The sequence below is a fragment of the Mytilus edulis genome, chromosome 6, assembly GCF_963676685.1.
Source record: "Mytilus edulis chromosome 6, xbMytEdul2.2, whole genome shotgun sequence".
Lineage (NCBI taxonomy): Eukaryota > Metazoa > Mollusca > Bivalvia > Mytilida > Mytilidae > Mytilus > Mytilus edulis.
In genome coordinates this window covers 32,700,574-32,772,662 of record NC_092349.1, presented here as the reverse complement: position 1 = coordinate 32,772,662, position 72,089 = coordinate 32,700,574, and the positions used below count along the sequence as shown (strand labels likewise).

Genomic DNA, 72,089 nt, shown 5'->3' with positions numbered 1-72,089 from the left:
AATAATTTGTTCCCATAGATAATTAAATAATAAACCTAGACGAAAAAAAAATATAAATCATCCATATAATACGGAAAATGTGTACCTATATGTTATTTAACATGTTTAAAAAAAAGTTGTGCTTTATCAAACAAATACAAGCATGTTTGTTCAGACATGCATGCTCATAATACAAAATGGCGAATTCGAAACCGGAAGAAGTGAAAAATGCAGCAAAACAAGATTTGGCATTTCCCAATATTACTGATTCTGAATATGAGTTATTAAGATCAAACTTATCATATCCTTTTAGATTTAGAAATAACACATATCATTAACTTAAAAAAAAGAAACGAAAAGAAAAGAAAACAAAACAAAACAAAACAATTTGAAAATTCTTGTACATTGTATAATCATATCTTATTCATTTAGAAAATATAAATCACATTGATATAATATATAAAAATGTCCCGTTAATTGTATTTAATATAGAAATTAAGCAAGTAACATTTTCTCGGAGAAATCCTACACATCTCCCCGTTTCAATAGGAAACTAAGTTCTAACAAGGATATGTAGAAATATCATATGTGTTCCTAGGTCACAGTTTATTGTTACAAATTAAAAACTATAATGTTTGTGCTGCATCATGTACCATGTACCATGTTCAAGAATAACACCGATCAAACAATCAAATTATCAATCAAATATTATAGTGTTCTATTTCGACCACTTAGATGTTCTACAAAACTAAAGATTAGTTTTTATAATATATTGCCTATTCTAAAACTCCCACACCTCTGATGAATATAACAATATAGTTGTGATTTTAGCATTGCAAATTTGTGCTTAAACACTTAATATCTATATGTAAAGGTATATGCTTGTTCTTTATGCCCAGTTCAAACATTACTCTCATGCAGTCCAACTACAGTAATAATTGCAAAATGTAAAAAAATCCAATTTCTATAGTATTCTTGTAACATGTGAACACATATGCCTCAATATTGTTCAAAATATCAAGTGCATGTTGCAGTAGTTATTTTCTTTTAGACACAATACGCGTGTCATCTGTACTGACAATTACCAAAAAAAAATTAACTTATATTTATTACATGTCAACATTTTTTTACATTTTTTACAAAAAACTTTTAAATATCAACCAGACCACACACAAAACAGGGCCAAACAAACACTAGTTTGCTCAGCTCACGTTGTTTATCTCTGTTATGATAAAGATAACATATACAATGAAAAGGCGCTATAATGAAGCCCACTATAAACAGAAGCATTCCTATAAAAAAAAGTACAATAAGAATTGGAGATAAAACGCAAAATATGCCGAATTTAATCTTGCTTTCCTTGAACAATGGGCAACACAATATGTGTTCATCAATGTGGTCTCTATATTCCTCCTCGCAGCAAAATACAGCAGCACAGAGAATAAGAGTCTTCTGCAAGATTGCAATCTGCTCCAAGTCTAAAAAAGAAAATTCAAAACATATGTTTGATGTATGGTATTTACTTTTAGTGAATTTGTTTAAATGAACATAAATTATTAACCAAGGAGGGTTAAATATTCAATCTGTTGAATTTAGCATGGTATGACGAGTAAATGCATTTTGCATTTGGCTTTATGTTTTATTGATTAACACTTGAACGGGGACATAATGTTAAACTAATTAAATACTCTCCGATACGAAAATCTTTAATTAAAGTTTTATGTTTGTGCTAAAAGTAAAGTTGAAAAATGGAATTACTTATGATAAAGTTAAAAAAAAAAGTGGTTTATTGCACTGATTGTAAATGTTGGTAGCGAAGTCAAACGTTTATTGTTTCAGACTATCCTTGTGGATATTTTGTACAGATTAAGACTGTCTAATAACCAGTTCCAAAAAAAAAGACGTAAATAAATACAACAGTGGTAAACCGGTGTTTAAAAGTGAAAAAAATAGGATGAAAGAAAAGTATTAATGTTTACATACAGAAATCGAGTGAATCACATCAACTATGAGGGAAAACAACTGAACAACAGCAACACGGATGTGCAACGAAAGCAACAAACTTTCAAAATAAAAACTGCCATATTCATGACTTGGTAAAAGTCATTAATATAAAATCTGGATAGAATCATGGTATTTCATTGCTAGCCAAACTTTCCGAGACAAAAGTAATAAATACTCACAAGTTAGAATGAAATAACGTTCGTCATATCGTCTCGTCAATAACACAACTGTTGCTATAACATGTGTGCCGTCACAGTTGGTAATCTGAATTCAAGATGAACAGACTAAAATATTATATTGAATTTGCCATGGGGACAACGTATACATATGTGGTGTCTTTTAATAACATTAACAGTACCAATTTTCCTGCACCAGATGCGCATTTCGACAATACATGTCTCTTCAGTGATGATCTTGTCCAAAATGTAAAGTCAAATCCGTGAAAGGAATCAGAGCTTTGGTTTTAAATTATTACATACACTATATTGTAAATGAACAAGTAAAGTAGATTATTGAATGCAATACAGTATTTTTTATTGATTGCAGTTGTATAGTTGTATATCACTTTATTAAATTGAGTAAACAATTGTATGTATGGTTTATTGTTTACCATCACGAGTTTGTTATATCTATTATGAAATGTATTTGTCTCGAGCATTCGCGTCAATGTTAGTATTATTGTAACCAACATTTCTCTTATTGTGGCATCATCAAATAAGATTTGACATCGCTGTCGTGTTTAGTCTAAGCAATATGACGGTTGTAAATATCAACTTGAAAGGAGGATCAACCGACCGCTCAGTTATCCGCGATCAACCTTAATGTTCGTAAGGGATTGTCTTTATTTTTGATTCATTGTTTTGTTGACTATGGCTCGTTGATCATTGGTAATTTTTGCAAGGTTTTGTTAGTTTATTTTTACCCATTATGTTGAATATTTCTATGGTGTCTTCTGCCGCTTATTTTGTGGAAAAAAAGGTAACAATAGCCATGTGCTGATGTGAATTAGGATGCCAAGTATATGACTATTTAATAACCAACCAGAAAACTGTAGTTTAAAGTTAATTGTTACTATACGGCATTTATTAGATTTGTGTTCATTCGACACTTCAAGTTTGTGACGTACACATGTAACCTTAACCAGACTAGCCAATCAGCTTATGACCGCATTGCAGCCTCATGGTAATAATTCGTTAGTCAACTTCTGTTGCGCGTGATAACTCCTTTAAGTAGTTAACAATTAAAAGTAAAACATTTGGATGTATTTTACAGTGCACAGATACATTATAAATACGATGGATCAATATAAAGATTCACGTTTTCTCTTATTAATTACTTACATTGATCCAAAACTCAGATGTGTTGGAGACAAAGTTTAGCAGAAATAGTACGTTCTGATTTGCTGTGCATATCTCATACTCCGTTTTGCATTTACATAGCCTGATTTATAAACAATAAATGACATAGAGGCGTAAATGTAATTTATTCTAATAAATTATTTGATATCTGATGTTTCCGGTGAGTTCTCTATTTGTTTTTTTTCTTCATTTCGTCATAATGAGAACGGTATATTTATTTTAGCAAATTTCAACGAGTATGAAGCTTCATGTTGATTCTTTGGTTAGCTTCCTTGCTAGCTCAACCATGAAATGAATACAAGGTAAGGTAAACAAGCCTTTGGGTGGAGTCAATAGTTAAAAAGAAAACCAATCAGAACTAGTGACAGACTATAAACATTGTAAAACTAGTTTTACAAGTCAGTTTAAAAATAAGATTTCAATCTAAATCTAAAATTTATTGATAACATGTTGAAGGTATGTTTGATTTGCCAATTTTATTTTAATCAATTACTCATTTCATTTATAAATCCTGTTACATGTATGTGTATGTACTTTACAATGGTTACAATCACGGCGTTAATATAAGGTTTACATTTATGACCCCTTCTGTTGCCTTTGAGTTACGAATTTATCACACTTCATAGTATCAAAACAGCAAGATAATAAATAATAAAGATGGACTATTTTGAACATATACTATTAAAGGGAAAACCTCAAGCAAGCATTATTATTCATAGTTTCATTGCATTAAAAAGTTAAACGGGATTTTGTGGCAAATAAACCAATAGTTTTTTTTTAGAAAAGGTATTTTTGTTATACAATTTTTAGCATAGAAAAGAGGGACGAAAAATATCAGAGGGACAGTCAAAGATATAAATTACTCACTTGATTTTCTATGATGTGACTAGTATTATTTGATTACAAAAAAGTCCTAAAGTACCTTTATTCTTTTTTAAAAGTCACAAAAGTCGAGCGCACCCTAGAAGGTGTACTTGAATTGGTCCATATATAAATTTGTTTAAAACAATATATAATAAATGTATAAACTTGTTTTAAGGAAATCATTGCTAGCACTGCTTGCAATCCTCTATCTATTAAACACCAAATTGCCAACTATGAGAGTACAAGGGGAACGTTGTGGATTTTCTATAAAATTTCCATTTGTTTAGCATTGCATCAACACTAAATGTTATCACCCTTGAACAAAACATAAACCGTAACTATGCTTCTACTTTATTGTAATACAATGAATTCTTTAATTCTTTATGAAATAAAATTTAATTTGCAAAGTTGTTGAGGTAATATAAAAAAGAAGATGTGGTATGATTGCCAATGTGACAACTATCCACAAAAGACCAAAATGACACAAACATTAACAATTATAGGTCACCGTACGGCCTTCAACAATGAGCAAAGCCCATACCGCATTTAGTCAGCTATAAAAGGCCCCAATAAGACAATGTAAAACAATTCAAGCGAGAAAACTAACGGCCTTATCTATGTTAAAAACTGAAACATGTTTGTATGAAACATGCATATTATAAACAATTAAGCCATTGATATGAGTGTTTTATTGAAAGATAAATTAGTGTTATGCTCCTCCCAATTTTAAGGTAATAATCATTTTATGGTTGGGCTAACAAGGAAGCTAACCAAAAAAATACCTGTAGCTTTATACTCGCTGAAATCCAATGTAAATTTAAACATTTGATTGCCCAAATATTATCTAAAATTTGAAGCAAACAATTGCAACACTTAGTTTCTTGTGACCTGTTCTGATCATTAAATAAACCTTTCAGCTTAGCTTACAGTTTGTTGTAATATTTTTATGATTACTGACTTTACTAAGAAAACTCTTCCTTTGCCTTGTTCAATTAGAAAATGAAAATAAATGATATTATTAATACACATTTTTTTCAGTTGTTGAGCAGTGCTATTGTAGAATGAATGGTTCACACTAGATAATTCCCAACAATGTGATATGCGAGTTATTTTACGAAAAAATCATAACCTTACCTTTTCCTTACATATCCAAGCTTAAATCCTGATTGGTTGTAAATATTCAACATACTTCTAAAACATTTTCCTTTTACTCGATTACATTCCAGTAAAATGTTTCCCACATCATCAACAATGTTGACTGCTTGATTCGTATTATCACCTGTAAAAAATAAATATGTGGGAAATATATTCAGGTAAAATCACAGGATTACTGCACTTGTATTGCAGGTATGAGAAATCTATCATATTTAAAGTCTTATACCTATATTCAATATCTAACGGGGAATGATTTGTTCTGTCACGGAATACTCTTCAATTTCATTATAATTCATTAACAAATCTGTAAGCACACTTGTTGATATTTCGACCGATTCCAGCAATGCTTGGAGTAGCGATGGAATGTCAATTACGATTACTACTGTATTCACTTGTCTGCTTGTTTGCAAATATTGTTTCCTCGAAATTTACAGTATGTTGCAAATTTTAAGAAGGTTAAATTGAGAATTGAAACAGTGAATTTCTTGAAGAGACAACAACCTGAACAAAGATCATAAAACAAGTTAAATAAATATGTATCAAACAAATAAGCAAGTTGACTACATCAATGGTAGACAAGACATAGGCATGTTTTGTCAGGTCTGCTGCATACCTTTTGAAAAATGTGCTCCAGACCAGGTATGGCAACATTACTGATCACTGATTTGGCTCCACACCAGTAAATGAATTAAGTTTGAGTTTCGCTCCTTTCTGAAGTAAGTAACTAAGACCAATTTACTGACAACTTATAATAAAGTACAGTCACTACATGCTTTTTTTTTTTATTGCATGCGAAATCTACATTATTAAATTACATCTTGATTATACATTAAACTGCGTCAACCACGGTTCAATACAATGCATCTCCTGACAATATTTCGATCTCAGATTGTAAACTTTCTATTTGTATACAGCACGTATAATGAATGATATAACAAAGCCTCCACCATAACAACATGTTATGTCAATCTATGTTGGAAATTGAAATTGAGCAGGACAAAATGTGAGCACTCAAAATTGATGCAGACAAAAGTGTGTTGTCATAATTTGAACATTTTTAAGTCATTTTAGTAAACACCCTTTCATGATGAAACCTGATTGTAATATTGTTAATGCAATGCAAAGAAAGTCATTTTTTGTCACTGCGAACACATGTCTTTTTGTTATTGTTAAACCCATCTGAGTTATAATATGACATACAAACAGTAATGTAGATCGATAAATACATAGAACGTCGATTTTTATAACTGATTTCTTTTGTGAAAAAGGCAGACTACGGATAAATTGTTTTTTGGTAAAACATACTTGCTGAACAGGTTATGATTGCACCCATACATGTATAAGCAAGGACAAAATAATGTCGATAATTACGGAGAATCGTCAAAATGGGCCATTTTTTAAAGATAATTCCGTTATACCTTGCAGATTTATAATATGTAGAATGTAGAAATATGAAGATTCAGAGACCTTCATAAAAAGTATCATGTTTTTTTTGCAGACAATAATCGTTGGCGAAATATCACAAAGAAAAGCAAATTCTACGGAGATGATTGGTAATAAATGTATATACACATGTATTTTACTCCGTAAAGGCCTCAGTATGTAACTGTATCAGGCACATATTTGAATTAACGATACAGCTGAAAACATATAAACATATAAATTGTGATTTTATAGCTTTATTTAAAAAAAAGGGTAAACGTACCTTCGTTACTGCTTGTCAATGCAATTATGTTATCAACACCTATATTGATCTTGTATTCCCCTGAAAGAAAGAGTATTTTATTATTTTATTTTATTTGTTTACATTAAAAACAGAGCTCATAAAACTTTTTCAGGCAAAACGTCACTATGAAAGATATGTGCAAAGATTTGTTTCGAAAAATCTTAATTGTGAAATGCAGATTCATTTTTTTTGTGTGTGAACATTGTCAGATTTTGCATTGAAGTTCCATATACCTTTTGTCTGTTCTCTCTTATATATTTTTACAATGTAGACAGGTTTTATGCTTAAACATTTAGCTTTACTTTTGAACCCTCTGAACCACAGCTGTATCGTTACTAAGAATTACGTGTCAGCAGGCAGGGTCGCTTAGAAATGATTTATAAGTAAGATGAAAATAACTTATCAAGTTGTTGTTGAATATTTTCAAGGCTAAATTGTTAAATGTAAGTTAAGTCGTCACTACAAGTGTTACAAGAAATAATTACAGACCTGCAGGTAACACTTTTTGTCCATTATCTGGAATGAAAATAACGATTTACCAAAATATTATACAGTAATTTAATATGCAATAGATTAAAAAAATAATTTCCCGAAGTATGAATATCAGCTCATTGTTCTATTGCCCAAAGTCAACGGCTGAGGGCACTAGCACAATGAGCTGGTCTTCATACCGAGGGAAATATATTTTGATCTAATGCACTTTAACATGTTTTATTACCAAATTCATACTGAATCAGTTTTAAAATGACCCAATTTGATTGGACAACATGAATACCTTTCAACTTATCAGATTTCAGAATAGGACGTCATAACAGGTCATTGCAAAAGACTGCCCACAGGTGCAATAGAACGATAATTTCCAGTGCAATAGACTATGGAACAAAACATGGCAAAAAAATAGCAAATAATATAGAAATATTAATACAACAGTAAAATACTCTTTATTGGGTAATAAATATATTTATTCATTCTACTTGTTCTTTTTAACATGAATCGATGATTGAATTAGTATACTATATCATCATACATGTAATTTTAAAGATAGTATATTAACTAGTTTGACATTTCCGATAATCAAATAAGTGGCTTCAAACCATCCTTCACACAACAAATCTTTTTATAACATTCTAAAGATGATGTATCCGGTATGATACAATATGATATTACGCATAATAAATCATAACACAGCCAGAACACAGTGTACACAAATCAATTTACTTGTGGTCCGTGTAACACTTATCAATTCAAAGTTTGAAAAAGTTTTAAACTTTTGATTTTTAAAAATTTTATCGAACTTTTAAAATATCGAAATTCCAAATTGTGTTAGAGTTTGAAATTTTGAAATTTTAACAAAATAATTAAAAATTAAAATCCTTAATATCGTTTTTTAATTTGGTAGCTTAGACATTTGACCAATCTTTTAAATACTAAACCTAACGTGCAGTTTTGTTTTTTTCACTTTTTGCAAGTTCGATGTTTTAAGTTTATGATTTAGATATCAAAAATAGAAAAGGGTCGAAAAGAGGGGTACCCGTGAACACAACTCTGATTGTAATCGTTCTCAGTAAGGAACGAAACTTATCAAATCATTTTTAATTACATAATGAATAATTAAAAGAATAATAAAAAAAATATTAGACATCACATGGGATAACAATATACTGAAATTTCAAGGTTGTGCATTCATTAAAAATCCATTTAAACCGGATAATAATCAGTTGATTTAAATCTGTAAAATAAGGTCAGCATTTGCGATGAATAATTCAGAGCTAGTTGGTGTCCCCAGTGCCCTTACAATGAAAACAGTCCAACTTGCAGTAGGCCAACTAGTAGTATTCGCCCTTTATGTGTTCCTGATGATGGAAGGTAGATCAAGAAAAAGCGCTTCGGTCGCATGCATCTTTAAAAGTTTTATTTTCTTTTTTATCGATTGCATAACGATAATATAATGATGACTTTGCATTTGATGATTGATTTCAGGTTAAACTGTCATCATTTAGAATTTGATATTAAGGATTTTAATATTTGAATTATTTAGTTAAAATATAAAAATTTCCAATCTTTTTCACTACTTGGGATTTTTATGTTTTAAACTTTGATAACAAATCCAAAAATCTAAAAAAATTTTTTTTTATTAAAACTCTGAATTGATAAAGGTTACATAGACCACTTGTGTATGTAAACAACTTAATCAAAAAAGCAAATTGGCATACTTTTAAACAGTGTCGGCGAAATAAACTATGAACTCAACACTTTGAGACTTTGCCAATGACAATTTGACAATGTTACGCATATTTCATCAGAATTATGTCTGCATCTTTTATTAAATATTTTAACAACAACAGTTTCTTTCCCATTACATATACTGAGCCAAAAAAGTTCAGCAACACTTTTTTTTATAATTTTTATTTTGTTGTTTTTGGAAAAAAATATTTAAACATCATTGATATTATCCTTAGTTTCACCTGTAATTTAAAACAGTCGTACTTTTTTCCTGCTGATTGATTTCGCGCCATTTCAGATTTGCACGTGTAAATGATGTTTTACCTTCTGTACCTGCACTTTTAAAACGATATTAAAAATTTCTTTTTCACTAACGTTCAGAAACAAATCATTGGTAAGAAATACACAAACACCTTTGAAAAAATTGCATGGGGCGTCAACCAGGCCTCCCCGAAAATGACAGTCAGAAAGGTCTTGACATGGTTGATGCCGGAATAAGGGTTGCTGACATCATGGCTCGATTCAATGTGCAAAAGGCAACAGTTTAGAGACTAACAAACAGATATCGACAAATTACAACTGCACAGGATAGGTCGATATCTCGTACGCAAAAAAAAACTATCGTCAAGGGAGGAGCGCTTCCTTCGCTTAAAATCAACACGTGACAAGTTTTTTCCAGCTAAAAAAAGTAGTGCATTGACTAAGGGAAGCTGCTGATGTGCCTGCCAATCCTTCATTGGGGCACTTAGGGCATGGCTGAGAAACTGATTTTGAGGAACACTATACTCATTTACGCATTTTGACTCTCCCGCGCTCCATACACAGAAAATCCTAATGAATGTGAGTGATTAACATTCATGTTGCTTCTGACATTTCATAATTCCATTTTTTTTATTATTAAAATTATATGTTGTTATGATTTTGTAATAAAATAAAATTTCACATTTTTGTTGATAAACTTTTTTGGCTCAGTATATGTTAGAGATATATACATATATACATAGTTGTATTCGGTTGAAAAAAGGTGTCAACACTTTTAATACTGTAAACTGTCTATTAAACTATGCAATTATGGTAGTTTGAATATTTTAATTAACTACTGATAAGAAAATTAGTTTAACTTGAAGTTTCAGATCAAAGAAAGATACATGTAAACACTAAATATGTTTTTATTTTTTTTTATATAGTTTTCTACAATATGTTCTGTTTAAGGGTCATTTGCTTTTTTTAAATTTCAATCAATAAAATATACGTACATTTTTGACTGATTATTAATCTGTCCACTGCTGTCAAACGTTGTATACTGTTGGGGGTGTTTCCATGTATCCTAGCCATCTGTATCACTGTGGCTTATTGGTTTGTATATGTTATATGTACAAAGATATAATGTAAAAATATCCAGATAATATCAATAAAATATACAAAAAACACTCCTGATTTATTATTGTCATGTCAAATCAAATCCATTCAAACCCAGTAACTTAAATCAGATGGCACGCTTTAATCGCTTTACATATGATAAGCAAAACACATCTTAGAGTGCGTGCAACATGCACCAGCCAGAACTTTAAAGGATTTTCAAGTCAGGTAGGCAATAATGGACATGAGGAATGAAAGACAAAAACATGTGAATTCGAGATCAACATGATTTGGGAAAAAATGAAAACAACACGTTTAATAATTTCTTGCGTCCGAAGCGCTTTTCTAGATTAACCTTCATTATACTTCATCAGGAACGATCAAAGCCAAATATTGGAAATCCAAAGATGTATACCGAAAATCGTTGAAGCTATATGTCAAAAATATCTAAAACAAATATTAAAAAAATTGCACTTAGCATTAAGCATACTAAACGTCTATGTGAACTGATGTTGTCTATCCAGACGCTTGTCGTCTAGTTTTGACTGACTACAACATCAAAATAGCGAAAAGGTCAGACAAAATACAATTTTTAGAAGAACATTGCAAATTAACAAAAAACGTTATAAGATGTTTAAACATATCATAAAATGGTAGATGCCTTCATCATGTTCAGTTTGAAAAGTCTTTATCTTTCTTTCAATGTTTAAACATGTCATAAAACAGTAAACTCAAAAGCAAATATTTCGATTAACGGACTATTGAAACTGTAATAATTATATTCATTGAGCCGACAAGTAATATATCGGAGTATGATTAGATACATGTATTGATGACATTACGTTTATAATGGTTTTTACATATTAATACACAACAAAACAAAGTAGAAATGCTAAATTTTTCTTACCTAAATTGGTAGCAAGCCCGATCAAAGATTATTTGCGGAACAAAGTTTGTAGTACTCTAGTTATTAATTGGCAACTTCTTATTAAACATGACATGGAATTCCATTCAAAATCAATGATGATATTTATCCAAATACTCTATCCACTAGTATTGAGGTATTTAATCGTCTTTAACAATTTATTGTTTGATAATTGTTAAAATATGTATGTTGCATAGTGATAACACGATAATGAATCAGTTTAATCTGTTCTATTAGGTCAACATACAACTGTTTTAATATAATTATTATTACTATGCTTCTTTCGTTTTATAATTATCGTTTTATACAGTAAAAGCTATATGACTCTTTTGGTAGTATAGATTCCAACTCGACGGTGTAGTTTTACATCCCTTGTTAAAAAAATCGTTTAGTGTCGAATGTTCCTCGGTATACACAATAAAGCGCTATGAACTAAAAAAAATAAATCTTGCAGTGTTTATTTTTATTTTTTTGCATTGGCATTAGGTCCATATCTTTGATGTTCCATAAACATGGAATCCTGTATAGCTTTTCTTTGTACAGTCTAACTTACCTAATCCAACACACTGAGGGACCAGAAAAATGTCAATTTAAGCCTGGCGTCGGAATACTAAGTTTTTGTTTACAAGGATAGGCATTATTTGGGACCATGAAAATTAGTAGGTTACAGCAGGATGTTGGGAAATGTCAAAAGCACAAAATTGCTGAACTCCAAGGAAAATTCAAAACGGAAATTCTCTTATCAAATGGCAAAAGCAAATGTTAAAACACATCAAACTGATAGACAGCAACTGTCATATTCCTGACATGGAATATGCATTTTCGAAGAAGAAAACGGTAAAATGAACCTGGTTGTATAGCGTCAAATCTCTCACTTGTATCACAGTCACATCACATGCCATTATATACTGAGCGATATTAAAATCGAAACACTATTGTTTTTTTAAATCATTTTTTTATAAAAATAATATTTTCTCTACTGTAACAGTAATTGGTAATGCATGTTTATGGGTTTATTTAAAGAAAAAGTCAAACAAAGATGTTCAATTTGCACGATTCGAATGCAATGCGTTCATGCAATACACACTTCACTTCAATAACTCTCTGTCACAATAACGAATATATCCACCACGTGCTGCAACGTAATCTCTACAACGACGTGGCATTGACCTGATTAGACGTGGGATACAGTGTTGTGGGATGTTTGTCAATTCTTCCGGCAATTCAATTTCAAGTTGGTGCAGCGTAACGGGTATTGGCTGTTGTCGTCTTACAGCTTGTCAAATTTGATCCCCAAAGTGTCAAATTGAACTCAAATCCTGCGAAAAGGCTGGCCATGGTTATTTCTGAACATGGTTATTGATGAAATCAGTTGTGAGTCTTTCGGAGTGTGCACGAGCGTTATCTTGTTGAAACAAAATTAACATCATGATGCCTGATCATAAATAGTAAAACCGTCGGCAGTAAAACTTCATCAAGGTAGTGTTGGGATTTTACATTGCCAATGATAGTGATGAGTGAAGTTTTATGCTTAAACTATATTCCTCCCAATATCATGACACTGCCACTACCCCGACGATCTGTCTTGTGGATACATGAATCTGCGTATCGTTCTCTTCTTCGTCTACAAGCACGACTTCGTCGATCACTACAGCGAAGATGGAATCTTGATTCACCCATCCACTGCCTGTGTGATCATATCTGACGCCGTTGTGTCCATCTAAGGCGAATTTTGCGTCGTAATGCTATCATCATTTAACAATCTAACAATCATTTAAGTATTCACTTGTGCGCAAACGGCGGCCATTGAACAATCATTTAAGTATTCACTTGTGCGCAAACAGCGGCCGAACACATCATTATGCGTGCAATTTCACGACTTAAATAACATCTTTGCACCATGCCCCAGACTAAATGTCTCTGGTAGTCTGAAAGTCTAGGCATTGGTGCCTTAATTTTTTGCAGTGGCTTAGAAAAAAGGATGGGAAATATCAATTATTTAGCATTTCAAAAACAAACATGAGAAAATCGCTCGTGCGTAAAATCACCGTGCACTCGACTCATTTTCTGTACTTTTTTTCTTAAATTATCTGAGATTAATGTGTCGAGAGACGTCTGACAGTTATACATGTTATGGTTATTCATTTTAAAAATAATTTTTATATTTTTTTTTTTTTTTTTTTTAGATATTAGAGATTTACAAGTGTTGCGTTTTTATTGGCACTCAGTATATTTACAACGCATAAACACAACAGACATAATAGGTAAAATAGACAAACATTTAACAAATACTTATTTGTCACATTAGGCTGGTGACACTGTAGGTGTTTTGATCGTTTATCTCTAGATGTGACTTTCACAAGTAGTGACGCATGTTTTCCTTGTTCTGGTCAATAACAAACAGCTTAAGAAGCATGCTATAAACATATACAATGCAATTTATCATTATACAATTACAGCTTTTTCAATAGAAAGAATAAATATCATGATTAACATGATAGAAGTATTTTGACTGATGAAGAAGTCCAAGGTCGAAATACGTCTTTTGATAACTCTATTATGTAGTGACCTTATGCAAAGAGTACAACTGTTAGAATATTAATTTGCTAACATTTTTGTTTCATTATCGTCAATGTATTATGATTCTCGTTTTGGTCATTAAATTTTGTTTGAATTTTATAAATATCGTAATGCGTCTTTGACAATAACGATATAAGTTGTTATTTCAAATATCTTTTGTTGTGCACATCGGAGATATCGAATGTGTTTGAAGATAGTTTGTTAAATAATTAATCATGTATACACGCTATAAAAGAAAAAAACCAGCCTTTTTCAATATCTTTCAATTCATTATATGATGTCACAAATTTTATTGCTTTTTAGCTTATCTGACAATTAATATGTAAAATCACTTTTATATCCGTCGTTTTCAATCATTTCAATTGTACTTTGGAATATATGGAAATGTGACTATTCCTGAACAAATAAAAGAAAAAAAAATGCAAATTGATAATATCTAAAAGCATCCTTTTGTTCAAGTTACTATTACATTTAACCATTTAAACCCTGCAACAAGAACATGTTGTACACAACGATAACGCAATGCTACGTTATAATTTTGCTTGATTATTACTGGATTGATTTCACTTGACCATGTTGACCAGGCGGGATTTTAGAAGTACGCTTAGTTAATATTAGTTCATCTAACGACAGGAGTTTTGGGTTAAACTCATCAATGAACTGTCCCGTTATTCGTCCCATGTCAAATACTCAGTTCTTTTGTATATGTGTTTGGTGTCACTGATAGGTGATTAAGATTTAATAATGATTATAACGGCAATCATCCTCATCACGCATATCTTCAAATAAGCTGTCCATATGCAAATTAAAACAAACGTTCCACCCGATCAGTTGAAATAACATTGTTAATACATATGAAAGAAAGAAACTATGTTGATACTTCAATTGCTCTGTGATAGCTACGGGACTATATCAAAACAATCAGTATAAGCAATGTATACTTCCAACAACTAAGATGTCCGTAGTTAAATAGCGTATTAAAGAAAATATCGAATAATATGTTTGAATACATGTATTTTTATAATATTGTTCACACTGAATAAACTACACCAGAAAATCAAATGGTGTACAATCTAGTATTAGACTTAATTATGCGAATAATTGTAAACAATACTTCATTTAAACATTGTTTACTATAAATATTAGCATATCTGATTTTGTTTCAATATGAAATTTCAAACCTTTAAATGAATCATTTAAAGTTTTTGTTGAACAGTTATTTTTGTGTAAATAATCCTATGAATCCGTCATAGTTTGATTCCTATCATATACCACAAACTAAAATATCTATTTAATATACTTAGTAATAAATTATGAACTCCTGTAATGACCAAATAATAATACCACAAAATAAAATATCTATTTAATATACTAAATACCGAATTATAAACTCCTGTGATGATCTAATAATATACACAGTATTGATATCTACTATATAATTACATTCAACTATATACCAAATATATTGGGTACACAAAGTATCATTGACATTCATACCACATCTTTGTTTATATAATAGATGCTTTTTATCACATCCCAATTAACCTTAAGTCCACTATTTGTCAACTTTGTTATTAGTATCTACCACAGTGACTGTAAATAAAACTGTAAATTAAACAGGAAAAGATAGTACACATATTTTTCTTTTTTTTATTTTGAACCGAGTGTTATTAAGGGTTTAAACTTTTGACAGAATTGTTTAAAACGCGTATGTCACCGCACTATGATGTAAGACGCTCTCGCTGTTCATACAGTAGGTTTGCTTTGTTTAAATGCAATTTTCTCAGTCTTTCTCAAATTTTATTTGTAATTGATTTATTATATGTAAATCAACGACCTACATATTCCCTAATCTATATTGGTGACAAAACACTTAACTTATATAATTTCATATGCTAGTATCTTTCAACAATTTACAAATGAAGTATAAAAACATCAAAATAACGACCATTTAGTGGTAATTATAATTGTATCACACTTTTTTTCTTTATCTGGCTTTTGTTTGCGTCTTTTTTTTTTTAAATAAAATTCATCCAGTTGAAATGATATTTTATGCTGTAGTGTAACACTACTGTTTTGGTTTTGGGTGGCAATTTTACTCGTGTTTTAACGTTTAAATTTGCTGCAATTTTCCTACGTCAGGGATAGTTCTTCAATCGTCGTCGTTAATTGATGTGTTTCATGCATTTTACTGCTTTTTCATTTTATTGAGATTACACTGTTTAAATTGGTTAAAACAAATCATTATGGGTCCGTTTTTAGTTTGCTGTTTGTTGTGATCCAAGGCTGCGTGTCGCTGGCCACACTTTGACCTATAATTGTTCACTCTCCTTTCACTATTACTTAGATTGCGAGTTATATTGTTGCACTCATACCGCACTTTCTTATTTATACAACATTGTACAATACGACAAGAGACTGATAACATACGACAATACAATAATAAAATAATATAATGCAAGATTTGACAGGTTACAGTGCTTGAGTTTAAGGATGTCTGCTGCTCGAATTTAAAATAACAAGGATTTCATGTGATTGCTTAAAATGAAAACAACTTTGATATTTAAAAAAAATGAAGTAATAAAATCGATAGTCTCGTGTGTAGTTTTCAAAATACGAGACATTTAGAAGATGGCGGGAAAAGGGTTTTCTTCAGACTTTACTATTTGTTAACATTGGAATTGTTTTTTACCCTTTAAACCAAGAAAAAATAACAAGGATTTCATGACAAAAATTCAAATGGTCATCAATGATCTATTGAACAGATTTATGAAGACAAAAGTGGGGTCTCGTGTAAAAAATATTTTAATACATTTGTATGGATAAAACCTGAGAAAATCGAAAATATGACAAGAATTCAAAAACATGACCAGCAGACATCCTTAAGCTATCTAGAAGTAGCGTTTATCAACCAAAAAAGAATACCACCATGTCAAAATATGAATTTGACGGATCTATAAACTAAAAATATCACACACAACATGCACAAGCGATTCTTTCACATTACATTTCATGTGACAACATATACATTACTAATGGTATATGATATCAGAGGGAAAATCAACTTATTGTATTCTCATAACAAAAATAAAACTTAACATTTCTATATACTTTTATATTTCAATTCATATACATCCGTTGATCAACTATACATAAACTAACATTGTTCTTTTAATAAAGTGTCTAACAATAAATTGGTAATATTTTCTGTCCATCCAATGCAATATATAAAAGAGAAGGGGTATGGTTGCCAATATGAGACAACTCGCCACAAGAAACCATGTGATACATGCTATAACAACTATAGGTTATCGTACAACCTTCAATATTGAACAAAGCCCATACCACATAGTCAGCTAGCTATAATACAAGACCCCAAAATGGCAAATTTGAAACAATTCAAACGAGAAAACTAACGGCCTAATATAAGCAGAAATAAATAACGAAAAGCTAATTAAATATGTAACATATGAAGAAAAACGACTACCACTGATTTACAGTGTGTTTTATTCTATGTTCTACAAATGATGAGCATATGATGTCTAATTTGATTTTTCTGGATTCACATCGACATGTATTATACGATTGAATGTTTTCCCTTCTTTTTTTTATTTCGTAAAACATGAATAGGGTAGTAATAACCACACACGGAAACAAAAGTAAACTAATAGGATAAAGTTTACCTGCATATAATTTAATTTCGAATGTAGCAAGTCTTCTGATTGCCTTACGTCGTTTTGTTTAAAGTTTATAAAGACACAATTTTGTCATGTGACCATGACGTCATCAACGTTTTTTTTATGATTTACGCCAATTTAAAATGAATTAAGTATTACATTATAAAAAAAAAACTGTAATATTTTGTCAGTATGTTCGAAATAACATTCAAAATGTGGTGCACACTGTAAATAACTCACATCGCACAACATTTTTTTATAGACGGAACAAATATCAGTAATTCCTTTAATAAGGTGATGAACATACTGTATGTACTTTGCGAGGTTAAAACCCATCTATACTACTAAAATAACGCGCTCCAGTTTGTTAGTTGGAATTACGTTAACACAACGTTTCAAATCAGCGAATATTGCTTTATATAAAACTATTGTAGGTCAATAGTGCTTATAAAAAAATACACCATTCGCATATGTTCATATGTTTATCTTGGTCTGCTGTTTAATTACAACGGAAATTTCTTTCAAGCTCGTAAACAATTGGTAGATCAAGCTCAAAAAGTACTTTATGCTCTTTACCATAAGATACAAAATATCTCCCTCCCGATTGATCTACAGCTAAAATTATTTGATGCGTTGGTGGTTCCTATTTTGACCTATGCCTCGGAAATATGGGGGTTTGAAAATAAAAAAAAATACTGAAAAGTTACATCTGCAGTTTTGTAAGCGCAGTTTGGGTGTGCGATCATCTACGCCAAATTTTATGGCATATGGGGAACTTGGAAGATTTCCACTTGAACTGCAGATCAAGTCAAAAATTGTATGTTTTTGGCACAATCTAGCAAACAATGATAACAAAAAACTATCGGGTAAACTTTATAAGTTACTTTGGTACATGCATGATCATGAAGGCTGCAATTTAAAGTGGTTTAACTATGTAAAATCTGTGTTTAATGATTGTGGCTTTAGTGAAATAAATAATTTTCCTGTTAAAATTAAGGCGGAGTCATAGGGTAAACATATGTAAATTAAGGGTATGTAATACAAAGTTTCCAATAGAAACAGAAAGATGGAGAAATGTATCACGAAATGAGAGGATTTGTCCTCTCTGTAAAGCTGGTCTTGGGGATGTATACCACTATATATGTAAATGTACCAACTGTAAAGTTAATGATTTAAGAGGGAAGTTCATACCTCCATATTATTTAAAATATCTAAATGAAAAAAAAGTACTTGGCATGCTTAAATATAGTAATAGTAATGTGCTGTCTCAGCTGTCAATTTTTATTCACAAGGTAGAAAAGATGCTAGTCTAATTTAAAACTGTGAGAAACACAAACTTATTTCTGAAGATGTATAAGTTAAAAATGTATTCTGTTTGTATTATGAACTATGTTGTAATCAATATTGTGTATATAAATATGCTCCCATTACTCAGTCTGAGTTTTTTCTAATAATAAACTATAAACAATAAACACTCCTTTTGTTTTCTATGTTATTTAAATTATCAATAATACACAACTTCCGGTTCAGATCCGATTCCTATACAAATATGACATAGAAGAGGGACGAAAAATACCAAAGGGACAGTCAAACTCATAAATCTAAAGCAAACTGACAACGCCATGGCTAATATGAAAAAGACAAAAAGACAAACAACATCAATCATGACAAAGCATAGAAAACTAAAGAATAAACAACACGAACCCCACCAAAAACTAGGGGTACTCTCATGTGCTCCGGAAGGGTACGTAAATCCTGCTCCACATGTGGCACCCTTCGTGTTGCTTATGTGATATCGAATCCGGTAAAAAGTCTAATTTCGTAGTCACAATCATGAAAGGGAAGGGGATAGAATTTCCGACGTAAGGCACATATCCGATATAATTTTTGAAACAGTTATTCCATAAAAGAGGGACGAAAGATACCAAAGGGACAGTCAAACTCATAAATCTTTTCCGACCTGGTCATGACAGTTCCTACTACCTGGAATTGAACCTTCGAAAAACTAATTTTAAATATAATGCAACAAATTATGTAGTGTACGGTTGAAATCAGAACTTTTGGACAGGTTCAAAAAGAAATAGTATGAGACATAAAATACTTTGCATCTTATCATTAAACATGACTTTATCATATGCCAACATGACAAAAAATGACTTACAAGCCAGGTTCAAAATAATGCGTAGATACTTTAATTCAGTCGAAGAGCTTGAATGTCGCAAATGTGTGTTGGGATTTCTGGGGAAAAAAATGCAGTTCCAGTTCCAACATTTCAGATGACACTAATGTTAAGTATCAATATAGATTTATAAAACAGTTGTAAAGGGTTGCATATAACAAAACTTTTAATTCTTGTTGAGACAGTCGTGAGTTTTTATGTATTAGAAATTTGAAATATTATCTTGGACGATATATACCTGCATACGGGGTATATATCTCCCAATTGATACGATATTCCCGTGCTTGCATTTCCTATCATGGTTTTCTCGATAGAGGATTGCTGCTTACAAGGAAGCTATTTAACCAAGAGTTCCAAATGGTGAAGTTGAAATCATCCCTTTGTAATTTTTACGGACGCCATCACGAGTTGGTTGACCGTTATGGAATAACCGTTTCACAAATGATATCGGATATGTTCCTTAAGTCGTAACTACAATCCCCTTTCCTGTCATATATGTGAACAATCAGACTATTTACCGAATTTGTAATCACATAAGTAACACGACGGGTGCTACATGTCGAGCAGGATGTGCTTACCATTCCGGAGTACCTGAGATCACCCCTAGTGTTTGGTGGGGTTCGTGTTGTTTATTCTTTAGTTGTCTATGTTGTGTCATGTGCACTATTGTTTTTCTGTTTGTCTTTTTCATTTTAAGCCATGGCGTTGTCAGTTTGTTTTAGATTTATGACTTTGAATGTCCCTTTGGTATCTTTTGTGCCTTTTTATAGAGGTAATTAGTATTTTATTAATTTTAAAGAAATATTTTTTTTTCAAACGTGAAAAGTGCGATAACTAGACTAATTTGCTTGAATCTGGAATCCATTCTCATACTTCTTCCTGCATGTAATTAACCTTTTGACAAAATTTAATAAAAACCCTTGCCGTAATACTTCATGGGTATTCACCGTTGACCAGACAATGTTTTCTATGAAAGCAGTCGAGTGTTGCACAATGATTTGCCTAAGGCGAATTTTAGTGTTCCTGTGTGTTTTAATCGTCCTTAATTTCGCTATGTAACAGATAGGAATTTAGAGGATGATCATATAAAAAAAAACTGATTCGTGCGCTTCGGAAGGGTGATCAGATCCGGATTCTCACATACAACGTCAAATTGTTTATGTAATTTAAAGGCCGGTGACAGTTTTGATTTGTTAAGTTTCATTCGGGGAAGGGTAAAATAGTGTAGTGGACATATCAGCTATTATAAGTTAAAAGATATGTCATAATGAACAATCAACCTGTGATGGAGTCCGTAAGATTTACGTAAGATTTACGAAGGATAATTTTAACTAGATATTGAGATAAGACGTGGCACGGTACTTGTCTATCCCAAATTCATGTATTTGGTTTTCATGTTATATTTGTTATTCTCGTGGTGTTTTGTCGGATGCTTGGTCCGTTTCTGTGTGTGTTACGTTTCGGTGTTATGTCGTTGTTCTCCTCTTATGTTTAATGCTTTTCCCTCGGTTTTAGTTTGTTACCCCGATTTTGTTTTTTCTCCATGGATTTATGAGTTTTGAACAGCGGTATACTACTGTTGCCTTTATTTAACTAGATTACAACCACTCATAAATTATATGCATGCTGTAGTTTTCTATTTAAAATATAACTGTTGAATATTGAGGTTTAATTTTTCTTACAAAAATGGTTAACATTGTTATGGCAACGAACTTTTCCTTTTAAGCCTCCTCTCCTTCCTTAGATGAATCAAAGTTTCCTTCAAACATTTGGCAACAACAAAAAGATCAAGGAATAATTTTATTTAAAGTCACGGTCAGATATATTGAATATTTTCTGTCTGTTAACAATCCAAACTTTTTCTGATTGGGTCTAGTTTATATATCCTCATCTGAATAATATATTTTTATCCTTTTTACCAAAAGTATTACCCAATGTTATCTCGGTTTAACGAATCCTGTTTGAAAAACACAACATATGAGAAGAAACGTGGTAAAATGCGGACGCTTTTATTGTTCTACACCTGGTTGTTGGTTAGTCTCGGTTCAGATTATTGACCATATAATACACACGACAACACATAATATGAATTAATCTGATTTTACCAATGTTCAAAACTTATACCACTAAGAAGGCCTACACATGACACATACTTAATTGTCTAACCAAGAAAACTAACAACATTGTAGAAAATATTTACAAGTTTTAAGAACGGCGAGAATATATAATTTCAGTAACTTAACTTGTGTTTCATAGCGAGTTCAAATATAACTATTATTTACAGATAATTGACAAGGATTAGTTTATCCTTCAAAATAAAATTAAGGCTTAAACGCTACAGTGCTTTCCTTCTGAAACGTTGTATCTGTAATTGAATGAAACTAAAAGTGCCTTTACTCAATTCTCTAACCGATTCTTTTTTAAATATTACAGTTGAATCACAACAGTAACAAGTTACCAGGAAAATAGTATGTGGCGTTTTCTGCTTAGTGGTATATTTACACATGTATTTGTGTAGTAGAAAGGTCTAAGGCAGGATGCAATTTATTTCATCTACATAAGCGATGATATTTAAATCAATACAAACAGATCGTTTAGATATTTTTTAAATGTGTAAGGCACTAAATATATATTCTTAACAATCAGGTTTCAATTCTACATTGGCATCAAAAGCTTTTTGTACGGCATCGGCTTCATTTCCCATGCGTATCTTTTTAAGTGCCAAAGATTAAAAATAATTAAATGATACAAATTGATACATCAACCTGATTATGTTATTATAAATATTACAGTTTTAAATCCCGAAGGAACAATGTCAATTGATTCGTCATAAGCAATGACAAACTTTTATAAACCAAGCAAAAAAACACAGTATGTCTTTTAAACATGTAACACCATCATCTATTTTTTCATGAGACAAAACAAAACAGGTAACATGTTGTTCTAAAAATTCAAACTGACGAATACCCAAAAGAAAAATATCCATAGACTGTTTAACATTTAAATCATATATGCATTTTTGTAAATCATTTTAATCAGTATTTTAATTATAACTATTAGCACAAAAAGATTCACAATTTACAAAAATGACAGCATTCAAAGACGAGGGACGAAAGGTCCAACAGGGAATTTAAACTCATAAATCGAATATAAACTGACAATGTCATGGCTCAAGAAGAAGAAAACAGTACACTAACGATCAGAGAAATATGATATTTTTTCCATATTTTTAATGCTTAAGGCATTATATATTTTTAACAATCAGGGTTGAATTCTACATTGTCAACAAAAGCTTTTTGTACGGCATCGGCTTCATTTCCCATGCGTATCTTTTTAAGTGCTATAACCAAATTAAACACTAAAGTCTCATTAGGCCTTGGAGGTCGCCATATTTCGAACATAGCGGTTTTAAAATCCAATTTGGAATCTATGTTCGACAGTTTCTCATCGGAGATATTCAATTTGACTCCAAGTTTATAACATTCATCTTCACTGAGTTGTTGTCCGAGTCGAAATAATGATGATTTTCGAAGGACAGGAATTGTACCTTAAAGATTAAAAATAATTAAATGATACAAATTGATACGTCAACCTGATTATGTTATTATAAATATTGCAATTATTGAATCCCGAAGGAACTATGTCAATTGATACTTCATATGCAGTGAAAAACTTTTATTAACCAAACAAAAAACACAGTGTGTCTTCTGAACATATAACATAATCATTTCTTATTTAACCAATCAAAACAAATAAACATCTTGTTCCAAATATTCAAAATGACGAATACCCAAAGGAAAACTGTCCATAGCCTGTCTAACATTAAAATCATTTATGTATTTTTGTAAATCACTTCAATCAGTATTTTATTTATAACTATTAGAACAAAAAGATTCACAATTTACAAAAATGACAGCATTCAAAGACAAGGGACGAAACGTCCCAGAGGAAATTTAAACTCATAAATCGAATATAAACTGACAATGACTTGGCTAAAGAAGAAGAAAACATTAACAATCAGAGACATATAAGTATACACAAGACAACATAGAAAAGTAAGGTCTTAGCAACACAAACATCTAAAAATAAAATTGAGAATTGAGTGATCCCAGGATCTTATGCTAGTGTAAACCCGATAATAAGTTTAATTCGGTAGGTCACATTCTTAGTTAGCGGCATCCCTTCTCTTTGAAAAGAACTGAGATTAGACCTAAAAAGATATGTTTAGGTTTATTACGCCATTTGTTGAATATGAAAAAGGTATTTGATACTTTGATAACATTTTACATATATAGTGCTCTTTCTACTAATAATTGTTAGTATAATCATGAGAATATAACGCTACTTCTTAAATGAATATGTTTTCACTGTGAAAGGACACACGCATTTGTAAAAGCTGAAACAATAAATAACCATTAAGACGTTGAGTGAAAAAAAATAGTCATCACTCAAACTGTACGATCATCAATATACTTAAGCTTTTAGTGTAACTTTATTTAAATAAGTTTTCTTTTCGATTTAACTAATACTAAACTTACAATGTGAATCATCTATATTTACACGCACATCTTGGTTTTCATCTACAAAATAATTAACTGATTAATGCTTTAAGTATAGATTTAAATTCTATTATTTAATCATCAATTTGTTGATTTTATTTCAAAAAGTATAAATGTATAAATGTAACTTTTGCTGTAGTGTAAAGGCAATAATAAAATCAACGGTACCAATTTTGTTGCACCAGATGCGCATTTCGAAAAAAATATGTCTCTTCAGTAATGTATTTTGCTTACTCAATCACCATGACTATTCCGTTATAAAGCACTTTTTTAAATGTTTGTATTCGATCTTAAGCCTGGTTAAAAACTAAAGACCACATACTATGGATTCGAACAAACTTGCTCTAATGATGACAACGATAACACTGTTTATTTGTTTATGTATCTTTTGTTAAATAGAAAAGGCTTTTGCTAAATTTAACGAACTGAAAAGGCTTCTGTAAATCAAACAGACTGATGATAGTGCAAACAACTCTATTACTGTTTATTTGTTTATGTATCTTTTGTTAATGCAAATTTAAAAGACTGCATTCACTTTCAGACAATTGGATCTGACATTTCAACGTTTTAATCTTGCTTTTGAACTGTTTCATAGATAATAAATACTGAAATACACACCAAAATACCGAGCTCCAAGTGTAATTCCAAACGAAGTGTCGAAATTTAATGGTACAATCAAATGCTTTAGAGAAAGAAGAACATTGTTATTAAGGTAGCGAGGATGTTGTAAACATTATTGGTTCATATTTCTGTTAAGACACTGGTGAGATTTTATAAATTATGATTCGCAGCTAAAAGCTCTGGAATAAGGAGTTGGGAATTGGTTAGACAGGATGACAATCTGGTAAGAAAAATGCATTCCTCATTTACCTTTACTTGTATATGTAACAAAGACATTAAAACAGATAAATAAAAATAAAATAATACCAAATAGTTGTCCATCGATTGGTAATCTGACCAGTTCTTCAGTACCATTTTTGATTGCTACTTTTGTAGATGTTGCTACTTTAACCACGTTGTTACATAAGACCGACCATATTCCATGTTTGTGTTTGTTTTCTAATTTATCAATAACAGTTTGTTCAACTATTTTCTTCGTAGTCCTGCCTACAACGACGTCACCTATAGGTGGTTCTTGGTGGTCAGAAACAATATAAAACGTACGATAGTTCCCTTTCCCTTTCCCTTTCTTGTTATTGTTGAATATGATGTGTTCGTTTGAACTTCTTATTGTGTCTATCTGAAAATTTCCTTCTAAAGAAATCTAAGATTAAAAAGAAAAGATATATAAATAAAGACAACAATAGTGTACCACTATTCGAAATTCATCAATCGATTGAGAAAAAATTCTGGGTTACAAACTAAATCTGAAATAAACACATCAAATTTAAGACTACGTGTACGGCATAACAGAAACACAACATAAAATGTAACAGATACAGAAACGAATTTCAATATTACAATGGCCATTTTCCTGACTTGGTACAGGATATTTTAAGATAAAACCAATATGTTTACGCGATCTATATTATCATTTGTTTGATGTAAACGTAATGAAAAATGTGTACTTCGATATGAACATTAATCATGAAGTATCAAATCACGTTTGATATCTTCCAATATAAATGTTGTCATTTTTTTCCGACGTAGTTGGTAAAGTTTCGGATAGTTCCCTTTGAACTTAAGGACGCTTAGCTATGGCAACATAATACGTATGCTCGAAAATCATGTCTGTGATTGGACAAAATGCTGGCATGGTGGGTGATGTAGTTGTGTTTGAAAAAAAACGTCTTGTTAATTATACCGTGATGGAAAGCAAGTGAAAAAACTATAAATATTTGAACTAGATCTTTTCTCCAATAGCTCTTTGCTCGGGACAATTATAAAATTTGTAATGTAAACTTTTTTGTACGAACGTACATGACTTTAAGAACGCACCTACGCATGTGAGACTTCCGCGGGGTACGTCGGATATCTTTTTTAAAGATAGTTCTTGTTTATAAATTAACCGTTTGTAAAATATGAATTATTTGAAATAGTATCGATTTTCTTATCAAAGGGATAAATGACCTTGGCCGTATTTTGGACGACTTTCTCAATGCCCTTCAAATTTAGATTTGTTTGGTTTTATAAATATCTGAGCGTCACTGAGGAATCTTATGTATATGAAACAATCATATGGAGTATCAAATTATAAGGCTTTAAAACTAATAAGGCTAGCAATTTTGGTGAGGAACTTTTTCGGTAAAGGAATAAAATATCTTGATGATGCTAAAGCTAGAGAACACCACGATTTGTCAATCATTGCTTTATTTGCAATTTTATATTAATTTTGTCTTGTAATGGTTTACGCACTACATATGAAAGGAAACAAATTTAAACATTGTTCTATATTTAAAGATATAGGTTTCCCGACAAACATTGTGTAGTTAAAAATCAACATTAGATTTCTTCCTTTCATAGAGTAAGTTTATGTAATAGAGAAGTACTACGTGACACTGAAACAGGTATCTTAGATAGCATATTCAGTACGTTACTTCAGTCTGTTTTCTGTGAATACCAAACAAGAAATGCAAACATTGAAGACTATAAAATTGAGAATGGAAATAGGGAATGTGTCAAAGAGACAACAACCCGACCAAATAAAAAAACAACAGCAGTATTAATTATGTATTGCAATAACCGAATTGAACATATAGTTAAGACTGGAAACGAAGCATGTAAGTACACTTATGGATAGCTTAAAACTAGAATATGATGGTATTTAGTGAATGTAATTCAAAAATGAACATAACTATATAAGTATACCTTTAGCGTTTCCCCATCTTGAACTACACTGTCTCTGTATTCTATTGTCTGCAGTCTAAACCCCTTTTGTCTCCAATATTTCCTTCTCCTTTTCCCAAAATGTTTCAATGCTATTTCAACTATTAAGGTCAATTTATTATCTGTCTCCTTCTTCAGACCTGCAAATATCTCTGTCGGTCTGTATTGGAGAACAGCCAACGTTGCGGATTCTGCACTGTTCTGGAAATTTTTCTTTGATCCAACAGCAAACCTGATTCCAACCAAAAACATGCATTTTTAAAGGTTTTAATGGAACAATTATCATAGTAATTGCCAAGCCAATTACAGCAAACCTCATATTGCAAAGAAAGATTCAAATATTTTTGTATGCCCATTTACTGAAGATTGATAAGTAAATCACTTACACTACACCAAAAACCACAATTATAGCGAATTACATTTGTAGCTATTGATTATGAAATAACCTCAAGACATCAACTGATTCATCTATGTTGATAGATTTTCAGTTTTAAAATGTCAAATGTAACCGAAATGAAAAGTTTTGAACTAAAAAAAATATCATTTTCATGACAAAAGATACATACACAAAAACATATTCATAGTAGAGTCATGACATACATTTTTTACGAAAAAAAATATTGAACCCGAAATAAACAGTTAGCAGTATGTCTATTGGAAAGTTGAATTTATCTCGTATGACTTCTAGAATAGAGGGACATGTAAACAGTCAGGGGTGTTACCTAAACAAATAATTTTTTTACTTAATAGAGTTATTTAGATTTTCAATAGAAATATAGACTAAATGTAGTTTTCATGATTTTCAACAACATTTTATATCATAAAATAAAGAATTTATCAGATTTGAGAGGAGTATAGAGACAAGGGGTTACTTTGAAAATAATGACAAAAATATTACTTGAATAAGTTATTTTAAAAACAATTGAAAAAATAGCAATTACACTTATCTAAGGCACATATGTAATTGATTTAGGTTACAAATTATAAATAACTTCAGGTCTTAATTAATTCACAAGTATCTATCTATTTATATCAGTCTGCCTTCAAGATTTTAGAGGAAAATGATAATTTAATAGTCCCAAGAGACCAATCTATGACCCAGAAGCGTCGGTATGAAAGATAAGTGCGTCGGAAAGTTAAATAGTGTTTCTGAAGAATAAGTTATTTATCAAAGGAAAAATAACCAGATAACTGTGAAAATTATTTGTAGCTATTAAAATCTGTATTCTTGGACACCTATAAAAATAATATTCAGCAAAATAACTTATATGAGTTATATTTAAATTAGCCTCGTTTTCAACATTACTTGTATAGGTAATTTTAATTGTTACTTGTTTAAGTAATGCCCCTGACTGGTAAACATAACAACTAAAGAGTAAGCAACACGAAGCATAATGTTAGGCAGACTAAATATTGTTTGCTTTAAGTTTGATTGGATAGATAATCTTTGAATTATCTAGTGAGATGGTTCATTGTCATTCATTCTGAAAATATCGTGTTCTGATCTTAGCATAATACGAACAAGAAAAACGCATGTAGAGGAGATTTGTTTGTTCCGATGCGGATGCAGATAGCGTGTCCTCTAGGTAACTATCTTTTTTTTATCAAAATATTATTTATCACTCATGTCTACAACCTACTTACGTTAACGTTGGCTACCAATTTAAATTGTTTTGAAGTGTTTGCTGTGTTTATAATGTCGAAGATATGTTAGCAGTACAGTGTTCTTTTATCATGCTAACATGTGATAAAAACCTACCATGTAAAATGTGCTGCACTGAATGATATCATATTCCCTTCAATTTTTATATTTGTTGGACAAATTTCCCAATCTTTTTCTGTTTCTGGAATATCTTTATGTGAGGCTATTATTATCAGGTCATCGACAACTACAGTCAGTGAATGCAGAGGAAGTTTCACATTTACAGGTTTGACAGGTTGGGTTTTATTCTGCATTGTTAAATCTAAGACATTGGTGAATAAGACCGTTTCCTCACTGTTCCAATCATTCGTCTCAGCTACCTCAAATAGAAAATCGATGCATTTTTTTTTATTCCCATAATGTTTGAAGTAATAATACAAAAAGTCGCTACAACATTATTTCATAAGCCTATAAGAAACTATAAAATAAGATATTTAAACATCCTTCTCAAGAAATGAAGATGTGCTATATGGAAAATTGAAGAACAAAGACTCCTTTATGAAACATTTACAAAAAGAACATTGCTTGCAAAACAATCATTATGCTAAATATTGTAATGGTAAAACAACAGATATATTATTGTCTCCACATTAAAAAAAACCACTAATGATTAAATACTTATAGAAATATTTTTCTGTATTCTTAATAAATTATTTTTATATACATGTATCCTACATTAAGCATTAATTTTCCTGGTGTCTTAAATGCTCCCTCGGGTATGTTGATTTCTGCACTACTTTCTGATTGGGGAATAATTTTGACTGCTTTTTGCGTAACGTCAAACTCTTCATGCCGAAGCTGTGATAATACGACGAATGTGGCTGTCTTCATTCTTGTTAAGTCTATTTTGATTTCAAATTCCGTATACTGAAAAATAGTATAAGTGTCCATATCTAAGCCTTAGTTCACAATGATTAAATTACAATTAAATTGAACTACAGCTATTGGTATAAAGTCGATGGAGTCATAACTGAACGACTTCAGATACATTGTTCATGTTGTTTTTAGGCATACATCGGTAGTTAATAAATAATAAATTTAAGATACATTTGATTACACACATGCCGGTTCTATGTCGTAATGCCCATTGAAACGTGTTGAAACATAAGAATGAATAGAATGGACATATACATGTATATACAAATAATAACATCACCAACATAATTTATTTGTGTTGAAAGTACAAACCGAGAAAAATTTTAAGAATAGGAAAACCCCAAAAAGAGTAATTAGTACAGAGAGCTTTTAGAAAAATTAAATAAGTAAGATAGTAAACAAAGTTCCAAGGTACGTTTCTGTTTGGGTTTGCATAACAAAAATGTGTATTAGACCTGAGAAGTCACGAACTACATGTGTTTGAAGATCAAGCCCAGTCGCTTAATTTAAAGTTAGCTAAAACAGGTACCATTAATGACGTGTGCGAACTCTGTCTGTGATATTATATCACGTTAGGATAGTTCAATAATAATTTTTAATTCATTTTTTTCTCTGCATTTAATTATTGAGCTGATGTACACAATTTAGTGATACCCGTCTCATATGTCAATTTGTATTGCCATTAATTCAAACCTGAAATCATTACGCACATTTATGCATCGCTTCGAACAATTTGCACCGCTAACTAAAAATTTAACAGTACAATACCTAATTGGCAATTAGATCCCACATTAGGGCACATTCAGGATACAAAAATATCGCGTGCAAATTTCACTAGTAACTGTTTTCATTACTGAAAATGTCATTTTTATGGAACAACTCTCAAATGCCTGAAAATACCTCGCGGAAAACTTGATTTTTTTCAGTTATTCAGTACGTGTTCAGTACACTGATCCGCACATTAAATATAGTACTTTTCGGTACTGACTCGGTTATGAACAAGAAAACGCGTTTGCTTTTGAACCTATTCAAATCATAATATTATCAAGCTAGAAGTAGACAAATATGATCACTGTTGACCAAAGAAAGAGGACATGCATCTGAATAACTGATGATTTAAACAAACTAACCTCCTCTGCGTGCTCTCCATCTGTAACTGACTGGCCTGTAATATTGCCTTCTACGGAACCATCTAACGGCATAATTACAACTAACTGATTTTCGTCAACAAACCCTAGTACAGAGATGTCCAACTCCAAATATTTTGGAGTGTCACCCCATGTTTTAATTTCGTAAACATCGCTAAAAATTCGGTCTTCCAAACCAAGATGTAGTGAGACATCAGTGTATTCTGGGATAATTTTAGAACAATATAAGAAAAAGTTGGTGCTTATATTGTCCGTATTGAGTGTTATGTCTGTAAATATTGAAATATCTTCACCAGGATTCACGTAGCAGACTCCAAAAGCATTGTTCCTACAATAAAAAAAAACTTTGATAGTCTGATTGCAAAACGACTTATAGATATATATTTTTCATATTTGTTATCATACATAATGAAATGTGCTATTGAATATATCAAAATGGTATGAAAAGCAAGGCAAAGGTACAATCACAGTAAAGAGACAAAACTCAGAATAATTTAAATCAATGCGCGTAAAATGATGTTGATATATTATTATCTCAAAAGAAACAAGGGAAAACAAGAAATAACTATCAGTTTTCAAAAAGATAAGGTTGTTTCAGAATTCAAACATGTTAGTGGTAACAAGCATATTGGTGCTTATCACAATACCCATAATTATTCTCGGCTTCTCGTTCTAGGTAGTTGATTAATATTTTCATGATGTTCTGATCTTCTTTGTTAAGGATATCGACATCAACACCTCCAACTGCCCAGTCATCAATAGTTACTGATGATCCTAAACTGCACAGTAACTCTACAACTGCAGTGTCTTTCTTTGCAACCGCTATGTCTAAAGGACTTTGTCCTTTCTAAAAAGAAAGTTTTACTTTTGAAAAAAAAATTATAAATAAGTTGCATCTTAATTAAAGAGAAAGCCGGACAGTTTGAATTACATTATGATTTTGATACTATATGATCTAATATCCGGTGACTTTTTCCCGAATTTCGGTTTACATTAGCAAACAAGATCAAATCTATATCGTCTAACAAGTGATATTTATGAGATTCCAAAAATAACACGGTCCTAGGTAGAACCAATACAATAATGAACTGAACGGATAATCCTGAACATATTTTAAAGTATCAATTGACATCAAATTTCAAATCAATCTACAATTATTTTTTATATTGGGAAAGCCAAACACAAAAATCTTGTATGAACAGTCATTTTAATTTATCATAAATATAAAATATGTTTCATAATTATACAACTGTATTATCGTACATTACATGATTTTCATAATTCACAAAAGAAAAACTAACTACATGTACAACAACAAATAGAAAATATGTTAGATTGACATTTAACATGGACCCCAAATTAACAAAGAGAATATAAAAACACCCACATTGTTTAAGTTAATTTGTTTGTGTAAACGCTTATGGTCGGCCTAGCTTTCAAGGTACATATGACTGCCCATATGTAAGATCCATAAAGGCTGCTAATAACAAGAGATTGTGTTACCAATGCAACTGACGATGCTACAACAAAGTATTTTTAACAATAAAACACATTGCCATGACTTTGATACGCTCCGTATATGTTTGCAAAATTATCATATTCCTGCCGTACATTGTAAGAAATGTTTTATCTATGTTCTTGCTGATTTTAACCCTATGCATTATTGTATTTGCAGTATAGATACATGTTAAAGTTTTACTTACATTATTGAAAACATTTATTGTTGAATTAAAAGCTACCAGCGCAACAACTGATTCAATGTTTGAATTTTTGACAGCTTTAAATAACGCAGTTTCTCCATCCTATGAAAATTGAAATACAAGAACACTGACAGTGTTAACAGCTATGCAATAAGATATCATTCTTATTCATTCAACATTGATTTCAATGTCCTTTCAGATTTAATAAAAAAACAAATAATAATAATTATTAAATGTATCAGGTCTTTTTATAAACATGTACATGATGTAGCTCGGATTTTATTTGACTCAAAAAAACATATTCAAATTTGTATGTACAATTCGTAAGAATAACATTTACGGTACCAGTTTTCCAGCATCAGCACGCATTTCGACAATACATGTCTCTTCAGTGATGCTCGTGGCCAAAACATTTGAAATCCAAAGCTTATATAAAAGATACTTTGTTATTTCTGATTTACTTTTTTGTTTTGAAATGGCACTGTGCATGTACCTTGTCATAAATATGATTGCTATGCACTTTTCGCTAAGAAAATTAACTTTTCTTGCTTTGTCATGGCATCTGAAGCCTGCTGATTTGATAGCTTTTTTTTTATAATTACCATGTGTAGTTTGTTTTGTGATATGGCCTATCGAAAAAAAAACCAGACTTTTCGTCGGTTTTGTTTTATTATGACTGTCTATTTATATGTAGCAACATTTCAACAGCACTTATATACGGAATATATATCTCCCAATATATACGATATTCCCAGTTTTGTATTTCCATTATGACAATGAATGATTACCTTAAAACAAATCTTGCTGCTTCAAAGAAATATATCAATCTAAGAGTTCCAAACAGTGAAGAAAACGTTTCTTCTACGAATTTACTGCTTTACAGAATGAGGATAACGAATATGTTCCTTATTTCATAACACTACAATAATTTCCCTATTTGCGAAAGTGATCTACCGATAAACTATTTACTGAATTTGAAATAACATAAGTAACACGACGGATGCTATGTCATGTATGTGTTGATCATAATTTGATCACACTTCCAAAGCACCTGGGATCACCCCCAATTTTTTAGTTGCTTTGTCTTAAGATTTCTATGATGTGGCTTGTGTAGTATTATTTTTCTGTGTGTTTGTTCTATATCTTTTATGTGACTATTATTATTACCTGAATCAAGTTTGCTCTTGAACATTTTTTTTTATCGAACTTGCATTGTTTTAGTTCTGTCAAACTATTTACCTCATCTCTTTGTTCAATGTCAACTCCATGCTGTGCTGCTGCGACAATGATTTCTGACAATCCTTCAGCAGAACTTGCATAATGCAGACAGGTACATCCATTCTGATTCAAAATAAGAGCAAACAATTGATACACACACTAAGTGTAAAGATTTTTTTATCGCAAATTGAAGAATTTGGATTATATCTAAATAATACCATTAAATGTATGTTTCTTTATAATACGTTATTCTGATTGGTTAACTGAACATCACATGTTATTCCGTAAACAATTGCATCAGACAATAAAATTTATCATGCATGATGACACGAGGTCCCACAATAAAGTGCACAGGTGAATTAAATAAAACTGCATAAAACTCGTGTTTTCATGATTCTAGCTAAAAAAATGTAATTATAAGTATTAGTATTGAATGCTTCTTTTTGTAACTTTATAGGGTTGTAAAAGCGTGGACCGTGCGTACATTTTTAGAATGAAGCGCTTCCGCGCTTCATACAAATTGTACTTCGGTGAACGCTTTTACACCCCAATAAAGTTATAAAAAGAAGCATTCAATTCTTAAATATAATCAATGTTTATATAAGGAATCCATGTAACAAACGATTTACAAATTTGGTAGCATTTTGTTTCTTAAAAATAAAATTGAAAATAAACTTTTCAAATAAAGCATGGTGTTTAACCCTTGAAACTGTATACCTCGTCCACATACTCTAAATCAGATCCTCCTTTGATTAGTTCTATTGCCTCTTTGGATTTTTTCTTCCTTACCAGTGATATCAGTTCCATTTTCAAATTACTTGATATACGTTATCTGTTATAAAGTCCAAAGGAAAAAAGGAGTATACATTCATACCAAACGATCAACTGCACTTAGAATAGGGCGAATTAATCAAAACTCAAACAATATTATAACAAACGTAGAGGGAAAAATATAACCAACGGCTCCAACTGCTCAAACGTTTCATCAATTTTCATCCTGTACAGGAACGGCACTCCAAATAGACACTAGTGGAGCAGGATCTGCTTATCCTTCCAGAGCACATGAGATAACCCCGGTTTTTACTGGGGTTCATGTTGCTCAGCCTTTAGTTTTCTATGTTGTTTCTTGTGTACTTTCATTTTTCTGTTTATCGTTTTCATGGTTAGCCATGGTGTTCTCAGTTTATTTTTCGAATAATGAGTTTGATGGTTCCTCTGGTATCTTTCGCTCCTTTTTTGCTCACATAACAATATTGCCTGTCAAGACATGTAAATGTATGTGTTCATCGCATTCAAGAGTTAAAAAAATTAAAGGAATTAAATTGAAGGTTTACCTTAAAATAACTACGTAATCTTACCATGACATGTACGATATTTTCACAAGCACCTAGAGTGTTATAACGTCTTTACGCAAATCATGTATGCAAGAGTTGATACTGTTTTATGTATATTCCTTCTAAACTCGAAGAAACTTGAACGTTGTGTGATACCATATTACTAAAAATAAGCATATTGAATTTTTATCTGTTTCTTTTTTTTGCAATATTTTCAATAAAATCGTCACCTATACGCATAAAACATTAACCATATTGATCGTAAAAAAGGCAATACGTGATAGTGTTAAGACACATGTAATCGGGCATTTGTTTCGTATACATGACCGCAACAGTTGTAAGTTGCTATTTAATTCATTTGTACCTAAAAACAACAAAGTCTAGTTGTGTTCATGTATGCTACAAACTTCATTTCTAACATTCATAAACTTCCGTTTATGTATATATTAGATTTAAACAAATATTAAATTGTGTCAAAGAGACCTAAAATCAATAAAAAATGTCATTTGTTTCTTTAAGGTGGTATGGGTGTCCTACGCTATCTTGGATTGTAAAAAGACAGAGAGTTTAAGGTCCAGATTTTCTATCAAGTTATTAAATGTTGATCCAGGAAAGCTGATAACACACTTTTTATTTCAAAAATTATAAATCATAATCATCAATAAAAGAATATAACTTATAAATATTATTAGTTGTACAAGTGTAGATTGTGTTATTTGGTTGTTTTTTGAATGTTTTAAATTGGCATTTAAAGGGAGATAACGCTAAAGTTGTGCATTTTCTGAAGGAATGTGCATGGAGTTTTCCTATTTTGTATTGAAGCCGGGAAAATAAAAGTACGGTGACCCTATATTTTCTTTTTATATTATCAAAGCATTATCTGAAAGCTATCTGTTTCCAATTTGTTTTAACAATATATCATTTCATTAATTATTTTACAGAAAATGATGTCCGTGTAAAATGAGGCAGGCATTTCCTGTAAATGGGGACGAAGTCTGTATGAATTACTTTTTTGTTGTTATTAAAAAGAAACGGAAATACCGTAATGTTCCGTTTTTGGTTCTGTTGTTAGGGATTTTCGTTGTGACGTTATTTAAGTTATGACATCACTTGCAATGTAAACAAAGAAACGCTATCATCAAGTTACGTTTTTTTCATTTCAAGGAATTATTAAAAATGAAATTGGTATTGCGTTTCTTCCTATTTATGCTAGACTGATAAATATATATATTTTTCTCAAAGATTCATACAAGCCAGACCGGAAACAGGAAGAACATTGTAGGTTTCTGCGCAGGTCCGAGATTTCAAAACATGAAATAAAAAAAATTGAACGATTTTGAGTTCATTAGTACAATGAAAAATCCGGGAAATTTTCCCGATTTTTTTTTTATTGAATTTTCTACTGTTATTGGTGACTTCGTCCCCATATAATGCGTATAAATATGACATTTTGTCATAACCTTTAGTCTAAGAAAAATGCGCGGCGATTGTTTTTTTTACCATATATCAATAGATACTACGTTTTAGCACAATATGAACAAATTCAATCATGTTTATTGTTGACTCTAATACCATTTTACATGGAATTGCTTTACTACTTATATTATATGTCATCATAGCATAATAACATGGAAATATAATAACACACAAAGTTCAGCTGAAAATTTGTACTCTTCGAGGAAACATTGAACATATTACTATATATATTTAAGTTTACCACTTCAATTTGAAATCAATTTGACTTAAAAGATACATACAGGTCATTATTTTCTGTCCGCACATACTATACAACTTGGCAATCGTTGTTAAGAAAAATGGAGACCTCAGTAATCATATTCGAACCATATAAAAGAGAAATCGATATTGGATTATGACTGTGTGAAATATCAAATACAATCGTAGTTATTATAATTAAAATGACACTACCGAGCGCAATATGATATTTCAATGTTCAAATACCCATTTCGTGATTGTAACGAGTCACAAATTTATAACAAAACCCGCATTATATATATTGTTTGATTGATAATGCCAAAGAAAGTATAATTGAACCATATACATATATAATTATTTTTGAATAAGTTTACATACACATATCATAGATAAATATTATGTACTAATAACAAATGCATTTCTTTTTTTGTTTTTTGGCGACCATTACGATATTTTTTTTAATTTACAGCCACGCATGTTACTTAAGGAACATTTTTCCTGCAGTTTAGTAAATGTAAGATTTCTTCACAAGTGATATGTATTATTCCTCTTGTAAAACTATTGATAGCTTAATCAAGTAGAAACAATAATTCATTGTTAATAACGCACTTTCAATCATTCAACACATGATCTAAATTAATACAAATATTACCTAAAACAGTTGCTAATAAAAAAATTAAAAAAATCAATTGTATTAATGTACCATGCGATTAACATGATTAACTGTTAAAGAATATCGGCAAATTGAACAAAAGAACGAAGGTAGAATTACTCGTGTTTGTTTCAATATACAATGTAATTGTATGTTTAAAAACTGAGGATAATTAATTGTTATCTTAAAGCGGTAAGTACATTATTGCGATTGAATATATAAACACCGTACAATCACGGTACCTCAAAGTATATACCATTATTTTTACTTGTATATCTTTTGTATGAAAAATGTATATTACAGTGCAATGTTTTAAGATATAGCAACATTTAAATAAAAACAATAGCATGTTATAGGCATGTTGTTTGTGTTTATGTCTTTGTAATTATTTTCCCGAGAAATATGGTATGCATGAACCCCTATACACCTAAATGGTTTGTTAATGTTTTGTTATTCAAAGCATTACAAAAAAAATAAGCAAATAAACAAAATGTTGCGCTTCGATAAACAAAACATTGTCCAAATGAGGGAAATGATGATTTGTTTAAGATTAAGTATAGGAAATGATTGATAAAGCCGGGGAATAGTAACACCGAGTCACCGAACATCTGAGTTTTGTCAAGCCTAGGTGGCCATGTTAATTGCATGAAACCATGTTGTTAACCAAAATTATTCTATCGCAAAGTAATTATAACTTTTGTTACTATCTCTTAAATGTTACTGTAATAATCTTATCCGAAAATCATCCTTACCTGATAATAGTTTTATTTTTGACCTTGTTCTTATTGACCGCAATTTATCGGGTGTGTTTAAGTAGCTATAATATTGGAATAACCCCTGATCCATCGTACTACACTGTATGTCTGCAATCCATATTTCGGTCACCCTTTACTTTACCTCAAATCTGTTGATACTCTGTTGACTGTCGTATACAAATGAGGGACGAAAGATACCAGAAGGGACAGTCACACTCATAAATCTTAAACAAACTGACAACGCCATGGCTAAAAATGAAAAAGAAAAAAAAAACATACATTATTACACATGACACAACATAGAAAACTAAAGAATAAACAACACGAACCCAACAATTGGAGCGTACACTTTCAAAGTCACTTGGTTCTACTAAATGTTTATATGTGTAAAGAAACCAGTCTGTGAACTTGAAAAATGAATATTCAATAAAAAAAAATTGAAGGTTATGATGATCATTTTGGAACAAAAATCGGCATTTTGGAAATTGCAAATGGGATCCAAAAGTTATATTTTCCGATGCATTGATCACATCTTATATCAAAACAAATTGAACAGGTATATTATTAAAAGTCAATAACAATCAAAACCAAGAAGTAAACAAAGACTCACAAAACCAAATGACATTTACATCAACAATTATGAATATTAATAAAGAAACACCACGAAATCCACCGGGATTGAAATCAGATAAAACTGATACTTGTTAATTTTGGTATATTAAGACGGCCATCTTTGAAAAAAGGTTTATAGCCTATATTTTTTTAAACACATCCCACTACAATTATTCCAAATTTCGCAATAACTTACAGCTTTTAAAGGAAAAATGTAAATTTTTATATTGTATTGTTGCCATTTGTTAGTTTGATACTTTATCATCTATAAAAATTGAGAATGTAAATTTGAAATATATCAAAAAGACAACAATCCGACCATAGAGCAGAAAATAGCCGAGAGCCATCAACATATTAATGGGTCTACAACGCAGCTAGAAAATTCCGCCCCTCAACTAGCCCCTAATACAATTGTGTACTAATTCATTAAAAATGGACTTCACATTGTAAACATATAAATGAACTAAAAAGCATACAAGACTAACAAAAGCCAGAAGCTCCTTCTTTGGGACAGTCGCAGTAATGCTGCAGGGTTAGACATTTTTTGTGAGATCTCAAGCTGCATCTTTTCCTCTAACCCTATATCTTTCGAAGATTTTTCGGACTGAGTACATTCGTAATAATACAAGACAAAACAAATAGAACTAATACCCTTACACATATATTCTATTGTTAGAAAATGTTTAATGATTTTCGCAATTTGAGTTTAAGTCCGACTCTATGGTAACTAAACGCTGTCAGTATCTGTCTGCACATATATTTTAGACTTAACAAACATACGTTATCGTACTTATTATCTAATTCACATACATGTTTTGGCATTCAAACCAGTCTGTATTAAAACTATTTTAGAATGTAAAATTACCGAGTGCAATTGTGTTTCTTAGATAACGATAATTTGACATATAACTTATGATTGCCCTGTCTATTATCAACTAAATAACTAATAAATAAAAAATGAAAGTTGGATATATGTGACCTTCGTCTATGTAAATATGTCATTTTGACAAATTTGGTCGGCTGCCTTTAATCGACTTATGTAAGATATTTTGCCAATTTTGCATGAATCATTACATTTGATGACACTTTCCTGATTCTTCAGTGTTTTTATTTAAAATTATAATGAAGACATTATTGAGTGTGGGTTCTTTTAAGCTCCTTAGATACGTATATATCTTCTCGTGTTCGATTGAAAAATTCACATATTAAAAATTCATTTCAATTTTATTCATGTCACAAGATATTTAAGGATTTGTTGCATTTATTAATAAACACTAAATGGAAAGACGAGAGAGGAAAGTTGTGTCGTACTCAGAAGATCAAACGGGATTATTTGAAGATAATCAAGATCAGTTTTGTCTTTTTCTGGTAAATTCAAAGATGCGTTTGTGTCTTATTGTAGAACACTTAATGCAAGGACACTGGATTACATTTTGTTAGCTATTGTCTCGAGTATATATGTCAACACAGAAATCGGGTGTGTATCAAAGTCATTGATCATTTAACAATGTTAAATTAGAAACACAAGTCTGTTCAACGATTATATTGTGTTATTCTAAAATATATGCCTACATTGATCATTTTTCTTTCATTAGCAAACATTTTGATTTTCGAAGTACCACTGACAAAGTAAATAATCTAAAGGTCAATTACTATGTAACCGTTTCAATCATAGTGATTCTAACTATTCGAATAACTAGAATTCCTTTTTGATATTATATTGTATATTTCTTTCGAAATTCTTAAAAGTGTTGTTTACCCTTTTTCAGATACTAAGAATGTCAACCTTGCGCAACAAAAATATCCATCTTATTGACGAAGTGGACACTATCATGATTCCTGAAAAAAGTAGGTTTAAAATAATACGAGCATGACATCATAATATTCCTATTAAAATAAATAAATATTATAATTAATATTGTATCACAATGTTCGGAAGAGAGTACGGAATTTTTTTTATTCTAATCCTTTAATTGATTAAAGATATACGTCAAATAAAAAAAGACTGTTGAAATCGCATGCACCCAAAACGATAGAAACGGATGAGTAGGCTCTGCACGAATCTTAGCTCAATAATTAACGATTTCACAAATGAATTATCCTGATTTTAAGACTCAAACTGTTGAATTACTGAATTGACGTTTGTCATGATATCTAACATTCACTGATCACGAAACAATGGCACTACTAGTCAAATGCACTGTCAACATTTTTTTTTTAAATAATGTTTACTAAAAATAACAAGTAGGTCTAGCACCATGGATACTTCGATTTCTCTTACTAATTGCGAAATGCAGTTTACTAGTTTGCTTATTTTTCATTTTATTTTAATGAGAACATCACGCACAGTCGCATTTGAACCTAGGTGTTACGATTACTTTTTGATATCTTATTCATCTGAAAATTATTCTATTTTATGGTGTTTTGAGACCAAAAAAGATGGCGGTTTGTCCTATGAACAAATAATGTCTTCAATCCTTCCATAATTATCGTTATACGCCAGACGCGCGTTTCGTTTACTCCAAACTTACCAGTGACGCTCAGATAAAAAAGGTAAAAAAGCCAAACAAGTCTAAAGATAAAGAGTATTGAGAACACAAAATACAAAAAAAGTTGTGTCAAATACGACTAACTTAAAGGTAATCCATTTCTGGGATTAGAACATCGTTTGTATTTTGCACAAGTTATACTTTACCAAACAGTAATTTAAATTGTTTTTACCATATAACTTATATCTCTATCAACAATTAAGGGATTACTAGACTGGTGACACCCTTGGCGACATAATATAATTAGCACTGGCTTTAATTAAGTTTTATGATATTTCTCAAAGGCAGCTGACTTATATTTTTATCCGCCAGAGGCGCGTTTTGTCGTCATAAGAGTCTCATGTTGATCTATCATTGACGATAAGATAGAAATACTTAGAAAGACAAACAAATATAAAATGTAAAACACAGAGGACCAAAAATAAATCAGAATCTCTGATTTTTACAAAATCTTACCGAATCTTTGAACTATGTTGCCTGCAATCAATAACTTACACTGCACTGTCCATAAAAGAAAGAAATCGATTGTTTAAAAAATTATAACACTTTTGTTTTCCTTTTAACGAAAATGAATGTCCAAATTTATATCGCAAGATGTGGTGTGAGTGCCAATGAGACAACTCTCCGTCCTAAGAAAGTTTGGCTATTACGATATCTAACTTCTATCAGTTTTATTAAACCAATGATGTCTGAAACTGATAAAGTAAAGTTGTTAAGTACAATGTATCTTCCAACAATGTTGAAACAAACAAAAATAATTGTTTTTTAGTCTTCGTCATGTTTATTTAGAAATGCATTGAGAGTATTTTAATGAAAATATAGCAGTTTACTTTATTTACAAATTACGCATTTGATTGCACAAATTGCAAGGGGAAGGAGCAGGCAAGCCAATATCCGACAACCGATTAATGATGGTCAAACTATTCATATATATATTAATTTGTCAATATGATTTTTATGAAGATTTTTAATTGTTTCAGTGCGTTGTGATTGCAGAGTAAAGACAACAGGTTTGTTTTTCCAAAGTTTGTAATATTATTATTTTTCAAACCAATGTATAAGATGTATACACCTGTGTCTGAAGGTGCGGTAAATTACAATACAATAGGATATGCGCACTAAATCGTTATTATACTTATATTGAAATTCAAATATTTGTATTCGAAATTTCCATCTTTAGTTGAAACGCATAAAACATTCTCAAAAAGTTATCCATCTGGAACATCAACAGTCTATTTTTTTTTCAAAGTATCTGCCTACAAACATTGAATATGTGTTACAAAGTAATAAGCCACCAACATTCATATAACTGGTATGTGTTTTCCAAGTAAAAGAAGGACGAAAAATACCAACAGGACAGTCATTTTCATATATTCAAAATAAAGTAACAAAGCTACGGCTAAAAATAAAAATAAAAACAAGACAAATATCAGTACAGAAGACAGAACATACTTTGTAATCTGAACACAAACGGAAAATTATAAAAGAACACCAAATTTGTTTCGGATAAAGATATAGAATATTGTATGATCATTGTATCATCTATCATAACTGTAAGGTGTAATAGGCAGATATATACATTGCTTTTAAAAACAACTATTCATATATATATTTTTTTCTATATATGTGTTCTGTGTTTTTTCGTGTGTTATAAGACTCTCTATGCTGTTGTTTGTCAATGTCTGTACGGTACACTTTATCTTGCATTTGTTTCTGTATTTTTCAAAATTGACTTAAAGGTGAATACAAAATCAGTGAGGCTATAGTTGACGGTAGAAAAATAGCTAGGATTACAACAAAACATGAAGGTATGTTGATTTTCGACCCTAGCCTTACCACCACACACACACATATATTTTAGCATCCAGTAGTGTGTCATTTTCCCAAAAGATTAACCGATGGTTTATTGATTAAACAGTAGTACAACTAATACAACTGATTCCTATCGAAAGCAGAGAGCTATTCAAGTTGTACTTTGTATTTTCTTTCACATAATTAGCAGGGTAATGATGAATTCAACATGTCCAGTGTTGTCATTCAAGATTATTAACATTACAAAAAAATAACATACGTTGTATACATATGCTCCATGCTACTCACATTACATGTCATTTGCTAGATACTTGTTGAAATTTGCTGTTGATAAAAAGCTGAAATAATCCAAAACACGTCTAGTGGAATTCCATTTGATGACTTGTATACCACTTGATTGATGCCTCTTATAGTTTTGTCAACTAAACAACCAACCCAGTAGGAAGTCCTACAATTGCAAAAATAACATAAATTAGTTCATTTTATGTACACTAATTGTATATAAAACATTCAAAGAATGCGCACATTAAGGTGCTTGTACAACAGAAATAATTCTATAAGACAGATAATGACGCATTGTTGAAAGTTCTTGCTCTTCGACTTTGTTTTTATTTAAAATCAAACTTTTGTTTTAAATTTAAATTCGTTTGTCATATCAAAGTTTGCGCTCAGTTTTGATTGGAGTCAATATAGCGGTCGAACCAATACCGCTTGTGTTATATGTTTCGTTTCCGCTGAAAAATTCTAGCCAATCATTTTCTTGCGTACATTTAAATTAAGATAACACGTTCTGCATTACTTGCGATCGAATCGTTTGACTCGATTTACATTTACCACGAAAATATTATATTGTGTGTGTCATTGCATACTTCATTATGTAGTTCTTCTGTTCTTAAGCATTTTTGAATGCAATATATCGGAAACAGCTTCTCGTGCACACATAATATATATTTGCACTTACAATTATTAGATGTCATTCAACAAATGATGTCTTTCTTAATTATTACATTTGTATTATTAGTCTGTAATTTGAGAACACAAACATGACCAGTAAAATGATCATGAAACAAAAATACAGGCCATCATTCCTGATCAAAGCATAAATGAAGAAAACTATCAAAATGTCCATCCACATTAACATTGCAAAAGTGATTAAAAATGTACAATACTTTATGTTATATCTTGATGCAATCAAAATAATACACATACACAAGTTTATCAGATGTTCTGCTTTGGACGTATGTGTTAGTGCCAATACGAATTACATTATATATGGGAAAATACTTATTAATTTTAAATGAGGATGAAAGGCGACAGCTCATTAAGTTCAGAGTCAGTCCACATAAATTAGAAATTGAAAGAGGCAGATATGTGGGGCTTCGAGTGGAGGATAAGATATGTAAATTATGTTACACTGAAGTTGAAGATGAAATACATTTTCTTCTTCATTGTGCTGTTTTAGAAAATAAAAGATCTGACTATAAAGATTACTTAAATAAGGTTAACACAATTTTTAAAAGTCTCCCAAATGAACCAAACTTAATATGGTTAATGTCATCTGAGGATAAGGTTATAATTAAAAGGTAAGTTTATTATTGTGTACTCAAAGAAAGACCGGTAGTTTGTCCATCTATATTATATAGTAAAACTATATGAATATATATATCTCATTCTGCAGAAATTATTTTGGTGAAAAAGACTTGACTTTGTTTAATTGTTAAATAATCAAAGTAACCAAGATGTAATCACTTGTATAAAATTGGACTTAATTGTACAGCTCAAATTATTGGGCGTCATTTTGTCATATTGTATTATAGTTTTTGATTTAAAATTTGGCTTGTCTATAATATTATGCCAGTAGTTATCAGTATTTTTTTCTAACATTGTAAAATATGACATAAATCAGGTACTCGTCAAGATCAGAACCTTTTCATTATGGATGATAACGACAGAATATTACTAGAGGGTGCATTCAAACAAAATGGCCTGATACATGATTTAAGTATATACAGCCCTGCTGGATTTCTTCTTGGAATAGTAAAAGAAAGGTATGCAACGTTTTGGTATAACGAGCTACTAAATAATTAATGCAAAAAATATAAACATAATTTAAATATCTATTAACCAGAACACAATGAACAAACGATAACATGAATAAGGCCGTTAAAAGGTCAAAAGTATAAGAGACATTTAAACATAGCTATGTATGTTCTGTTATACGGTTATACACATTTATGGTTCGACATCCAGTCTATACTATATATATCGGTATAAAGACATCATTCGTAAATATAGCTCAACATGCATACTTGTTATACGTTGAGGTATTTCACATCCATTTTTTTATGGAAATATTCTTTATAAAGCACAAAGGTGTCAGTATTCACCTCAGAAACTTACAAAACCTTTAAATAGACTGATTAAGAAGGGATATAATTACGATACTGTTGTCAAGTCATTAAAGATTGCATATTTTGGCGTTAATATTGAGTCACTGATAAGGTCTTTGCGTCGGAACTAAAGACATTTATTCTAAAAACAGTTGTTGGCATGACACGGGTTATGTGCTTCTCATATATGTTATGATGGTATAATACTAAACCCCTAACGGGACGGATTGTGCCTGATGTTCATATGATGAAATCATAATCTTTCAGTCAGTTTAATTGAAGTCTGGAGCTGGCATGTCAGTTAACTGCTAGTAGTCTGTTGTTATTTATGTATTATTGTCATTTTGTTTATTTTCTTTGGTTACATCTTCTGACATCAGACTCGGACTTCTCTTGAACTGAATTTTAATGTGCGTATTGTTATGCGTTTACTTTTCTACATTGGTTAGATGTATAGGGGGAGGGTTGAGATCTCACAAACATGTTTAGCCCCGCCGCATTTTTTGCGCCTGTCCCAAGTCAGGAGCCTCTGGCCTTTGTTAGTCTTAAATATATTTGAATTTGAAAGAAAAAAAAAATTGTATTATTTTGATTTTAGTTTTTTGTGTACAATTTTGAAATTAGTATGACGTTCATTATCACTGAACTAGTATATATTTGTTTAGGGGCCAGCTGAGGGACGCCTCTGGGTGCGGGAATTTCTCGCTACATTGAAGACCTGTTGGTGACCTTCTGCTGTTGTTTTTTTATTTGGTCGGATTGTTGTTTCTTTGACACATTCCCCATTTCTAGTCTCAATTTTATTATTCCAAGAATTGCAAATATTAAACGACTTTTAAGTGTTACATTACAAATGTTAAGAAATGCTTGAGAATAGTCATATATCGCTACTCATTCCAGTGTGGCGTCATATATTTTCTAAATTCTTTATGACGTCGAAATTTTACGGGAACTTTTGTGATTTTCACTGTTGATTTTCTTATTTTTTCTTTTACTGTAACAGCAGATTCGTACATTTCTAAATTTCTTTTCATTGTGTGCAACTTGTTAACAAATAGTCTTTGATTGACAGGTAACCGGAAGTTAAACTTGGGGTCTTGATATGGATTTTGAGGGCTAATCTGGATATCGGCCACGAGGGCTGATAACCAACCTTGACTTCCGGCTATTATTTGCCATGCAAAAACATACATATCAGTTCAAAATATGTGATAAATAGAGAATCATACATGGCAAAATATGTATCATATGCCGTATCATCTCGAAATACCAATATCAGCCACAAGGCGTTTAGGCCAGAGAGATGAAATTGGTCGAGGGTGATACAGCGTGTGATACGGATTTTGTCATTTATTATTCTATCTATCATATATTTTTTTTAAACCAAATTAAAATCGTAAATAAATGTATTTGTGCAGAAACGAACTTCACGAAAATTATGACCAAATAAACAAAAAAACTTCAAATATTTATACATTTTATTGTGCCATGTTATATACAAATCTCTCGTCAAGTTACTGGGTTCTAATTATTCGAAAGAAATCGATTTTAGTTGTAATGATAGGACTTGTTTTTAATAGAAATCCTTTTTTCCCTAAGCCTGAAAATGCAGCAACTGGACGTCATATTTCAAAAGTTGACGTCATTCTATTTATGATGTCACGCTAGGTATGCGATACGGATTTTGCTATGCGATACGAGGTATGCGATACGAGTTTAGCTATGCGATACATGATAGGTGATACAGACTGAAAAAACTGTTTTAGATATACAAAATTGCTGTATTTTGTACTAAATGTATGATAAATATATATATTAGTAAAAGAGAACACACTTTCAATAATATGTCATGAAGTGAAATTCACTTATTATCAACTTTTTATCTGTTTACTTCTCTCGTTTTTTTTATTATCTAGGCATTTCAAATGCTACGCAGACTATGAGATACTTGCAGCAAACCAGAAGGTCCTTTTTCTTGTAAAGCATGGAAATAAAGCAAACTATCACAGTATTAAGGTAAATGACAGCTTATTCAGAAAAAAAGCATTATACTGGTGTGAGTTTCAGAAAAATATAAGAATACTATTGGGATACCTGTCTAAGTGTCAACTCACAATCTTTCAGTGACGAGTTGGTTAATATGAGAAAAGGGCAACTGTTAAGATGCACAATTAGAAGAAAGCTAAAGCTGAAAGCAGTTTGATCCTTCAGAATAGTTTCGAACAATTGATTTCAGATCTACTTTTTAGATTTATTTACGTATGGCGTGTCAAAGGAGACCAACAATCATTGTTGAATGTGAAGGATCAACGGTATTATAAGCATCTTTGCTAGAGCAATGTGTTATGCTTTCTGTGTGTTCTAAACTGTGACGTATATCTGTCCTGTTATTTGTCATGAGTGGCACGCTCTGTAACATGTCTTAGCGTCATGATTTCTCACTAGTCAATCTGACTTAAGTTTGCTGATAAATTTTATGCATTCCTCTGAGACGAAGTATTGCTGTTTTAGTACTTACGTTAAATTATTAAATACTGAATTAGTTAAAGACTGTTATCTGAGATATTATTTTACTCCCTTAACAAAAAATATTCGGGACTCTTTTTTACAAGGATATCTTACTAGTTTTCGTAATAATCGAACGCAGCTTATTTATCAACTTTTGGCTTATTTATGCATGAGTGAAAGTTAATTAGCTTGGGCATTTTTTCAACATTTTCTTGCTTTTCTTATTATGATAACAACCATATCGTTATTGTCAGAAAATATAATTGTCTCGTTAATTGATTTGCTTTAAATAGCTCGGGAAACAGTATACACACGAATACATCTGTAATATTGTCTTCTGAATTATCATGATTATCTACTATGCTCTTCTTTATTTAGCTCTTTAACCATTACAAACATGTGCCTCAGTATTCATAATTCAATGTTTGAGTAGACTGGGTTTCATAAAATGATTTTTCGATTTATCTTAACTTTAGGTGAAAATGCACAAGTAATCTATTTTGATTTCGAGTCTAAAGTATACTCATCTTTAATCAGACATTTTCCTCAATATCATGCAAATCGATTGCATTATAAATCTTTTAATGTATATCATTCAAAAGATTTTTCTTTTCCTCTATACTTTTGACGGTTGCTAAAAGATCCGCTTTGTTTTTCAAATGATCTATTTTTCGTAGATATCTTGTATCAAACAATTATTATCGCTTTCTGAATCGATTTCGGCTTATTGAAATCCATTGAGTACAGGACCAAAATGATAAGAATACGTGAATAATGGAAGGAAACGTGGCATGTTATAATTTGTTTTCTATCTATATAATACTCAAGTATACATTTGTCACGTCACAAAGTCTTGACGTTACAAAATATGAAAGTGCTTGACGTTCCCGTATGGTGCATGTTGTGTTTTTGTGGTATTTACAACGAAACTTTTTTGAAGATACCTTTCTTTTCAATTGTTATGGCGTGGTTTTTATCAAATGTACAAAATGGGCAATCTTTGGTAGCTAGTTTTTTTTCTCACTTCTGCTGAAATGTAGGGCCTTTGTGGTATGAGTCATGTTATTTTGTTTCCAAAATCGACCTCTATTATAGCTGACTGACTGATAATTAAGGAGGGTGTTATCTGCTTAGTCATAACTTCTGTGTGAACAATATAGTTTATACCCTTACTAGATAGTCAGTTTTATCCTTTATTATATATATCTACATCTCGGCTACAAAGTTGGTCGACAGGTTATAGGTATATAATAAAATGCATACTATAAATTATTGTACAATATATAAGTCAATTTTAGTCAAATTTTGTATTTTTTGTACAAATTACAATTTGTACAAAGTCAAAATACAAATAACAATTTGTACAAAGTGAAAATACAAATTATAATTTGTATGAAGTCAAATTACAAATTATAATTTGAAAAAAAATAACTTGTACACAATATATACATACCTTCGTTTAATAATCAAGAATTATATAGATATAGTGCCAAAAATATCACAAATAAATAAAATGTACACGTAATAACTGCCCTGTCTTAGTTTTCGATGTTTCGGTGCTACACTTGAAATCCTACCCTTAAATTTAAGACAACAAGAACGACATTTTTGTTCCCTGTTGTTAAATTTCTTTATTTAATGGTATTGATCAGTTTGGACCATCTCATGATGTTTATATATCACAACTCGTTAGCTATGTCCGTTTAGATTGTAATGAACGTAATACATGTTTTGGTGGTTAATCTTTAAGTTGAGGAGTATGTTACCACAAATAACTTAAAACGTTTACTGAATTATAAATTAATCCACAGAAAAAGATATTGTTGGACCTGTAAAAACATAACTTCAAACGTAAGGGCATGTAGCACATCCTCATTTGTACGAAGGATGTAAATTCAGAAATTATAGGCAGTTTTTATCATTATTGCGAAAAATGCGACATACTTGTGAACGCAATAATCTCAACAGGATTTTTCTCAAAATCGTAAACATTTAAATTCCATGAAAGTCTAAAATGACAAAAAAGCAATAAATAATACATTTAATAATTTCTGAATTTACAGTGTAATATAGATGGAAGCTTATCGATCTAAAACACATGTTATTTTAAAAGGATCCCAGTTGGACATTAGATCTTTGAATACTTTTTCTTGTATACTTATATAGATTTTGTTATCAGTAGATTAAAAGAACCTTCATGACTCTACATTGTGTCGATAACTATATCTAAGTATTGGACAAGGTCATTGTTTTTTTCCGACAGTTTATCAGGTATATTACTCAATTTATTTCACTTGACTGGGCGGAGTCTACCCGGTTCCTTATTAATAAACCAGTCAATCTATATATAGGTGATTTAGGATAAACTCATCACTAAAGTGTCTAGTCATTCTTTTGTAAATTCCTTTGATAACACTGTAAGGTGATTATAAATCAGTTATAATTATAACAGCAATCACCCTTATCACACACAACTTTAATTATACTGTCCTTATGCAAATAAAACGTAAGCTCCGCCCGATCAGTTGAAATAACATTGGTCATACCTGTATTTCAACAAATGTCGTTTAATGCTAATTGTCTTTCATATATTCTTTCATTGTTTTTTGTACAAATATGACGGAATTACTTTTTTTCTCGTTTGAATTATTCTACATTGGTCATGATATTTTAGCTGATATTTCGGTGTGGGCAATGTCAGACAAGAGTGACAATATGTAAAATCGGTCGAGCCCGACAGTTGAATAATTTAACAGTACCAACAGATTCATGATAAGGAAAAAGATTTTCAAGTTTTAAATGTTCCATTTAGCTAAACAATTGTGTAAAAAAATAAATAAATAAGTACATGTAGATGTACCGTACGTCAGTAGTACTTTTCTAGATTTACTTTCACCAACAAATCCCAAGCTTAATCATTTGAAATAAGGGAATTTTTAAAGACGTATCAGTGGTATAATAAAAAAGACGTCCAGTTATTTTTGTCCATCTGATAAGTTGTATAGTTTGTTTATATGTGTGTGTGTGTGTGTGTTACAATTTAGTGTTGAGTTTTTGTTGTGTCATAGGTCTGCTTTTATATTTGATGCGTTTCCCTCGGGTTTAGTTTGTTTCTCAAACGATTTATGAATTCCGAACAGAGGATTACTACTGTTGCCTTTATAAATCTTCTAAAATTTCGCTATCACAATTAATTATAAACATACTGATTACAAACAAAAACTCACTTTTAAAATAATCTTTGAGCTCGGCATATAATATGGCGTGATACCATGCAGAACATACCACGAATGAATATGTTATTGACGTAATGTGAATATTTTTTTTATATATAAAAGAAGTTCCACTACGAACATGTTGGAAAAGGCGGATAATTATATTCTATTCTAACATGACGTCCTTCAAACGCTTTAAGTACAAACCCCTTGTAAAATATGAATATATTTCCTGGGCTATTCTCGTCGCACTCCCACGTGCTTTTTTTTTTATTAATGAGTCATATCCAGATCAGTTCAATATATTTGAGTAACAAACTAAACCCGAGGGAAACGCATCAAATATAAAAGCAGAACTATGACACAACAAAAACACAACACTAAATTGTTTTGATTTTTGATTTTGCCATGTGATTATGGACTTTCCAAATTGATTTTCCTCTGAGTTCAGTATTTTTGTGATTTTACTTTTTTGTAACACACACACACACACACACACACACACACACACACACACACACACTGTCAATTTATTCGTATAAGAAGTGGAAAATCACAAGATATTTTGCAATCACTTTCTACAAGCTATAACCAAGTAGTTACAAAAAATCGAAATATCTTGAAAAGTATAATTGAAGTAATTCTGTTATGCGGAAAACAGAATTTAGCGCTCAGAGGCCATGCGGAAAACGACAGTAATTTCATTGCCATTCTTCACGACAAGGCAAAGGGTAACGAAATTTTGGCTAACCATTTAACATTTTGCGATCCAAGAACCAAATATACGTCTCCCGACATACAGAACGAAATGATTATGCTGTGTGCGGATCAAATACAATCTGACATTGTTGCCCGATGCAACAGTTCTCGCTACTTTGCATTTCTAGCGGACGAAGCAACAGACTGCTCCACCAAAACAATAATTGCACTTTGTGTTAGATTTTATGATAGACTGGACAAACTCATTCATGAAGATTTCTTAGGTTTTGCGGAAGGTAAGAAAACTACAGGAGAAGCGTTATCTGATATTTTTCTCACTCAACTAGAGAAATATGGCATTATTATAGCAAACATGAGAGCACAAGGATACGATGGTGCTGCAAACATGTCAGGGATTCATCGTGGCGTCCAGGCTAGAGTACGTGAAAGAGTGCCGCTTGCTTCATATGTGCACTGTAAAGCACACAATCTTAATTTGGTCAGAGTACATGCTTGCAAGGAACCATTAGTTCGAAATCTAATGGACACCGTGCAGGCGATCGCGTTCGCTTTTGATTATTCAGCGAAGCGTTTGACATCGTTCAAAGAAAATTTGGGTACTGCCCCTAATGTGGTTAAGGAGGAAATGGGTAGACGACAGAAGTTGAAGACCTTATGTGAGACAAGGTGGTCTAGTAGGTCAGATTCTTTGTTCACTTTTCTTCATGCATACTCTGTGGTATGTGACTCTCTTGAGGATCTTGAGCAAGATGGGGATGCTAAAGCCAGAAGTTATCGTTGTTCAATAACTAAATTTGATTTCATTGTTTGTCTTGTTGTCACTCAGACTATTTTACAACCTTTGTCTCCTCTGTCTGCAATCTTGCAAACTAAGGACTTTGACTTAATTCAGGCTGTCGAGGAAAGCAAAGTCGTAGTCGAAATGCTGCAAAGAAAACGCGAGTCCGACGACGATTGGGACCAATTGTACAACAGTGCTGTAACTCTTGCTGATAGTGTTGATGTAGTACCGTCGATGCCACGAGGGGCAACAAGACAACAGCATAGGGTAAATGTTCCAGCTGCCGGCCCGAAGGATTATTTTGAAGCGAGCGTTATTTATCCCGTTCATTGACCACCTTCTTCAAGAACTAAGAGATAGGTTTATAAAAAATGAAGACCGGTTTGTAGTACAGTATTTGATTCCGTCAAAATGGGAGAATTGCTCTGTACAAGTTGTTGACCGCCTTTTTAACACATTTACTGAAGACCTTCAATCAGACCGTGATACCTTCAACATCGAGGTGGAAAGGTGGAAAGCGAGATGGTCGATAGCAGAGGGACAAATCCCTGGTACACTTGCAGAAAGTTTGAATCTGTGCAATGTTGACCTGTATCCATACATTTACACTTGTTTGCTGATACTTTTGACAATGCCAGTCACCACTGCCACCGCTGAACGCAGTTTCAGTGTAATGCGTCGTTAAAAACATATCTGCGTTCTACAATGACGACAGATCGACTCTCGGGGCTATGTATACTACATGCGTACAAGGAGACACCCATTGATATTGACAAAGTTATTGACTGCTTTGCAACCAAAAAGGACAGGAGGCTGGCTTTTTTGTTTAAAGCCACTGGTGAGAGAGAATGACTCATGACTCTATGTTTTTTTTAAATAAAACAAGACATGTGCACATTATTAAGTTAATTCACTGACAAACATGACCGGAAACTTAGAATTATGCAAAATGACGTGTCATAACATGCTCAGCTTTTACACACTGTTTGCTTAATACAGCCAAACTTGTTTTAATCTTTTTCCATTTAGTTGATTTCGTAAGTTGACTTCTGCTGCCCATCAGTAACCTACTGTATAAAATTAAGATGTGGTAATGAATGCCAACGAGACAACTCTTGACAATTTTTCTGTTTGTCTTTTTTCATTTTTAGTCATGGCGTTGTCAGTTTTTATTGGATTGATGAGTTTGACTGTCCCTTTGGTATCTTTCGTCCCTCTTTTAACAAGAGATAAAATGACACAAAAATTAAGAACTACACTTCACTGTACCACTACTGCCTTCGACTATGAGTAAAACCAATCCAGCTAAGTCTGGTACAAAAGGCCCCGAAATACCAAATGTAAAACAATTCAAACGAGAAAAAATTGCCGGGATTTGTACAAAATTATGAAAGAAAAACATTTCAAATATGATATACAGAAACAACCGACATTCAGTACATTGAATGTTATGAACCTGCATGATTTTGGATCACATACAGAATGACGTGGCTTAACTTATATAAAGACGCCAAAGCTGTCCTAACCACTATAACTGTCTGGATATATTAGTAAGTAAGTAAATAAGTAAGCAAATTTTATATATAGTCGGGCATGATATGTACCATTCAACAAGGTAAATATGAGCTCTGTAAAGCTCTGTAAAGCTCTTAACCGACGTGAATTTAAAACTTTATTAACAAATTATCAGAACATTAGACAAACTACACATACAAATAAAACACATACATAATATAATAGCTAAGCAAACATGCATTACAAAGCAAGCACATTATTTGATTTAATCTCCAAACAATTGATGATGTTGTTATTTTTATCATACTAGCTAGTATGCACTCAGTAGATATAACTTTTGTACCTCTCTGGAATCGCCTTTTTTTAGTTTCTTTTTTTTTCACAAAATTATCCGACCTTTTTTTAAACAAAAATGCTTTCAACATGTTTGACTACACCTTAACATTCATAATATTTTCAGTTCAAATTTATGGTTCAAAAACGCTAAAATCCAGGAGCTTCCGGGGGGCTTCGCCCCCCCTGGCCCCCCTACAAGGGCTATGCCCAGACCCCCTGCCGATTGGGCTTCAATTTCCACATCAGTCTAGCTACGCCTCTGACACACATAAACACACTATACAACTTAGCAGATGGACAAAAATAACTGGTTGTCTCTTTTATTATACCACTGATACGTCTTTTAAAATTCCCTTATTTCAAATGATTAAGCTTGGGATTTGTTGGTGAAAGTAAATCTAGAAAAGTACTACCGACGTACGGTACATCTACTGGTTTTTTTTTTTTTATTAATGAGTCATATCCAGATCAGTTCAATATATTCCCGCACATATGTGTGTGGTTATCTACATTACTAAGGTGCACGAATGTGTCAAATATGAACTCATTTGCCAAATGTGTCACTCGGAAGGTTGTGCATGGTTTTCTGACAGATTGGCTCTTCAGACATATAAGTAACGTATCATTTCAATCTTCCAAAAACTATCTAAAGACGTTATTGGAAATTGTGTTAGCATGTCATTATTCAAATTTGCTTCATTCTTTTATACCAATTAAATAGTGCCTTTATTTATGGGAACGGGACATATTTGTCTCCATCTAAAGCACTTCGATCCAAATGAGATGTTGTGTTTATCCTAGTTGAATCCAAATATTCATTGGAGCTTAAGTATATCTTGATTTTCTACAGGGTTGGTACTTAATGCTATCGCTCAGGTTAAAATATTTTGAATAAAAGGCCATCTTTTTGTAAAATCACGATATATTCAAGCTCCCATGAATTATTTCTTAATTATTTTTGTTCAAAGATAGCAGAGGGCACCGGTGGGGACATAGTAGCTCAAGTGAAAGAATCCACGGATCAAAGTAAAAAATCCTGGTATACTGTTACTTGTAAGTATTCTTACTATTTTTTAACATTATCGAAAAAAAAGTCAATGAGAACCCATAGAGAAAGAAAACTGGTAAATGTAAAATATATTCGTTAAGTTACATTTTAACTACATGTACCTCTCTTGATATTTGTTTGACAATGTGCATAAAGTTTTCTTTCATACAGCAAAAAAAAAAGATACATGTGAATTATAACATGGAAAATAAAACAGAAAATAATAGAACAAAAACAAAAATGACCAACTTAACTAACAAACAACACCTGGAAAAGAACCAGATTATGTTTCATCTGACAATCCAATATAAAAAAGAAGATGGTGCATGATTGCCAATGAGACAACTATCCACAAATGACCAAAATGGCACAGAAATTAACAACTATAGATCACCGCACGGCCTTCAACAATGAGCAAAGCCCATACCGCAAAGTCAGCTATAAAAGGCCCGATAAGACAGTGTAAAAAAACGAGAAAAATAACGGCCTTATTTATGTAAAAAAAAAATGAACGAAAAACAAATATGTAACACATAAACAAACGACAACCACTGAATTACAGGCTTCTGATTTAGGACAGGGACATACATAAATAATGTGGTGGGGTTTAATGCGAATACCCTGCTGATCAGGCACCATAAAATAACAAATGAATAAACATGTGGTGTGAAACACTAAACATTATTTATTTTCTGAACATGTTAATAATTCAACCTTTACTAGGTCATTTGAAACATGAACCTCATGTTCAAGTTTGAACATTAAGAGATGTGAAACATGTATAACTGTAGAGTATGACTGTAGAGACAGTTATCCACGTTAGTTCAAATAAATAAGATTTAAGCAATTATTGCAAATAGACGATAGTAAGTCCTTCAAAATTTACCAAAAAAGGCCTGGTATCAACAGTATGAAAATAAATCTTTATCTGACATAGCATTGACCATACATTTTTAAATTTTACAATTGTTCAAAATATTTGCTACAATTCAAATTAATTCATTTAAGATATATGTGATGTGTTAAGTTCATGTGACATGTATACTGTCAGTTTGCTAAAATTACCTATCTTCAACAGGATTTAAACAACAAAATATATCTTATAAACCTTTGGCCTTTGTTAATCTTGTATACATTTTGGTTTTAGTTTCTTGTATATACGTACGCGTCAGAGTATGACGTCCATTATCACTGAACGAGTGCATATTTTTGTTTTGGGGTCAGCTGAAGGACGCCTCCGGGTATCGAAAACCCGTTGGTTGCTTTCTGTTGGTCTACTGCTCTCTGGTCGGATTATTGCTATTTTGACAAATTTCCAATTTATATTCTCAATTCTATAATACGCCGTGTACAAGACTTGGAAGTTTAAACGTTGGTAAATTATATAACAAAATTAGAATCACACCAAAATTTTGATTCTGAAAAGGGGCGCTTACTAAATGTAAATTAACAGAGAAAAATTCAAATCCGAAATTTGAAAGTCACGGATATATATAAAGACCTTATCAGATGAAGAACTATTTGATTGAAGGGACATGAAATAGTCATAAATAATTTCTTGAGGAAATCGGAACGTTTCTTCTTACAATACTTTCCTGGTTTACCAACGGTAAAGGTTTTAAAAAAGTTCGATATAAATGGTGTCAGTTAGGAAGCACTAACTATTGAGTTTGTAACAACCCGTTGAACATGGTGAACGAACAGTCCACACCAGGTTTAAATTATGATTTGAGTATTATCTACAAAATTCCCTGAATCATATCCAAATTTCAATTCTTTTTCAATGCTTCTTCTGGGAAGCTTTAGGCCAAGATATTTGAAAACAAAAGACCTGATTTGAATGAGATTAAGATATGAGCAAGCCAAAAGAAGGTCAACGTCTGTACAAAGTTGGAAAAAAATCAAAGCTTTGTGCCAACAAAAACTAAATATAAATAAATTTTCCTTTTTCTCGGATGCACCAATGGGCGTATATGTATACATTTAAAACAAAACACTTCAAGTTCAGAAGTGTAAACATTATAAATATAATAACATTATTTCTTATTTCAGACTTAAAGAATATTTCTGTACTACACAAAGTTCTAATACTTTGTGAAGTCTTATCATTTTGCCAGCAAGAGCATCGTTGTTTCTTTTATGACGTCACATGCAAGATTAGAGACATAATCATATCATATCCGTTGTATAAGGAAAGCAAAATTAAGTTTTACATTCTCTGTCTACTGTTTCCTCTAGTAATTGTTGTCTATCTCATATTCATACTCGTGTTTGTATCATATTTAATTGCTACTTTGTTTACGTTATTAATTATCAAATGTTATAAACGTGAGACCGACTTATCGTGTGCTTTTACCTGGCCGTGTAGGCTGTGTGAAAATGATCACGATTGGGAAGAATATTTCCCATGCCGTCATTCGGCTGCCTGCTTTTGGCATGTCCTCTTGTTTGTACTGTTCACAACCGGTACGATTATAGCTGCTGTACTTATTACCTCATTATGATATTTGGCTCCAATTTATTTCTCTATGATTTTTTGAAACAAATGATTGTATTATATACACTACAAAAGTCAAAAAGACTGAAAAGACCAGTTTTTATCTTAATTTGCATGAACTTTTACTCGACACTCTCCAAAAGTCTGACTTGTGTCTTAATTTTTGCTGACAAATTCTCATTTATGTTAATTTTTTGATATAATTTACTCGACATATTCTCGACATTCTGAATATCGTCTTTAAATTTCTTGACAAATTCTTGACATTTTAATACTGTCATGAAATTTCTCGACATATTCTCGACATTCTTGTTTTTTCTCAGGATGGCTTGACATATTCTGAACATTTTGAATTGTGTCACAGACAAAAAGTCACGGACAAAAAGTCACAGGACAAAACGACATTTTTTTAAAATATTTTCTCTGAATAAAAAACACTTATTTCTACAAAAATATTTTTGTATTTTTGTTGTGCTTTTGTACAAATGTATATATACCAACATTTAAAAAAAAAATATCCAAAAAATATCAAAGATGATCAAATAATTTTAAACCAAAATGTCAACGTGGATTTGCACTTTAATGGCTGTATGGTGCCAACGAATATACCCTTTGCATGATTAAACTTAAATAAATCTTCATTTTTCAAGTATAAAGACACATTTCCTACACTGTAATATGAATATATGTATTGAAAAGTAAATATTTAAAGATATTTCTCTTATATATTCAAATAAATGTCAACAAACTATTTGTGAACTTTTTGTCCTGTGACGTTTTGTTCTATCAAATTTGTGAATTTATGTCCTGTGACTTTCTGTCCGTTTATTTACAAATCATAACCAATATGCATGATATAACTTTATTTTTTTATTTCTCTTTATATGATATACTGTTGTTTCAAGTCACACTTCTGACAACAAAAATAAAAGTTGAACATGTAAAATGATTGAAAATTTGGGTATATAGATATTTTTACAAATGCAAATATGGCTATGAAATATAAAGTATAAATTAATTTAGATGTGGGTTCCAAAATAGTTACAAATTTGAATTCCAAAATCTTATATATTAAATGATTAAACCAATCATATTGAAGACATGTTTCATTCAACATTCATAATATTCAATGTGACTATGGTAAGTAATTATTGTATCAATATGTGGGTTATATAAATAGCAAATCAGGATGATATAAAAGTCATTCATTTAACAGAAGAAAAAGATGTGTAATGTCATCTGTTGAAATACACATGGACAGGATGTTCCCCATAAAATTAAGGTATGCACCCCAGAGTACACGCAACTGTCAAATATGAGTTACTGCTTTACCTGTAATCAGTCATACAACTTAACAGTTGACCGACCATGACACAACATTTTAAACAGTTTGTTGATAGATAAAATGGAAACAAAAATGATTTAAAATGGAGTTTCTTCTTCAAAATTATGAAGTGAATTGAATGATTCCCAAAAATTAAAGGAAAATTATTATCTACTCCAGGAATAATAATAATCGAATGTTTTTATAATGGGTCCAATGCATCTATAGAAATCATTGGTCTCATGAAACGGATCTCAAACAGACATGCATAACATAGTTATCAACATTTCAAGCTTTCTTTTCAGAAAGGAGTAAATATCACAAAAAAAAGTTTTGATAAAAAAATATAAAATCCACGTCCCCTCTTTTTTCAGCCATTATTCGGGGTAATCCAACTTAGTTGAACCAAAAGGGTATCTAACTGTACCAAATTAATCCTTGATTCTTCAAATAAATTCATCAAAGTTTAGTTTAGCCATACTAGAAAGGAGTAGATAACAGCAATAAAATGTCATAAACAGTGCAACATAAGTTTGTTCATATTTCAAGCGAAATTATACTGTTGAGATAGAGTCAAGACGTATTTAAGTCTGTCAAGAATGTGTCGAGACATATTCAGACATTATTAAGACTGTCAAGAATGTGTCGAGAAATATTCAGGCATTATTTAGAATGTAAAGAATATGTCAAGACAGATTGAGAAAAATTTCAGACAGTCAAGAATTGGTCGAGACTAATCCAGACTCTTATCAGATGATACAGGAAGTGTAGAGAAATTTTCAGACAATGTTCATTCTGTCAAGATACTTGCCAAAAAAAATAAAGAACCTTATTAGACAAATCCATACTATGTCAATAATTTTAAAAAAAATATTCAGACAAATTAAGAATATCGAGTACAAATTCCTGCAAATTCAGACAAAAACTGATCTTTTCAGATATTTTGACTTTTGTTGTTACAGTCCTTCATTTTGTTGTCCTTGAATTGTGTTAACTTCCCACTCACACCATACACCAGTACACCATACACCTTGTACTATTACACCATAAACGTTACACCATCACACCATACACCTTGTACTATTACACCATACATGTTACACCTTTTCACCATACACCTCACACATTACACCATACACCATTCCCCATTCTACCTACACGATCCGAAATAACCCATAATGCAATTAAATTTCAAATATTAAGATTATTATTATTGTTTATGTTTACAATACAAAAAATTAAATAACAAGAACTTCGTTTTCAACCAATGAAGTGTCAAACATCATCATTCTCACCATTCCCGATTGCATGTTACACAATCACACCATTCCTCAAACACCATAACACCATTTTCCTTACACCATACACAATATCACCATACACCTTACACCAATGCACCATATGCCATACACCATTTCACTATACACGTTTCGTGGGGAGGTGTACACCATTCAAATGCTGTATAGTACACTGTGGGTTTTTTTTCTTGATTTAGAACCGTCGTTATTACAATATGATAGAATTGTGATTCTCTTTCAACCACATAGTTAACCCGCATATAATTACGTATTTAATTTCAATTTTTCATTTTCATTTTATAGATTATTTTTTTTATGATTAAAGATAGAATTGTGTATCTAAAAAATCAATAGACTTAAAATAATTAAATCATACAATTACATATGATTTGAAGATGGTAATATACATATATATATAGATATGTTATTATTTTCTGTGACTGTATCTTGCATTATTTGTAGGAACCTTTATTAAAGATAATTGAACTGATCTGTAACAATAACATCTCAATGCCTTATATATCATGTACTGTATTACGACGCTAGATAAAAACTGACGAGGAAAGGTAACACACGGCCACCGAGAGCTTTATTATTATGTAGCCAATGTGGTCGTGTGGTCTAGCGCACAGGATACAGTGCAGGCGATTGAGTGTCACAATATCTCAGTAGCATGGGTTCGAATCCCAGCGAGGTAAGAACAAAAAAATTGCGAAAGCAAATTTACAGATCTAACATTGTTGGGTTGATGTTTAGACGAGTATATATATGTAGGACACTAAATTGTGATGGTACTCTAAAGTGCGATGGTCCCGCTAAAGTGCGATGGTCTACGCTAAAATGCGATTGTGTACGAAGCTTAAGTGCGATGGTTGGTTGATTTTTAAATGCGATCAGATGACACGTTAAAGTGCGATGGTATGAAACGCTAAAGAGCGATGGTATATGACACGTTAAAGTTTGTTGGTTTTACACGCTTAAGGTGGCTCGGGTGTCTTCCTCCATCTTGGATTTTGAAAAAGCAGAAATCTTTGGTCTATATATTTGATGAAATGTGCAAATTTGACAGTTGTATGTAAATTATGTAAAGGACTTTAGATATGAATATTGAAAATTGTGTGTTTTAACATAATTGTAGATGTAATTTTGCAAAAAACATCTTGTTTGTGTTTGTTTAGATTTTTTCAAACTATGCCAAATAAGGGGAGATAACTCCGATTATGTATTTTTTACAAAAGGAGGTGTTACGAATTTTTGTAGCAAGAAAACAAGTTCAGTGACCCAATTTTTTTCTTTTGCTTATCTGAAAGCATGTTATAAGAGCAATATTCTCACATTTTATCTTAAAGTTCTTATAGTACGTTTTTGTTTTATCAAACAAAATTTGATTTTCCATGCATAATCTATACAAAAACTGACATGTTTGCGCAACCTGTAGCGTGAAAAAAAAGTTCGGTGACCAATACTTTCTAATACAGTTTTGAAAAAAGCATGATAAAATATTCATTTTGACAAGTTATCAAAAAATTCTGTTAGTTTAGATTAAGACGCCCCTTTTTAAAATACTATCTAGCCATAAGATAAACTATAGTTAATAACTTTCAGTCTTAGATAGAGACTTGTCTCATTGGCAATTATATTATAATACTATGCCTCTACTTGGAACTTTACTGTCTTGTTAAAAATATCCATCTTTTTCACAGACATGACAAAACATATTGTAAAAAAATGTTTATAAAATAATTCAATTAGAAAGTTAAAAAATAATTTTATTTCACGCAAGTAAATGACAAAACAAAAGTAGAAGAGAGCATTTGAACGAATTAAAATGCTTTGACACTTGGTGTTTTTGACGTTATCGCTCTCTTTTACGGTATGCGCCTTCTATGTTTATGAGAAGTACTGTAACATGTTTGTATCCAGTATCCTGACAGAAACACGTTTGTCCCCACCGACACAGCGAGATTAAAGGTTTTCATTTTTGTTACTGTGGATGATTTTGTTTAAAAAAAATCCATATCTACAAACATTCTCGTTTACCGGTATGTCCTTGTTTGTATATTCATACGGCTTGTAGCGTCATAATGCAAACGTTCACACTTTTGCGACCAAACACGCATTTGCGGAAAAACGCACTTTAGCGTACTGCGGCATCGGACTTTAGCGTTAATCATTTAATAGCACAGAACATCGCACTTTTGCGTATCAAACCATTGCACTTTAGCGAAGACCATCGCACTTTAGCGTGACCATCGCACTTCATCGTCCCCATTGCACTTTAGAGTCCTACATATATGTATACAACTCGTCTAAACATCAACCCAAATCTAATTTTTTTTATAGATTATTTAGTTTTTCCTCCATGTACAAGAACATGTATGTTCATGTATGATATATACGAACTCTGACTACTAATTTCCTAATTTTGGGTCTATAATTAAAAAAGTTTCCCATTAGGTCTGTATGCTAATTAAATTTTTTGAAGTGTTAATTACCGGATGGAGTAAGTTGATGAAGTGTAACGGCCTTCAAAAAAAAAAAAAAAAAAAAAAAACATACATGTGCTTTTAATGTTTATTTACTTGTACCATTATCGACCAAAAATCATGAAATTAATATTGAAAGTTCGTATATACCATAGATTAACATGCATAACGGAAACACATACTAATTTGAAAAAAATGAATAAAATGACAATACATAGAAGTCAAATGGACAATAGTTCGAATCCGTGTAGTGCGTCACATTTAGGGTATATTACTTATTATTACAGTCTGTGTTATTATTTCTTAACCTTGTTCATCTATTAACTAAATGTGTTGAAGATACCAATGTAAATTGCTTAGTTTTTTTTATTGATGTAACAGTACCAAGCCACATTCTTTTAGTTATACTAAGTTTAAACTTATAATAACATTTTGACGGCCGTTTGTTTGTGATGTTGAAATACTCAGACTCTGCTGTACTTACTTTACTCGATCAATTTGAAATATTTATGATATATTAATGCTGTCTATTTGTTTTTTTTTTTATTGACATCATCGTTCTTGTACCATCCGAATGGTCGTTACCGTTAAAATTTTTAAATTGTCCTAATTCAGGCCGCACATTATTATTAGCATTTAAAGCATATATTTGAACTCTCTGTTATAATAAGCCATTTAACCTTTGTCATATTTAACACATTTTAGAATGACACAAGCGTCTTAACTGATGTTTGTTTTGATTTTTTAATTGTAAAAATTTCAAGATTGTTATAGGTAAACCTAAAAAGACATCAGTATCTTACTGAGGAAGGATAACTGTCATCCAACATGTTTATAAATATTGAATTAATTCTATAGTTTACTTTTTATGTATTAATAGTTGTTTTGTACACTTTTGTAGGCGTTTATATAATTTATATATTGTGTACATATATCGTTATTCGTAAACGATCGGACAAGTAGTTCTTGTGAAATATCTAGTTATACAAAATATAACATATTTAGCTTGTGTATCTGATATCGACAAAGATTCACTATTTAAGATTTAAAAAAATGATTTATTACTTCATTTGGGATCAAGAAAAAGAAAAAAAGAAAAGAAAAACAATTAACATGACCAAATCTCAGGGAGCTATTGGAATGATAGATATTGACAAGTTTATTGATGCAAAAAAGATTAAATGGTGGAAAGGTTAATAGAAGGTGAACAGTCAAACATTATACTTTAATCAGTATGGATCAATTGTTTTAATACTTCACATGAATCTGGAACATTTACAATATATAAATAAATATATATATATATATATATATATATATATATATAGCAAAAGTAAATAAACACGGTGTACAGATTGATATAATAAAAATTTTAAATTTGCAAACTACATTTCACATCAAATAATAACAGTACGTTAAAATATTGTCACTAGCGCTTTCATGCCTTCTGGCAATCTTCAGGCGACGTTTTAACAATGTCTTTGACGACAGTACACTGCCGTTGGTAACGTTTATTACGTTACAATAACGGTAAGAGGAGATAAATCAAACGTGCTTACGTAGATCCGTTTAATTTTGGCTGAAAGTCTCTTATAAAGTGTGCTCCCTTTGCCAGTCTTTTCTATTTGTTTGATTCGTTCATTTTATAGAACGGATATACGGTAAATTTTCCACTACTGCACGTTTCGAAATGTTCGCTCACATCTTGCATTCGTGTGGATGGATCTCGTATCTGTTGTCTGTGAACACGAACTCTTTGACAAATTGAATTACTAGTCTGTCCGATGTACCATTCCTTGCAAGTGCTGCATACAATATAGTAAATTAGGTTTACCGTTTTGCAGGATTGTTTGTGTAGGAAAAAGCTTTTTTAATGTTTTCGTTTTTTATAAACCGGCAAATTTGCTTTCATCGTCGTTATACTAGTTATAAAAAGGACCAGGATTATAATTTTATACGCCAGACGCGCGTTTCGTCTACATAAGACTCATCAGTGACGCTCAAATCAAAATAGTTAAAAAGCCAAACAAATACAAAGTTGAAGAGCATTGAGGACCCAAAATTCCAAAAAGTTGTGCCAAATACGGCTAAGGTTATCTACTCCTGGGGTAAGAAAATCATTAGTTTTTCGAAAAATTCAAAGTTTTGTAACAGAAAATTTATAAAATGACCATATAATTGGTATTCATGTCAACATTGAAGTGCTGACTACTGGGCTGGTACATCACCTTCTCTGCATGATGTCTCTTTTAATGACTTACTGTCATTCATAAAAAAAACCGTTAGGTTTTTATCACATTCGCTCGAAACTTTATTTATTACCCCTTTCAAAACTCCATTCTCTGTTTAATTTATGTTTGGAATCCACTGTAACAAACCCTCATTCAAACCAATAAAAACTTCAAGCTATAATTTCGGATATTGCTAGTCACAGACTTTTCAAGCCAGTTTGCATTGGAAAAGATGAAAAAGAGAAAAATATTTCCTTTGCCAACAAAGGTCTCGATTGCGTCAACCTAGGCAATATCTTTATCATAAATTAGTTCAATCGAAAATACCTCCTTATTTCAAAGACCAGTCTGGACTAATAATGTCTTATACCTATACCAAACCTATTGCAACTAAAATTTTCAATTACAAACGCATTTTACAGGATCTCGATATTGAGGACTTCAAGTATAAACCTCATGATTGAACTTGTGCTAGTTCCCAATTCACATATAATCCTGCTGGCCACGTTATTACCGGTGACCTTAACATTGTTAATAACATTTCTATACAAAATGTGTTATAGTGATCCTAAATCCATCAATTGGAAATACAACTTTAAGATTTTGATGGATTCAGTCGAGGATTATGCCAGGCAATGGGCTTAGCGCGTGAAGGAAGACGTAGACACTCTATCCGAATAGATTAAGGTAGTGACGTCGTTAATACAAATCAGAATTACGAAACTGAATAGGTCCATCAATGGCCATGCTACGTCAATCTTTAAAGACCCAAATGTTGCTAAACACCTATCCGACCTCTATGATAAATATGTTGTTGTCCCTCAGACAAAGCCCCAAATAACATCGTTTTTGTCTGTAAAAGTCATTACATTAATTGCTTGAGAAACGAAGCAGGTATTGACAATTCACTTGGAAACTCAACATATACCCTCACGACACTTATCAAATGGGAAATCCTGGATAATCATAGGTCTGTTCTTTGTTCCTTAGGTAATTCAACCAAAGATGAAGAACTGGATCTTTCATCACTGTATTGGATACCTAAACTACATAAATGTCCTTACACACAACGGTATATTGATGGGTCTTCCAAGTGCTCCACGAAACTTCTTTCTAAATTATTAATATCCATTTTATCAGCAATCAAAGACGGGCTTTAAAATTATTGTGAAACTGCCTATTCTAGAGGTGGCGTGAATCAGATGTGGATACTTAAAAATCTAAAGATCTTTTAGAGTACATACAATCTAACTCTCTTTCATCTTGTAACAGTATTAAAACATTTTACTTTTCTACTCTTTACACAGTATTCCACATTCCAAACTAAAAGACAAATTGAAAGAGTTGGTATTACTTTGCTTCATATAAAATAATGGCCAACGTGGATACAAGTATCTTGTCTTAGGGAGGGATACATCATACTTTGTAAAGAATCACTCTGATTCAAACAAAAAAAAAATCTCTGAAACCGATACTTTCAACATGCTTGATTTCTTGATTGACAACATACTTGTTACGTTCGGAGGACGTGTTTTTCAACAGACTGTCGGCATCCCAATGGGAACAAACTGTGCCCCTCTACTTGCCGACTTGTTTCTTGAGTATTATGAGGCTGACTTTTTATTTTCCAGAAATCCTATCACGAGAGTTGCGTATGTGGGAGCAACTTGTGTTTCCATAGCTGTACCAGATATCTGTAGATAATATTTTCCATCAAAGAAAAAGGTGTTATTATCTAGTAAGATTTTCAATCCCTCCAACAATTTTTTTTTCGAAAAACTTTGGTCGATAATGTGCCTATACGACTGTAGTCCAAATTTTACAGCATCTAATCCTAGTTTGTGCGGCATATTGGTGTAAAGACTTGTTACGTCGAAGCTTATCAATATTGCATCTTATTTGACTTCGGCAGGTAAATGATTTAAAAAATCAAAATTATCACGGATAAAACTAGGTACATATTGGCCTAAAGGTTTCAAAATTATGTCAATGAAATGGCTCAATCTATGAGTTGGACACTGCGGTCCAGCAACAATAGGCCAAAATTTTAAATCTTTTGGTGATTTTTTTTCGATATATGCGCAATTTTAAATTTGTTGTTGAACTGCTGTTTCTATTTCCTTACTATTGTGGATTTTAGGTAGTCCATAACAGTTGCTTGTCTTTACCTCAAATTTCGTAAGATAGTCAACTTCCTTTCTGTAGTAAACGTTACCAACGGCAGTGTCGTAGAAGACATTGTTAAAACCTCGCCAAAAGATTGCCAAAAGGCATGAAAGCGCTAGTGACAATATTTTAACGTACTGTTATTTTTTTATGTGAAATTTAGTTTGCAAATCTAAATTTTTTATTATATATATATAAATATATATAAGAAAATTATTAAAAGATAATAACGGTTTCAATTCATCACTTTTACTAATACTTTCACTGCTTTCACAGATCTTCAAAAGTATTATATATTTTATATATATAAGTACGTCTGGGTCAGTGACAACTCTACAACAGATTTATCCATCATGGTGATACATGGCTGTGTACATTATGTATATACAACTTATCTAAACATCAACCCAACATCGTTAGATCTGTAAATTTGCGTTCGCAAATATTTTGTTCTTCCCTCGCCGCGATTCGAACCCATTCTACTGAGTTATCGTGACACCAAATTGCCTGCACTGTAGCCGTCTCGCTAGACCACACGACCACCTAGGCTTCATAAAAATGAAGCTCTCGGTGGCCGGGTGTAACCTTTCTACGTCAGTTTAAATCTAGCGTCGTACTACATCTTGTAATGTAGTACGACGTTAGATTAAAACTGTCGTGGAAAGGTAACACCCGGCCACCGAGAGCTTCATTTTTTTATGAAGCCCAGGTGGTCGTGTGGTCTAGCGGGACGGCTACATATCTGCACAAAAATAATTGTATTTCAAATGATAAAATGAATCAAGTTATTGTTTATGAAATATTTTAACAAGAATATGAATAGAGATATTATCTGAAGGAGTATAGAAATAAAACAATAGTAAGATGGTTTAAAATATCCAAAAATATATGTTATTGAAATGTTTCATGAGTGAAAAATAATACTTATGCTGGACTTTATATATTGTACATATGTTGTATTTGTTGGTTTTTATTTATTTTTTTATGTATAAACAAACAAAACAAGACACTTTTTAATTATACTTTTTTTAAAACGAAAAGTAATTGTGTGTATGTTGGTATCAAATCAAATGTTAAAATCTTTATTTTAATTTTTATATTATATTTCTAGATATATTAAAACTTTTTCATTATATATACATTTATTTGATTTATGTGACAAAATTATTAACGAATAGTAAATAATACTTACCAAACGATTTTAATCTAATACAACAATTTATTTTCACAACAAACATGTGCTTCCTTTTGTACTAGCTTTCGGACAATGAGCTCATCAAGCACAAACGGTCAAGTAACTGTGTCAATGATGATGAATATGGGAAAATGAAAACAAATTCGGAAGACAAATTGATGTTCGGAATACACGTGATTATACATGTACCATGGAATTTTATTCTTAATATGTATACACTGTATTTAAAAGAATGTATATGTTGAATAATTAACATTTAAATAATTTGGTTCACTTTACTGAGCTTTGTATCTGTAAATTCAGTAACTAATAACAGGGCTACTATGGCTAACGCTGTAATCCGAGTAAATTGTTAAAACAGCATTATATGTAATAAAAAATATTTACGTGTAACAAAAAGAAAAACAAACAAATTCAGCGCCCTCGTAGGAAAAATCGTTGACTATTATTTAGACGTTTCATATATATAATATATATATATATATTGCATTGATAACTACGGCTCAATTACAAGGGTATTTACTTAACTGAGAAGAAAAACTAGCCCCGTGGTTATAGTATACACAGCGGAAAGATGATTAAAATTCACGACTAAGGTCTGCTTTCGATTATTACGTGAATATTCCGAACGAAAATAGGCATTTGGGAACTTCGGGTGGCTATGTTATTCTCAATTGTCTCCTAGACGAAAGTACGTAACCGACCTAGCTTTGGTGAAGGCAATCTGAGGTTTAACAGGTCATCGCAAGCAGTACCAAAGAAGATGAATATCACGATCCTTGGCACATTATTTTACCTTCCACCTTATTTGGTTTATATTCAAAAATGGAATGTGTGATATGATTGCTCCAACATTTCTTAGTTGTTCAGTTGCAAATACATGTTACATCAACTAAGGCTGTGATACTCATTTAGTTTGGTCCGTTTCGTAAAATTTCTCCTTAGTAATTGGTGATTTTGTTTTTGTTGGTTTTGGCTTATATTCATTTTATAACAAAGAACTTTTTAAAGACCATTTAAAGTTCAAGCATTAAATCATAAAAAATATACAACTTTGATTACGAGCATGGCAGTTGGTCAACCAGCTAAAAATATAAATTCACGATTAGATTATGCATATCACAGAACTTTTAGAAGTCCTAACTTTGAATTAAACCCAATTTATATAGGTCAAGAAATAATCAATGTATGCAAGCATTAAAGTAATGTATGGCACATGTTTTTATACCGATTCGTAGAATTGTCCTGAAACCACAAAATCCCAGTTTTTGGTCTTTTTTACTCTTATTCTAATATAGTTTCGGCCATTATCCCCTTAATCAATACTCGTTCGTTTATTATTTGCATATCTATAAATACTTGAATAGAATTGGCCAATTACAATTGTTTTGGTTTACCAAAAGAGAAATAATGCATTAAAGTTTCTAAAATGTACAAAATTAAAATTTAAATAATATTCTATGAAATCTCATGAATCATGTGAATGCTTTAGTAGATTAATGACATGGAAAAACCCGATGTCATAATAATTAACATTTTCAAGCGGCAGATAAGTTTGTTACTTGTACGCTTCAAATTCGGAAAATATATCATTAAAATAATTGTTTTAAGGTTGGTGCTATTTCATTTTATATTCTGTTGCATTTATCAAACAATTATGGATTATAGAACGTCAACATGGCGGCCATCTCCTTATGTACGACCTGTCAGATTGTGCATTGGGTGAAACTTATAGAACCGTTACATGTAAATCCAAAATCGCGAACATTGGACTTAAGAATAAGGATTAAAAAAAATTTGTTGAAAGCTAAGGCTATTGATATGTAGACTTTTATTCAGTTTATAAGTTAATCAACCCAGTTTTACACATCAATAATCTTTATGAAAATGTGTTTAATCCTATAACAACACTTTTGGCAAGGTATATACAGATGGGTGCGGTCCTAACCTTGACAAAATTTAATTTAGAGTTAACTTGTTGACTGCTTTCTAAGTAAACTTGAGAATTTTTAAGCATGTCAAGCAAGTTAACTTCGTCGTTGGTGGACAAGACCTAAGGTCTGCTTTTTTAAGGACTGCCGCAGACCAATCAACAGGTCTGCTTTTTTAAGGACTGCCGCAGACCAATCAACAGGTCTGCTCCAGACCATACCTGTGGACAAGTCTGATTTTTACCAGTCCGGAGGACAGCTCTGCCCCAGACTATACCTGTGGACAAGTCTGCTAGTGACCAGTCCTGAGGACAGGTCTGCCTCAGACCAGACCTGTGGACAGGTCTGCTCCTGACCAGACCTGAGGACAGGTCAGCTTTTGACCAGACCTGTGGACAAGTCTGCTATTGACCAGACCTGAGGACAGGTCTGCTTATGACAGTATATCGTTTTCATATCAGACTTGAACTTTCATTAAAATACGTAAACAACATTCGCATTGTTTTTCCACAGATATCATTTAATATTTACTCGCTAGACTTTAGTAGATATTATACAAATTCTCTTTTTAGCTCACCTGGCCTGAAGGGCCAAGTGAGCTTTTCTCATCACTTGGCGTCCGTCGTCTGTCGTCGTCCGTCGTCTGTCGTCGTCCGTCGTCGTTAACTTTTACAAAAATCTTCTCCTCTGAAACTACTGGGCCAAATCAAACCAAACTTGGCCACAATCATCATTGGGGTATCTAGTTTAAAAAATGTGTGGCGTGACCCGGTCAACCAACCAAGATGGCCGCCACGGCTAAAAATAGAACATAGGGGTAAAATGCAGTTTTTGGCTTATAACTCAAAAATCAAAGCATTTAGAGCAAATCTGACATGGGGTAAAAATGTTTATCAGGTCAAGATCTACCTGCCCTGAAATTTTCAGATGAATCGGTCAATCGGTTGTTGGGTTGCTGCCCCT

At 31.6% G+C, this 72,089-nt stretch overlaps 2 protein-coding genes and 2 long non-coding RNA genes across 4 annotated transcripts; 1 reads left to right on the top strand and 3 right to left on the bottom strand.

Annotated features, from left to right (window-relative positions):
• Nucleotides 1-2,162: 2,162 nt before the first annotated feature.
• On the bottom strand, nucleotides 2,163-5,479 carry LOC139527546 (uncharacterized). The gene is made up of 3 exons (XR_011665375.1): nucleotides 5,340-5,479; nucleotides 3,324-3,423; nucleotides 2,163-2,247 (listed from the first exon to the last, which is right to left on the bottom strand). It is a non-coding gene; the product is annotated as an uncharacterized lncRNA (long non-coding RNA).
• A 1,584-nt stretch (nucleotides 5,480-7,063) lies between these two features.
• LOC139527547 (uncharacterized) lies at nucleotides 7,064-10,672 on the bottom strand. Its single transcript, XR_011665376.1, has 3 exons — nucleotides 10,566-10,672; nucleotides 7,576-7,602; nucleotides 7,064-7,125 (listed from the first exon to the last, which is right to left on the bottom strand). It is a non-coding gene; the product is annotated as an uncharacterized lncRNA (long non-coding RNA).
• A 12,235-nt stretch (nucleotides 10,673-22,907) lies between these two features.
• Nucleotides 22,908-34,865, bottom strand: LOC139526355 (uncharacterized). Its single transcript, XM_071321491.1, has 10 exons — nucleotides 34,776-34,865; nucleotides 34,080-34,181; nucleotides 31,788-31,987; nucleotides 31,123-31,468; nucleotides 29,792-29,983; nucleotides 29,174-29,436; nucleotides 27,397-27,646; nucleotides 25,516-25,852; nucleotides 24,568-24,609; nucleotides 22,908-23,576 (listed from the first exon to the last, which is right to left on the bottom strand). Exons 1-10 carry the CDS (start codon nucleotides 34,863-34,865, stop codon nucleotides 23,284-23,286), a joined length of 2,115 nt encoding a protein of 704 aa, XP_071177592.1. The 3' UTR covers nucleotides 22,908-23,283.
• A 17,541-nt stretch (nucleotides 34,866-52,406) lies between these two features.
• Nucleotides 52,407-53,432, top strand: LOC139526354 (zinc finger MYM-type protein 1-like). The gene has a single exon (XM_071321490.1). It carries the CDS (start codon nucleotides 52,407-52,409, stop codon nucleotides 53,430-53,432), a length of 1,026 nt encoding a protein of 341 aa, XP_071177591.1.
• The last annotated feature ends 18,657 nt before the right edge of the window (nucleotides 53,433-72,089 follow it).

Bases quoted from the DNA above. Each gene is read 5' to 3' on its own strand.
- LOC139526354 (XM_071321490.1), top strand. From the start codon at position 52,407: ATGATTATGCTGTGTGCGGATCAAATACAATCTGACATTGTTGCCCGA.
- LOC139526355 (XM_071321491.1), bottom strand. From the start codon at position 34,865: ATGGAACTGATATCACTGGTAAGGAAGAAAAAATCCAAAGAGGCAATA. The intron at 31,988-34,079 runs GTAAATAGTTTG...CTTTCTTTTTAG, and splicing joins ACATTGAACAAAGAGATGAG to AAAGGACAAAGTCCTTTAGA. The intron at 24,610-25,515 runs GTATTATTTTAT...ATTATTTTGTAG, and splicing joins AATCGATGGACAACTATTTG to ATGAAAACCAAGATGTGCGT.